The sequence below is a fragment of the Meriones unguiculatus genome, chromosome 1 (genome assembly GCF_030254825.1).
Source record: "Meriones unguiculatus strain TT.TT164.6M chromosome 1, Bangor_MerUng_6.1, whole genome shotgun sequence".
NCBI classification, from domain to species: Eukaryota; Metazoa; Chordata; class Mammalia; order Rodentia; family Muridae; genus Meriones; species Meriones unguiculatus.
In genome coordinates, this window is record NC_083349.1 from 80930148 (window position 1) to 81002236 (window position 72089).

The window sequence follows — 72089 nt, forward strand, 5'->3', positions numbered from 1 at the left end:
TAATCAAGGAGGAGGATTCTGGCTAAGATGCTCAATCCCCACTCAGAAAGGCAAAGAGGATGGACATCAGAGGAGGGAGAAAACAGGGAACAGGATAGAACTAGAGCCTCTGAAAGGCTCTACCCTACAGGGTATCAAGGCAGATGCTGAGACTCACAGCCAAACTTTGGGCAGAGTACAGGGAATCTTATCAAAGAAGTGGGAGATAGTAAGACCTGGAAAGGACAGGAGCTCCACAAGGAGAGGAACACATCCAAAAAGTTTGAGCACAGGGGTCTTTTCTGAGACTGATACTCCAGCCGAGGACCACTCATGGAAATGGCCTGGAACCCCTGCACAGAGGTAGCCCACGGCAGTTCAATATCCAAGTGGGTTCCACACTAATGGGGACAGGGACTGTATCTGACAGGAATTGATTGGCCTGCTCTTTGATCACCTCCCCCTGAGGGGGGAGCAGTCTTTCCAGGCTACAGAGAAGATAATGCAGGTACTCCTAGAGGGAAGGGGAGGAGGACCTCCCTTATCAGTGGACTGGGGGAAGGGGACACAGGTGGGGAAGAGGGAGGGAGAATGGGATTGGAGGGGAGGAGGGAGGAAGCTAAAGGGGGATACAAAGTGAATAAACTGTAATTAATAAAAATAAATTATGAGTTATGCAGATTTCTGTACTGTACATGTGACATGGATATTTATGTATATGAATATACATTAAAAATATTTATTCCATCCATGCATGTCCACAGGTATTTTCTGCAATATTGGGGTTAGTAGAGTTAGAAAACTCTACCATCTAACCGCATTAGGTTACATATATTCTGTACATTATTAGATGAGGTCTGCATTATGGGAACTGCATTGCAGAATGAGATTTAGTCAACACAGGCTGAACTTGAGGCCTCAGTGTTTGAGAAGGTTTGTAACTCAAGCTACAGGTTTGCTGCTGTCAAAGACCGATTAGCAGAACCAAATTCCTGGTAGCTGACACAGTCAGGATCCGATACCACAGAACTAACCAGGTCAAACAGAGAAACAAATTACAGGTTCCCAACAGAAAGATCACTTACAGAAAGGAACACTTACATATGTCTTTCTCTCTTTGGGGGATCTCAAAGTTGAGCTCTGTGATGATCTCTCAGCCTTATAATTTTCTCTGACTTTAGTACAAGCAGGTTCCCCTTTTATGATTTTTTATTAAAGCTGATTCCTTTGAATCAATTTCCTATCATCTCTTGGAAAAATGTCTTCTTATTAGGTTGTGACCATCTGCTTTAAAGTTTCCCCCTGCAAATTCATAGATCTATATTTAAGCTTCATTGGTCACAAACTCTTGCTTGTACAAAATCCATGTGAAAATATTCCTAATTAAAAGATAATAACTCACTCTCAGGTTGGAGGTGAGGTAGGAATAGAGATCAGGATTAGAGGGAAGAGGGAATGAAAGTAGCCTCCACTCTCCTCCAAATTACCAGAGTTTCCAAAATGTTATTCTCTCAAGAGAATTTGTTCACATCAAATAAAAACAAAAATCCCACACTTGTTTTCCTGCTGGGTCTATAAACAGTGGACAATTAAGGCGGAGACAGAAGAAACACCAAGTATCCACTTTAGTCATCCAAATCCTCAAATTTGCATTCAGGTCCATACACTTGAAAATGATGGTCCTGGAATTCCAAATTGCTTGCTATGGAATTCCTCCTCTCAACAGTGAACAGGGAAAGATAGCTCAAAGGAGTACAGGTAATACATGGAACCCACATGACACAAAAATCTAGATTGAGCATCTGCCTTGACTGGAAACATGTACATTAAGTTTACAACTTTTGTCGGGAGGATTTTTATTTTAACAAAGAGCTATGGAAACATTGCAGGTTTGGGGTTCAATTTCCCTTCCTGTCCTTGGGATATAGTATACAAAGTGTTGCTTTTTAATCACAGGGTATTAAAGCCCTAGGAGCAATTTGAAAGCCTTGAGAATCAGCCTTTACTTTCCCTGGCTTAGCTATCCAACTATTTAAAAATCATATTTTACTTGATTGCTGATAGGAATGCTGGTTGGCTGAGTCAGTCAATTTTGCTCCAAACTTTGATGTTCTTTGAAAATTTCCAAATATGAAGTTTGACAACAAAGGGTGCTAACTCCGACCTCTAGACCCAAATATCTATCAGCCAATGTACTATAGGTCTTACATGCCACCTCTTGCCTATCTTTTTATATTCCTTAGATTTTCAATTAGCCCTATGGACTTCTGACCACATTTACTAGGCAATAACTATTTAAATATGCCTTTCCCTAAAACATTTTTAATGGGATTCCTCTAGCAAAAGTAGATGGTATTTTAAAAAGTGGAACCATACTAGAAACAGAATCGTTTTGGGTAATTGTGAGTGCCTGTCCTGGCTAGCTTACACAGTTAAAGTGACAGTTCTACTGAACAGAATGCACAAGGGTTCTGGAGGCAAAAAAAAAAAAAAAAAAAAAAGAAGAAGAAGAAGAAGTCCCACATGAGGACCAAGCTGTACATCTATTATATATGTGTTGGGGGCCTCGGTCTGTCCCATACATGCTCTCTCGTCAGTGGTTCAGTCCCTCTGAGTCCCTGTGGGCCCAGGCTAGTTGATTCTGTAGGTTTTCTTGTGGTGTCCTTGACCTCTCTGGCTCTTTCAATCCTTTTTCCTTCTCTTCCATAAGACTCCCCAAGCTCCACCTCATGCTTGGCTGTGGGTTTCTGCATGTTTTCATCAGCTGCTGGGTGAAGCCTCTCAGATGACAATCTGGGTCTGCAAGTATAGTAGAATATTTCCTGCCTGTAAGAGATGCAGAATAAAGAGGGCTCAGAAAATGAGGGAATGACCAACCAATGACTGGCCCACCTGTTACTATAATTCTTAATGGAGGGTGTTCCATCAAAACCAGGATCTTATGGTTTGTCTGTTCGCTTTCCTGAATGTTTTAACTAACATAATATTTAGAAAAATTAGATGCCTGGGTTGGAGAGGCAGAGAAAAAAAATATCAGTTTAAAATGTGTGATCAGCTGGGCCTGGTGGTTCAAGCCTTTAATCCTGGCACTAAGGAGACAGAGACAGTTTGAGGACAGTCTGGTCTACATAGTGAGTACTAGGCCAGACAGGACTACATAGTGAGACCCTGCCTCAAAACAACAAGAAAAAACTGTGATCAAATTTTCTACCTAGACAATTAGCAGCTGGATGGGGTGTGGGGTTGACCTTGTACAGACAACAAGTTGAATGGCTCCTGTACAGACTTTAAAACCACAGGAAACTTGAATAAAAATCTATTGCCATTTAAAAAAAAATGTCCAGATCCAGCAGCAATTTGTACTATAGTTGCCTTCCCCTACTGCTTTCTCCTTCTACAAATACCTTTTATTTTCCTACTGTTTCAGTATTGAGATCCTTGCAAACATCTTAAACAGGATTTGGAAGGAAACTTAAAAAAAAAAAAAAAGACAGCACTTCTGAAAAGATATTACTGAGAGGAATAAATCTTCTATAAAAACTTTCTGTGACATGCTATCTTCAAATGAACCATTCATTTTAAAATAACATGGTTGCTAGTAGCAACAGTCTCTGGGCTATTCCTAAGTATTGGGCTTAGGTTTGTGCTTACTGCTCTGCCTAGACCTCACAGAGACCCTGTGAAGAAGATGTCATCACTGTCATTATAAAGTTGAGGGAATGGACCCAAAGGACCATAATGTAAGGTCATCTGTCCTCCATATTAACAATTTCACCCCTTTGACTGGAAAGGTTCTGAGAATCTAAGAGCACATGGGATTTTTGTTTTGAGACAGATTTCTCATTACAGAGCCCTAGTTGTCCTGGAATTCCTATGTAAAGCAGGATGGCCTGGAACCGCTATGTAGACCAGCTTGGCCTTAAGCTTATGGAGATCTGCCTGCCTCTGACTCCCAAATGCTAGAATTAAAAGGCAAGTGCCATTAGCTGCACAGCACAGGGTATCAGTCCCACAGGCCCCCACAGCATTATCAGGGATGTAGGAAGAATAGTCTCCCAGGGCTGTTACAGGTCACATGCTTCTAGCAAAGACACCTATTCACAGGTCATCAATGTTGTGTGGATTGTACATTCCCACATCTGAATTCTCCACCCATACCCTTTCCTCTCTTTCCTCTCCAGCAGCACTGGGTTGCACTGTGAACACTTCTGAGTGCTGTGTAATTAGGCTATGCAATCCCAGTACTGAGTGCTCTTATCACAGTACTTTGTATCAGGGTTTTGGGTCATATCTAAAAATGTTCCAGTATGAAAACCCCTTGCTTGTTTGCTTTTGTTCAGAATGTTTCCACTCTCTAGATAGTGCTGTAATTTGATGCTAAAGCCAACATTAGAGTGCCATTCATTGTTAAGATCATTAAGGACATTATGCTTCCTATGCATTTGAACACAGTCGCTTTTGGTTATACAATTAACAATTAGTACTGGTTTGTCGATATATATATATATGTGTGTGTGTGTGTGTGTGTGTGTGTGTGTGTGTGTATTAAGATATGCTCTTTGTTTCAATAATAGAAGATGAGTTACATATGCAAATAATACAGCTGAAATCATCTGAAGTTGGGGAAGAAATGAGAAAAGAGGACTCAGTGTGAAAATGTGGTAAATGCATAAGGACTCTCCTATCACAACATCCTGTCTGGAAGGAGACCATGCATGTGGATCTAAGCTTTCTCAAAGTCGAAGGACATATTGTCAATTCCACAATTAGGGACCCACATGAGGAAAACTAACAATTATAAACAAGGAAAACAATCATGCCAGGTGCTAAAAGCAAGGAAAATTATTTCTCAGACATTGTAAGAGAAAGGAAATATAGCAATAACTTCAATCACTACTTAGAAATGCTTCATGTGAGTCTGAAGTCATATACCAAAGTGGAGAGCAAAAACAAAAACAAACAAACCCCACCTCTCCCAAACCAACCCAAGTAGGTTCATTAAGGGCATATGAAAAGTAGGAGCCAGGACAGGAGGTCAGGAACTGAACAGGGTAGGGAGAGGGTGGTCTACGCACAGCCCAGGGCTGAGGCATTGGAGACAGTCAGCCGGGAGATGACACTCGTTATGAGATGATAGTGAGATGTGCCTACTGTCCAATCCACCGCTCTGTGACAACGGAAGATATCGTTAACAGCGAGTCTCTGCAAACAGGCAACATGTCTGAGCAAACTGGGACACGTGGCCACCCCAGTCACAGCTCATGATCCCCGGCATGCTTTTGCCATAGCCATGCTGAGATGAACCTCCTGAGCCAAACTCATCCTATGCAGCATAGGGGGACTCACCTGCTCTAATTAGAGGTCACTCTGGGAGCTTCTGGCCTAGATCACCAACACAGTGAGCTTGCCTACAATCAAACAGGAAAGACAAGAAAGACTGAGATCGGAAACTGGGAACAGTGGCCCGAAGATCTAGTTTCCATCGAGAAAAGGTTACAGAGTATCAGAACAATGGGTAGAAGGGTCATAAATGAGACTGAAGGTAATAGGTCCCATTAAAAGAAAGCACCTTCCTCTTCCTCTCCACCAGCATTCTGTGAAAGACCCAAGGAGAGCAAATGTAAGAAAATTTCCTGAAACTGAGCGTTGCCATAATGAAGCTCTTAAGCAGTGGTTCTCAAACATGTGGCGCAAATTACCTAGTGAGCTTGTTAAATACTAGATCCCAGGGTTCCAGCCTCATCAACAATGACCCTGTCATTCTGAGAAAGACCCAGAAATGTATTTTAACAAGCATCCCCCAGGTGACACTGGTAATAACAATCTTAAACTCCACTTTGGGAAATGCCACAAAGATTGTTTAAATAGCTCTTCATGGAGCTCCCACCACTCCAGCAAGAAACAGCACCTGGGACAGCCTCAAAAGTCTACTGTGTCTCCCTCTCCTGGTACTCTCTCCCTCTGTCCTCTCTCTACCTCATCGCTCCTGTTCCTATGTCCACCCCTCCACCACCCAGTCCCCTCCTTCCATCCACCTCCCATACCTAATCTATTTCCCCTTCTCGGGGAGATTCAATCAACCCCACCTTGTAACTTAGCTTCTTTGGGTCTGTGGATTATACTATGGTTATCCTGTACTTTAAGACTAATATCCACTTATAAGTGAGTTCATACCATGTGTGTCTTTCTGGGTCTGGGTTACCTCACTCAGGATAATCTTTTCTAGTTCCATCCATTTGCCTGCAAATTTCATGTTGTCATTGTTTTTAATGGCTGGTTGATATCCATGGGAGGCCTTCCCCTTTCTAAGAAGAGGAGAAGTGGATGGGCAAAGGGGAGGGGAACAGGAGGGCCTGGGAGCAGAGGAAGGAAGGGAAGCTGCAATAGCAAAATAAAGTAAATAAATAACTTAATCAATTTTTTTAAAGTATACTTATCTAAAAGGAAAAAAAAAGAGTCCTGTGACAAAGGTGGGACATGAGGGGACAGGTTTACCTTAGCAGCTCAGCACTTAACCATCTGAAGAGCTTTGCTATCAAGGGGCCTGTTCTCCATTTGGAAGAGGAAAGGCCTCTCCTTGCCGAGTGCCCTGGATGACCCTAATAAGAGAACATCCCAAGCAGGAACATGGGTGATGCTATTTTAAAAATCCTCTTTAGACTATCCCTCCCTGAAGGGTTCAGGGTCGCATGCCTGTAATCCCAGCACTCTGTGAGTTCGAGGCCAGCCTAGCCCACAACTCAAAGAGTCCAGGACAGCCAAGGCCACACAGGGAAACCCTGTCTCAGAAAAACAACAAACAAACAAACAAAAGAATATTCCTGCCCTAGTGAGTTTCCATTTACCTATAACCATAGCTATTGTTTACTGGTGACCTACTGTATGTCCCGAGAACAATAGGGTAGATATTTCTGTCCCCATTTTATAGCTGGGCACATTAAGCAGGGCTACTGTGATGCATGTGCATGTGTTACTGGCAGTGTGGTCTGTGTTCATGGCACCTCTCCAGGAACTTAGTCCACAACCATCACAGGCTGACACTGGTCTTGGCATTGTGGCTCATAGAAATTTCCCAACTTTCCCAGAGACCTACAGCTAGACTGGAAACTCCGCAACTTCACAGATAAGAACTCGGGAAAATATGGGAAGACAGCTGAGCCATTCTGGAAATCAGCTAGGTAGTGAAGAGTTTAAGTTAGCCTGAGTATAACTCCATTTTGAAATAAAAAGCCATCTTGACTGGGAGCTGAATTCAGGTACCAGAAAATATATCAGAATGTACACTTGGCAGAAAACAAAGGTAACTCTCCTAGCAACAGCCTCCAGGAAATATCACAGGCTTCATAGAAAATAATCTCCCTGGCAATAATCAATGAGAATCGATTGGGAATCGGGTGAGAAAATTCTCCCCAATAAACATTGGGGAAGAATATGTGATTATATGCCTTAGACAATTGTGATTATGTGCCTCAGAGAAGGTCACCTCACCCCTCTAACTTTTACCCAGTCCTGTATCACCAAGGCTTGTGCCCTCCCCCCCCATTTGCTGTCATGGAAACCCCTGCTCATAGACTTTCCCTTTAAAGATCCTACTCACTAAGAGCTCGAGGTCCCACTTCTCTATTGCTCTCGTAATAAAGCTCTCTTGCTATTGCATCAAGTCGTCTCCTGGTGGTCTCTGAGGGTCCCGTGATCCAGGCATTACAGTAGACAGATAAGTAAGAGAACACTCTTGACAGTCATCAATTGTACCAGCTGAGTCTCCCATGTCCTTGGGCTAACGACAATCTCTTCATGCCCTGTTAATGACAAGAGAGAATCAAGCCTGAGCTGCCATTCCTGGTTACATCCGCCATCCTCCTGCCCCAGGAACAACCCTAAGACCAAGCTTCTTGCTGAGTTCAATCCCTAGCCCCACATAAGACAGGGTAATAATACACTGAGTAGGCAGAGTCCTAAGTTTCAGGTCATCCTCAGCTAAAACAAAGCATCTTGGCCTCTAGTAACCTCAGACAGAATTAATGTTTCTATAATGTTCTGCCTATCATTCTTTTGGTCTTTGTATTAATGGAACCCTTTTAATTAGATAGTTACTTTTTGAGATAGCTTGTTATACAGCCCAGACTGGCCTTGAACTTGCTACAATAGCCCAGGCTAGCCTCAAATGCCCAATTCTCCAAGCTCAACTTCAGCCTCCCCAGCACAGGGATTGCAGGTTGCCACCACACCAGGTTAGAGTGACTTTTTTTTTTCCATTTTTGCTAGAGACAGGGCCTCTCTCTGTAGAGCAGGTTGGCCTCGAACTCACAGAGATCCACCTGCCTTGGCCTCCAGAGTGCTGGGATTAAAAGTGTGTGCTCCCATACTAGGCTAGAGTGATTTTTCTGTGTGTCATTTTTTTTTTCTGCCAAGTTTCTAGTGGCTTGAGGGCAGGGGTGAGACTTCGATGTCTCTCTGGGTGTCCTGTGTTCACAGCTAACCTTTTTTGTTTCCTTCTTCTTTCCCTTGTGTCAGGCATCAACATTTAGTGGGAAAGCCCTAAAACACAATAATGTAGCACTTCATGTGGAAAATTAGAGCTAAACACAGGGTAGGTGTGTAACTAAACATGTTTCACTTACACAGTGAGGACCAGTAAGGACTGGCAAAAGAAGCCATGCAGAGCAGAGGGGAAGGGATTGTTACAGCAGAGTGACACCTACCTACAAAGAAAATGAGGCTAGGGAAGAGATAGAAGAGAAGGAATACAGGAGGAGGAATTTGTGATACTATAAGTAATAATTAACTGAGGAAATTTTCACCTAGATTGTGATTCTAGTGAGGGGCTGGGAATAGCTGTGTGGCAGAAGAGTGCTAGAGGGTGTATGCTAAAAGGGTGTCTGGAGCCAGACAGCCTAGCTGGGCTAAATCTCAGCTTTGTTGCCACCAGCTATGTAACTGATCAAATGACTTACTCTCTTGAGCCTCAGACTCTCCTTTGTTAATTAGTTGTTAACATCAGCACCAATCTTTGGTGCCTTGTGATAATTAAATGTCTTAATGCTAATAAAACAGAGCAGGGTGTACTCACGTAGGATGTACCCAATAAGAAGTAGCTATTATTTAATCCCACTCTTCTCTCATCCCCCCCTTTTATTGCATTCCAGGCAGGCCTTACCAATTATACCCTAAGACAAATATGCAAACCATGCATTTCTGTTCCCACAGTCTCAACCTGCTTAGAACTATGGCTTCTCCACTGGATCGCTTCCACGGCGTTAGTCTTCCTGCTTCCTTTGGTCTGCCAGAGTCTGCACGTACCCAGTGATAGGTTTCAAATGCAAAACAGATGCTGTTTACTTTCATAAAACCCATTGATATATACCAATCATTTAGCATTCCTCTTGCCATATCCTTAAAGTGTTCAATAACCTGACTTCGTACTACCTACTTCTTCCATCATAACCCCTTTCCTCTAATTCTCAGTGCTTCAGCCTCTGTCTTGAACTTGACAAGTTTTCTTGCCAGGACTCTGCCCCTTCTGGTTATCAAGCATCCTCAAGCTCGAATTGACTTTAGTTTGAGAGAACAAAATAAAATTATTGGGCTTGATGCTTTTTATTCTGTTACTTTGTGTCTTAGTTATTTTCCTATTGCTATGATAACAAAATACCGTGACCCAAGGGAATTTATAAAACAAAGTATTATTTTCCTTCTAGTTTCTCTTGAGGATCTAATCAATTTTGGAAGGGTAGAGTGCATGATGGTAGAATAAAGGCATGGGGCAGTAATAGTTGATAACTCACATCTTGATCCCAACCACCAGGTAGACAGAGAACCCACCGGAGACAGTGGGAGGCTTTTGATCACCCCTCAATTTAGTAGGCACCAAAATACTTCTTGAACCAATGATGAACAAATTACAATGAAGAAATCAGAGTACAGCAAGAACAAGTAACTTTGCATTAATCCAAGGAGAAATGGTGAAGCTGTAGCTTCTAAGTCTAATGGTTCTAAGTCTTGAGTGTACACTGTATCATTTGAAGTTTAAAAAATACATGGCTACCCAGAACCATCTTCACTAGGGTGCAGCCTAAGCATCTGCATTCCTTTTGGAGGAGGTAGCCAAACTTGAAGTTATTGCCCTAAAAGGCAAAGGGCACACAGCACAGAGAACAGAGAGGTAGAGGGCATTGTAAACAGAACTTAGTGAAAGTGACCGAAGTAAGAGTGTCTGGAAAGAATCCTAGAATTCCTCCTTGGGCCTGGCTGAATTAAAGTTTTGTTTGTTTTAGATAAATCCCTGTCCCATCTCAAACAGCCTTGAGCTATAGGTTTGTCTTAATTAGGGTTTCTAATGCTGAGACAAAACATCATGACCAAAACCCAACTTAAGTAGGAAAGGGCTTAAGTTGGCTTACACTTCCATATCACTGTTGATCACTGAAAGAAGTTAGGACAGGAAAACAGGCAGGAACCTGTCCACAGGAGCAGATGCAGAGGCCATCATAGAGGGATGCTACTTACTGGCTTACCTCTCATGGCTCAGACTGCTTTTTTTTTTCTTTTTCATTTTAAAGATTTATTTATTTATCTGTATGTATGTCTGCACGTCAGAAGAAACTGAACTCAGGACTTCTGGAAGACCAGACAGCACTCTAACCACTGAGCCTTCTCTCCAGCCCCAGCCTGCTTTCTTAGAGAAACCAGGATCACTAGCCCAAGGATGAAACCTATCCACTATGGGCTAGGCTCTCCTTCAACAATCAGTAATTAAGAAAATACCCTACAGGCTTGCCTACAGCCCAGTCTTATGGAGGCATTTTCTTAATTGGGGATGCCTACTCTCAAACGATTTTAGCTTGTCTCAAATTGAAATAAAACTACCCAGCACAAGGTGCCTCCACAGGCACGTGGAGATGTAATTCAGATATAGCTCTTTCTTAGCAGATGCTTATTGGCCTAGTGAGTAATAGGAGATCCAATTTCTCGGAAGACAGGACAAAAAAAAAAAAGAAATTAATTTCTAGGAACTATGGTGACTAGAGCACAATGCTCTATATAGTATATACGTATATGTACTATATAGAGCACACACATATATATGTATATATGCTATACAGCGCGCGCGCGCACACACACACACACACACACACTGTTATTCTGCACAATTCTTTACTCAAACCCCCTTCCCAGCCATTACAACATCTACACTGGAAAGTTATTCCTGCACTATTCGTAGACTTAAAGTGTCCTGTAGATTACTGCATATCGAATGCAGCCTTTTGGGTAGCATTTAAGTGTACACATAATGGCTCTCAACTTACAATAAATGAAAATCATATCCATAGTTACTCCCTTTAAGATGTGTGATCAAAGATACTTAGCCCTAAACTGTCTAGCCTGTTTCTAACTGGGAAAATTTTACTGGATTACCAAAGATGCCAAGCGGGCTTTGAAGATGTATGGCTCCTTGGTTAATTCTCTTATTTAGGCACACTGAAATAAGGATCGAAAGGTGATCCTTATTTAGATTAAGTAACAGATGGTAGGTGGACATTTTGGAATCCATCATATCCATGTCTCAGTATTCTAAGGAAATAATCTAAATCCTCAGGAGAAATAAACTAGGAGAGGATGGGATTGAGACAGGAAAAGGATCTGTTTATTCAACTAAGAATCTATACCAAGTCTTGATTAAGTAGAAAATTCAAAGGGATTAAAAGATGGAGGAGAAGGAACATAGAGTCTGGATTAAAGTAGCTCTGAGTATATCAGATTGTTAAGGGCTGAGATATTTTCTCTGGGAACGAAGAATAGCAGAAAGCCGCTTCCACACCTCTTCTCTCCGTAGGGCTGCCAATAAAGCAGGTGAACACTGAGCGGAAAAAAGGGGGTGAAAACAGACTGCGAAACGTCCAGTAATGGCCAGGATGCGCTCGCCCTGCTGTCCCCACTTGGCACTGGAGGCAGATGCAGTGGGCGTTACCTGAAGGGCGTCGCCTGCCCCACTGCCCAGCGCGCTCCAAGGGAGCCAGCGGGAGGACAAACGGGAGCGAGCGCCCGCAGCGAGAGGCGAACGTCCCATAAGCTACCGCGGCGGGCCGAGGAGGGGGTGGTGGTGCGAGGCGTGACGTCAAGACGCAGGGCGCGCGCTGGGTGGGGCCGCGCCGGGTGGGGCAGGAGTGGGAAGAGGGGGCGGGGCCTGCGGGCGAGGCCGGGGAGAATGGCAATTGCAGCGCTGGTTTCCGGTTGCGACCGTCCGGCTGGAGTTACTGAGGGGAGCTCGGGAAAGCGGCCGCCCGCAGCCATTCCTCCGGCAGCTCTCGCCCTAGCCGAGAAGGTTCCGCGGCGGGGCTGAGGGGCCGTCCTGCGCTCTGTCTCCGCGGGATGGGCCTGCTCGCCCGCCGCCCCGCGCCGCCGCCGCCCTGAGGAGCTGAGGTACGGAGCCGGGCTCCTCCCCTGCGGATAGGGATGCCAGGCGTCGCACAGGCCTCTGTCTGGGACTGGGAGACCCGCGCGGCCGCCCCCGGGCCGGCCGCCCCACGGTGTCGTGACTGCCGCTGCGCTGTCCGGAGCTCTCCGGGGCCGCCGAGCGGGCGAGACCCGGGCCGCCGCCGCGCGGGGGCGGCGGGGGCGGAGCGCATTCCTGACGGGTGAAGTCGGCTCTAACGGGACGCTTTCCGGCCTTGCCGCACGCCCGGCGCCGCCGATTTCGCCCCCGAAGCCTCTTGCGGGGGCGGGGAGGGCGGCAGGGAGGTGCCCGCCTCCTTCGCGAGCGGACACACGCACACGCGCCCCTGCGCGAAAGCCGTGCAGCCTCGGGGTGAAGCGTGTGAACGGGGGTCTTCCGGGACTCCACCCCCTGGTTGTTCCCAGTCCTCACCCCGAGGGTGAAGCCACGACTTTCATTTGCCAATTTCCCGTCGACCTGGGGTTCCACTCTGCCGCTGCGCTTTTTCCATTTCCATTAATGGGTAGAAGTGGTTTAGGGTTCGTTAATCTTGAGAAAGGACAGCAAATAACAGAGGGAAGAGTGTGGCGAAGGCTGTATGTGGGAGAAAGGTTTAGTTTTTGCTCTTTGGAGATACATGACTGGTGCTTTGTGTAAGAATGTCGCAGAATGTTGTTAATGTTAGAAAGGACGGCCTTTAAATGCCGCTGAAATTTTCAAACCTAGAGGTTGGCTAGGAAGGTTGGTGTAAAATGATTGCAAACAGGAGCTATGAAAGCGGACCTTTCCTTGGCTGGAGTCTTCAAAATACTTTGATCTTTCCTCAATCTATTTGTGTGTGTGTATGTGTGTCTAAGAACCTGGCTGTCTTTTTATTTTAACCTGGATTGCTTGACCCATTTCATTGTATGTAGTGTGACGATATACTTGTCTTTTTTTTTTTTCCTTTTTCTTTTCGGTTTTGCTGTTAACCGGTCTTCGTGCACATCCTACTGCTTCTGTTTGTAATTCAAGTCATTTCCATATTTGCCTGCTTAAACTTTAACACGGAGCTGTCTGTATTGAATTATGATGTAAATATGTAGAAAATGGCGATGACCTTATTTTAGATGATCTTTACAGTTTCGTGGGAAAGGATTTAATGAATCTTGGGACTCGTTAAACCAAATTATGCAAAACAGAAAGCAAGCCCTTTTTTATGCTCTCTTTAAAAAATTCATGTGTGCAGTGTAAGCTTACATTTCATGTGACCATGGAAAATTTTTGATGTCATTGCAAGGGGTCTTTCTGAAGAAGAATGTACATGGCAGCTAACGTGAGTGTATTTTTTTATTATTATGTCGGGGTTCTGATTCGAGAACCCCGGTAAGGTTTTTTGTTTGTTTGTTTGTTTCGTTTTGTTTTTTAATTGCAAGATTAATTTAGAAGTTGCAACAGCCTATCCCTTACAGCTGCTTGAAATGTGTTGTCTTGGAGGTGCCTCGGTTGAACATTAGAATTAATATAAAGCATTGTTCAGTGTAGTGTTGCCTAGCAAATGTTAGAATTTAATTTTGAATATTTGTGGCAGTTGGTTGAATTTTTGGTGCCTCTTTTAATCTAGCAATGTGGGAGTACCATGTTATTTTTACTTAAGTGTTTTTGAAGAAACTAAAGCACCTGGTAGAAAGTAAATGGAGTTAACTTTCCATGTTCGAACACAGAGCAGCAGAGTAATATTTCTGTAGTTATGTATTCAGGAGATTGTTTTGTGTTTTGGAGACAGGGTTTCACTGTATAGGCTGGTTGGCCTGGAACTTGTGTATACCAGGCTAGCCTTGAACTCACTGAGTTCTTGCCTCTGATAGGGTTAAAAGCCTGTGCTCCTTGCCTAGCTTAGAATTCACCATTGCTCCTTAATGGGATATGTATGTATGCATAATTTTAGGCACACATCAGGGTGGGGGCCACTAGTGCATACCCTAGGCAAGGCTCTTAATGTCCCTGCTCCCTTTGAGGTAAGCTTTTAATTTTTGCTTTTTCTTCTTTCCTGTCTTTTGAAAGATCTTGCATTGTAAGTCTTGGGTTTTCCTAAACACTTAAGATATAGCAAAGAAATTCTTTAGTTTTTAGTCAGCCCTTACCACCTAATACATATATACATTCTCTAATCACGAGCCTCCCACATCTGTGTTAGTATCTTTTTGTAATTTAGCTACTCTACAGATTGAGTTGGGAGCGTTGTTAGACACTAACCTGGGCAATTTAGCGAGACCCCATGGAAAACAACAACAGTAACTCCAGGAATCCCAGTCATCACAGTCCACATTATCTGGAAGGCACTGACAATTGGGAAACGTAGTTTCCTGAGGTTTCTAAGAAGACAAAGTATTTGTGATACCTTGTAAACATCCTTAGTGAAGTGCTTGGCACAGAGTAAGCTAGAGATAAATTTGGGTACCATTATGTCAGAGTTACTCATGTCTTACCTTGTGTGTTCAGGAAGTACAAAGTTTTATAGAACTGTTGCTTGTCTTCCCAATAATTCAGTATGTGACAGTTGTCAAATGCAGGCAGATTCTTATTAAGCTTGTGCGCTTTTATCAATTTTTATAGTTGAGGTTTAGCTAAAAAACTTGGGCACCTTCAACCAATAGCCAAACTAAGTTGAATTTCTGAATTAATACTTGATGGCATATTACATTCCATTTATCCAGCTAGTTCTTCAGGATAAAGTAATAGCCTGTTTGAAAAAAACCCATGCTCATAGAGGAAACACACCGACTAAAAAAGTGAATTTTCCATACCTAGGCAGTTTTCGTCCTCCAAATAGGAATAATTTTTCTTGTTTTTTTAAGTCACCATGCCAGTTGGTTGTTAACTGACAGATGGTGCACAGTGTTGAACCAGTTTCTTGAGTAAGCGTACCTGTGCAGCTAAAAAGTGAAGGGAGCACTCACTGCCTAGTAATCTGTGCTTCAGATGCTGGTAGACTTCAACCAAAAAAGGCATTGAATAGTTTTAGGTGTTTAAACCATTGTTTCTCTGTAATTGTCCATATGTCAGTAATACTTGGTATATGAGAGTGAAAAACAAACGCCTTTTTTGTAAAAGTGTGTCTTTCAAATATATATTATATTGTTTTTATTGTTATTACTGAAGACTATTTTTGTGTGTTGGAATATGTATGTATGTGTGTTGTCTGCACATTAAGTCTGTGTAGGATGTGTGTAGTTTCTGTGGAGCCCAGAAGGGGGACATTAGATTCCCTTGGAACTGGAGTTACAGTGGTGGTTAGCCCTTTTTAGAAGCTCTGTTTGGAAAGGTTTTGCTATGTGAAGGTCTCAATAGGAGAGAACTAGTGAGTTGTTTGAGCTTAGAAGATAAATTTGTACACTGAATTTTGAAGCACAGTTTAGGCCAGAAATAACTTTGTTTAATTTAAGCCTAAAAGAAACTTCAGAACTGTATCTTTACTTAACAAAACTAAAACTGTCTCTTAAAATATGTACCCTATTTTTATTTTGCCTCACTCTAGTGGCCTCTAAGAGTGAAATAGTTCTTGTTATATGTGAATGGCTGGCATGTTGACACTTGAACTTCTCAAATTGAATCATAAGGAACAAACTAATTAGAGAGGACCAAGAAGCCAGGGCAGGTTATTAGGAAACTGATAACATTAGCAGAGGTAGGTAGATCTCTGTGAGTTCTAAGCCAGCCTGGTTCAGGCCATTCGGAGCTACATAGTGAGATCCTATCTCCAATCTAAAACAAAACAAACAAAAGCTTCTGGGTGAATATTATGTAATACTAAAAACTATTGTATCACAAGGCAAGTTTTCATTAGTGTGGAATTACATATTTATATTTGATATTTCTAAATCAAGCCTTGTTATTTGTACCACAAAGGTTGCAATTATTGTATTACTATTTCTATGCATGATCACACATGAAAATGTAGGTAAGCTCTGTGGTGGCAGGGTTATTTGTTCATGCTGAAGATCTTAGCACTTATAATCAACTTGCCACAGTGTGCATTGAAACAATTTTAGATTGAATAAAATACCACAGTGTGAGATCATGCTTTCATGTACTTCTCTCTGTTCTCTTCTGTCCCTCTCCTTTCTCATCACCCAGGCTTTGTGAATTCCTGATCCTTCTCTTAAGTGCTGTGAGTATAAACTATGGTTACATGGTGCTGGGAATCAAAACTCCGTACCTTGTGCATTTCAGGAAAGCACGTTACTAACCAAGCTATGTTCCTACCCAAGACAGCTATTTTAATAGAAATACAGTGTATGCCACAATTGTAATTTAAGATTTTCTAGTGTTATATTAAGTAGAAGAAATAACATGAAACTAACTTTTGTAATAAATTTTAGTTAGCCCAATACACCCACATGATATTTCAACATTTAATAGGTTGAGTGATTAATTAGTGTTAATGATTAAGCATTCATGAGTATTTTGTATGGCATGTTCCTTCCTGCAGAGATTCTTTATATTTTTTTATTGTCATCTTAATAGTTTATTTTTTTTTAACCTTTTGAAGCCATGTACAGAATTTTCACTTGATATTGCAGGATTGAGTTGGATTGGCACCTGCACTGAGCTCGGTGGTGCACCCCTGTAATCCCAGCTCTCTGGGAGGCAGAGAGCTGGGATTTGGAGGCCAGCCTGCTCTACAAGAGAGTCCAGGACAACCTAAGGCTAAACAGAGAAACCCTGTCTTGAAAAACAAACAAACAAACAAAACAAAACAAAAAAAAGAAAGGTACCTGGCTTCTGTTCTGCCTCATTTTCTTTCGCTGTCTGTAAAATGAGGGAGTGTACTGTCCTTTATGGCACTGGATTAGGATAAATTAATTAGGTGTGTGCAACACTAGCTACTCAGGCAAGACTTTGCAGAAAAGTTCTTTTGTTAGTAGTACCTTGTCCTCCTATACCTAGCTTGGTACAAAATAGAAGACATCCCAACGTGATGGAGTGTCATCTCTAAACCGCCTCTCCCCCTTGTTTGGAATTCATTACAGTGATGCCCAAATTGTCACAAAATCCCCTTATGAGGGGAAACTGGGAATTATAGAAGACATGGAAGAGGAGGCGGCAGTGTGACTAGGGGTCCTGAGATTGTACAGCCAAAAACAGAAGCTGGAAGAGGCATAGAGTTGATTGTTCCCAAGAGCTGCAGAGGGAACACAGCCCTGCCTCTAATCTCAGAATTGAGAAAGTAAATTCCTGTTGTAAGCAGCACTGCTTTGTGGTGATTTGACAGCACCCACAGTAAACTAATATGTATGTAATCAAAGTCTTCAATAAACCAAAGGTTTGTTATATATCATGCTTATCAGGTACTAGACATTCTAATCCTTTCATACAAGAAGTGTGTTAATACCCTCCAGCCTCAGCAGGTTCAGAAATAGATTCTGTTGCTTTTGCTCCTATTGTTTCTTCCCTTTTTCCCATCGTGTTCCCTTTCTGCCCTTCACTTTTAAGGTCTAGTTGGTATTTGGGGAAGGGCTGAGTAAACTGCTGACAGTGCTAAGCTAACAGGTTCTACCTTCTTAAACTGTGGTCTCTAAAAGATCGGTCTGCCACCGTTCTCTTGTACTGAATCCTCATCACTCCTGTTGAAATGCCACAGGACTTTCCTACCTTCCTATATTTACTCCTTTGGTGATTCCATCCATGCTCTTGATTTTACACATCATCTCTATAGAAACTCCCAAATTATATTTCTAGGCCTGCTTCTACTTCTTTACCGCGGCATGTTTCCACCTAAGAAGTCTATGCTAATGATTTGTCCCTTTCTTCCATATTTCCTCCATATTTCCTCCATATGTTGGGAAGGTATTTGTTCCATTTTTAAAAATAGATCAGTAGAGTTAGGATGTTTAGCTTAGCTATATAACTGTAAGAAGACTGAAAACTACTTTCAAGAAATTTATGCATTTAAGTAATGTATTCCACATTTTCAAGTGCCTGGCTATACTGGTGAGGAAAGCCATTTCAGGCTGGAGAGATAGCTCAGGGGTCAGGGTAAGAGCACTAATTGCTCTTCCAAAGGACCTGAGTTTGGTACCCAGCACTCACATCAAATAGTTCACAACTGATGTAGTTTCAGGAGATTCAACATCCTTTTAAGAATCTGAGGACACATATTGGGTGGAAACTATAGCATATTTAAGGAGGTAAAAGAGAAGGTAGATAGACGAAATGAGCTTAGCTATTGGCCACTTGGACAAACAAGTTGTCAAACATGTAATTACAATTCCATAAGGAGAGAGAAGTGAAAATTATTGTTAAGAGTTAAAAACATGAGACCTAACAGACTAGGATCAGAAGGAAGGAAAAGAAGACCTCCCCTCGACCAGTGGACTTGGGGGGGCATTCGTGGAGAAGGAGGAGGAAGGAAGGGATTGGGAGGGGTGGAGGGAGGGAACTACAGGGGGGACACAAAGTAAATAAAGTGTAATTAATAAAATTTAAAAAATAAATTTTTTCTTAATCTGTTTGAATTAACTAAAAATCCAAGAAGTTCACTGAATCACAAACAGAATTAATACAAAGAACACAGACTTAGACACATTACAGTTTATTCATTTTGTATCCCTCCCATACTTCCTCCCCTCCCAATCCCACCCTCCCTCTTCTCCACCTGTGTCCCTCTCCCATTCCACTGAAAAGGGAAGTCTTCCTCCCCTTCCCTCTGATCCTAGTCTATCAGGTCTCATCAGGAGTGGCCTGGTAAGGCTGTTCCCCCCTCAAGGGGAGGTGATCAAAGAGCAGGCCAATTAGTTCCTGTCAGAGACAGTCCCTGTCCCCATTATTATGGAACCCACTTGGATACCCAACTGCCATAAGCTACCTCTATGCAAAGGTTCCAGGCCATCTCCTTGAGTGGTTCTTGGCTGAAGTATCAGTTTCAGAAAAGACCCCTATGCCCAGAGTTTTTGGTTCTGTTGCTGTCCTTGTGGAACTCCTGTCCTCTCCAGGTCTTACTATCTCTTCTTTGATAGGATTCCCTGTACTCTGCACAAAGTTTGGCTATGAGTCTCAGCATCCGCCTTGTTACCCTGCAGGTTAGAGCCTTTTCAGAAGCCTTAGTGGTAGGCTCCTGTCCTGTTGCCTGTTTTCTCCCTCCTCCAATGTCCATCCTCTTTGCCTTTCTGAATGGGGATTGAGCATCTTAGCCAGAGTCCTCCTTCCTGATTAGCTTCCTTAGGTGTACATATTTTAGTATGTTTATCCTATATTATATGTCTAGTATCCACTTATAAGTGAGTATATACCCTGTTTGTCTTTCTGCTTCTGGGATACCACACTCAGGATGATCTTTTCCAGTTCCCACCATATACCTGCAAATTTCATGATTTCCTTGTTTTTTATTGCTGAGTAATATTCCATTGTGTAGATGTACCGCAATTTCTGTATCCATTCCTTAGTTGAGGGGCATCTGTGTTGTTTCCAGCTTCTGGCTATTACAAATAAAGCTGCTACAAACATGGTTGAGCAGATGTCCTTGTTGTGTACTTGAGCATCTTTTGGATATTTGCCTAGGAGTGATATAGCTGGATCTTGAGGAAGCACTATTCCTAATTGTCTGAGAAAGTGGTTGTACAAGTTTGCATTCCCACCAGCAATGGAGGAGGGTTCCCCTTTCTCCACATCTTCTCCATCGTAATCAAACTACTTGTGATTCTTAATCATTATTGTCAATTTTATTGGATTTGCAGTCATGGAAACATCTTTGGATATGTGTAATGGTGTTCTTAGAAAAGGTTTAACTGGAAGAAGATCTATCTGGAATGTGGGCAGCATCATGAGGAAAAATTCAGTTGAGCACTGGCATTTTGCTAACTAGATGCAGTATAACCCATATTTACATTTGAGTGAGGGTGTGTGGGTGTGCGCATTCGCCAGAGAGTAAGACCAACTACCGTACTCCTTGCAATGATGAACTATATTCTTGAACTATGAACCCAAAATAAACCCTTTCCTAAGTTGCTTTTTTGGTTGAGTGTTTTAAAACAGCAGCAAGAAAAGAAACCAACACAGTGCTTAATACCATGTATATAAATTAATGCAACCAAAACAAAAAGAAAATCACATTGCCTATAGAGGAAATTAATGAAAACAGCTTACTGCTGTGAGAGCTGCCCATCAAGAAGTACTGAAGAAGGGTCTGAGGCTGTAGTAACATGATACCAGATCCATATTTGGGATGGACCTGATCCACATGAAGAAATAGGCTCCATCCTTACATTTTTTTAGAAGGGGTTGTGTGGTGGGCATGAATGGGTCAAAGAACAGCATGCAGAATTCAATTGCAGACTTGATGGCAAGTACCTTTACTTTTTGAGCCATTTCATTGGCCCCTCTGAAAAAGTTTTGTAAACATAAAAGTGGTATAATTAAATTTATAAAGGAGCTTCATAAATGTGACAGTTAAAATCTTAATTTCTATTTTTCAAAACATCAAAATTGAAAATCACATATTTGGATAAGGTAGATATTGGAAGTTTTCGACCAAAAGGAAACAGTATTTCATTATAAAAATGGAAGAAATGAACAGGTAAAGTATGGGTATATGTAAACACATTTTTAAGTTACTTAATAATAAAAAAAAATTGAAGTTGGTAGTTTTTGCTACTCAAAATAACTGTTGCTGTAAGAAAAGATGTTGGTAAAAATTGAGGGAAATAAACACCAGTAACAAAATGTGTTAGTAGTCCACTTCAGGTGCTTATTTTAGAAGTCCATATCATTTAGAAGACAGTAGGGGATTCATGTAACAAGGCGTGGCTAATGAGTTCACTGTGGGTTGAATGGAGGAGATTTCATAATTAGTGTTATTTGGAAGTTTGAGCTTTTGCTTATAGTACAATTTCTGAATGAAACCAAAATTTAGGGAAAAATAAACTTTAGAAGTAGCATAAGACTATAAAAAATTTATTTATTTGTAATTATATTTTTCAGTGCCTGAGGACCAGAAACAAGTAGCTCTGAGGCCTCAATCAAGTAGTTTGAGGCCAGCCTGGCCTGCATAGCAAGTTCCAGGCCATCCAGGACTACGCACTAAGACCCTACCTCCCACCCTCCCCCAAAAAAGATGCATTAAATTACATTTGTTTACTTACTCTTTGATGGGTGGGTGCTTGTGCAATGTCTCTAAGTGGGTGTTCTCTCCGTCCACTGTGCGGGTTGCAGGGACTGAGCCGAGGTTGTCAGCCTTGGTGGCTGACTCGCTGAGCTATCACCAGTTTATGAATTTCAAAAGTGTAATCTTGAAATGAGTAAGCCTTTTCTAAGTGGGGAAGAAAAGGTCATAAAGACAAAGATGTGAATTGTAAAAATTCTAAATTGGAGAATTGCTGTACAATCGAATCTAATTTTTTAAAAGATAATGTGTACACACACATCTCTACATATATGTATGTATATATTTAAAAAAAACTAGGTTTTCATATTGGAAGGGAAAGTCCTCCATGAATTTCCTCTTGAAGTATTTTAGTCTGCAAACTTTTTGTTTGGGTGTATACTTGGAAGCAAGGGATGAACTCACCAGCATAGTGTGCTTTTTTTAAACTTTGATTCCTGGGGAATGAACTCAATAACAGCCTGCTCCCTAGCCCTGGTCTGCAGACCTTTTTTTTTTTAAACCTAGGCTTCCTCATTTCCCAATTATCCTCTAATGAATTATAAAGTCATTTAGGTAGACGATTAGGAGGTATTTATTAATAGGATACCTTTAATCTGTAATTCTTAAAATCTTACGATATTAATACTTAACATATTTAACACATTTTATTGTATCCCATAGCACTTGTGTGATAAAAATGGTTTTTACAGTTTAACACTGAACCAGTGAGACATAGCTTATCTTACATTTCACTTCAGCTAATATGCCAGGTTTCATTAGATGCTTTATCCTTGTAACTTCTGTTTAGAGTTATTCATGTCCATATTTGTAATGGTGATCACACTAAAAATGGCTGAGATCTTAACTCCCAGTTCTCTATGGACGTTGGGTATTTTCTGTTACCATCCCCAGCACACCCTCCAGGCCCCACTAAGCCACCCAGGCGGCAGAGGCTGTTAGATTTTCTAGGTCAACCTAGTGAGTCCCAGGACAGCCAGAACTACATAATAGAAAGACCCTGCCCCCAAAAAAGTTGTTTTATTTTTATTTTATGTAAATGAGTGTTTTTCTACACTATTAATGTATGCCTTTGACCAGTGGAGGTTGGAAGACATATCCCATGGACCTGGAGTTATCCTGAGCTATCATTTAGATGCTCAGTACTGAACTCAAGTCCTCGGCAAGAGCAGCAAGTACTGTTGAATGCTGAGCCATTGTTCCAGCCCCCAAAACCACTTCTCTGCCTTGCTTTCTGATTCAGGAAGTTAAACTAAGAGTTGCCTCAGTTGTCCTCTTTCAGTGGAGTTTATTGGATCCAGTGGAGAAGAAAGGGGGTACTCCTTTGAGTGCGGTTGGGTATCACCTTCCTTTGTGCCTCTGCTGGGGAATGGCAATAGCTTTATCTTTGTTGGGTGTTCATATTTAATCCTATCCTCCACTTTATTTGTTTGTTTTCTAGACAGGGTTTCTCTGTGTGTGACTCTTGAGGACCAGGGTGACCTTGAACTCAGAGATCCACCTGCCCCTGCTTCCTGAATGCTTGGATTAAAGGCGTGTGCCCCCACTGCCCAACTCCATCCTAAGTACACTTTCTAAGTACACCCTTTAGTTACCTCTTTGAGAATGTTTTTTTTTCTCTATTCCTTCTATATGCATCTATGTTTTGCCTATATGAATGTCTTTGTGATGGCGTTGGATCCCCTGGAACTGGAGTTACAGTTGTAAGCTGCTGTGTGGGTACAGGGAATTGAACCTGGTTTCTCTACAAGTGGTCAGTGTTTTGAACTGCTGAGTCATCTCTCCAGTACTGGCTTTTGGACTGTGACTGATGATTTTCTTAAATCTCTGTAGATTCTTTGTGTTCTAAACATTTTTATTTAAGTATTGTAAATGTTGGTTAGGTGTTTCAGCTAGACTGTTCAGCTGAACTGTTTAACTTCTGTAATTTTTACGAAGTATAAGAAAACAATTTCAAGTTGTGTCAAAACAAACCTAATCAGAGGCAAGAGATGGCTCAGAGATGAAGAGACATTCGTTGTTTTTCCAGAGGGCTCCATTTCATTTCCCAGCTCTAGGGTGTGTTGTAGCCTTCTTAGCCTCAAACATACACAAACACAAGTTTGGATGGATGGCATGCACACACACACAGACACACACACACAGAGAGACAGACAGACATGAGTAAATCTTAAGAACAACAAAGATCAACACTTTTATTAGGACATGTGGCTTTTATACATATGCAGACACCTTTGTTTTGGGCCATTTCATTTCTTCTTTTCTTTTTGTTTTGAAAGGAGAAATGTAGCCCGGGCTTCCCTGGAACTCACTGTATAGATCAGATGGTTCATTGTGATCCATCTATCTCAGCCTCAGTGTGCCACCTCTGTGGACTCCATTTCATTTTTTAGTTCCACACATTCCTCAAGAGATAGATGAAAGACTCTAGGAGAGGGAGTGTAAGCACTGCACTAGAGGTTAGAAAAGCAGTCTAACCTTCTCCTGGTTGAAACATATTAAATCAGGAGTCAGGAGGCACTACGGTTCCTTTGCTACCAGTAAAGCTAATTCTTTAGCCTGTTTTTTTTTTTTAAGGTGGTGAAAGTATATACAGCAATTGACAGTCTTAGTTTGTTAGAATTGTGCTAGATGGGAAAAGAAAAGACATTTCTCACTATTTCATTAGCAGGTAACTAGAGTACCTTGTAACACTAATGTTTGAGAAGTGATACTTTTATGATATTAGACACTTGATTGAAAGCACATAGTATGGGGACTACTATATTTCACTCTGTCTCAGTAACCAGGCTCTTCTAGTATCATTAATTACATATCCATACTTTCCTTCTTAGCAAAAGGATCTCACTAAGTAGGTAGGGATTAATATGTAATGGAGGTTGCACACATTAGGATTTTTCCAGAGAAACAGATGTTACAGATAAACAGTAAGTTGGTTTTTTTGGTTTTGTTTTGTTGTTGTTGTTTTTAGGAGAAAGTTATGTTATGAAGACAGAAACATAGACTCTGATCTAGTGTTCAACTAGAGGTTGAAGAAACTGCTTTAGTTTCCAAATGTTTGAGAAGCAGAGGAACCAGTACTATAATGTTCTGGTCTGAGTTCAAAAGGCTTGGGAACCAGGAAATCTCATGTGCAAGAGTGGGAGAAAGGTAGATATACTAGCTCACGCAGAGGGCAAAACTTTTCTCATTTTCTCTATCCAGGCCCACTGTCTAGTGGATTAGTTGGTGCTCATACATATTGGCTGGGTGATCTTCTGTACCCAGTTTGCTGATTTAGATCCTGCTTTGTTGTGTACCAACCTAAGTTCCTTCTCCCATTGCTGCTTTTCTTCATGTTATCAATATTTTGTAGCTTAACAAATCAGTTGGGAATCTTTCTGTGCTCTTTATCACTTGTTCTTATTCTAAAATGGTTATTTGCTGTACAGTGCAAGCATCTGGGAGTGGGAGAGGTTGAGAGAAAATTAAATAATAAAAATATCAGATTTCATAGAAAGGTATACTAAGAAGGATGTCTTAGTAATGCTGGCCACTTACAATGAAGGAAGGTGGGTTAGGATATCCAGCAGCAACCCAGAGAACAAAGAAAATTCCTTACTTTTCCACATTTTGGGGGTAGGAGTCTCTGAATTTAGAGGGAGAAGTCTCTTAGTAGTTTATGAAGGTACTAGATAGGATAGGATATAAGGCTCTAATTTAAGAAGCTATTTCTATTGTCCCCCTCTATTTTGGCGCTGTTACATTTTAGGAATTTAGTAGTTCAGGGAAGGCACCAGATAGGGAATGTATGGCTAATCCCCTCTGCCAGGGCAGCATCTAGGACCTGATGAGGTATGTGTGTATACATGGAGTGTGCATGTACATGTGTGAAAGTTCACGTGTGCCATATATGCACTCTGCCTTATTCCCTTGAGACACACAGGGTCTGCAACTGAACCTGGTGCTTACCATTTTTAGCTAGGCTGGAGGCCAGCAAGTCTCAGCAATCCTGTCTCTACTTCTCCCTTACTCCAGTTTTGGGATTATAGGTCAAGTGGCCACACCTAGCTTCCTAGACAGAAATCTACAGTCAGGTCCATGTGCTTATGTAGAAAGTGCTCTTACCCAGTGAGCCCTCTCCCTAGTAAAGCAGGCTCACATACTAAAGGCATGGCAACATCCTAGGATCCTATTTAGTGTATTCTATAGTAATCCAGTGGACCTTACATTAGTCTTTGTAAACCATGTTTGAAGTAATTGGAATATATGTAAAGTTTTATATATTTATGTATATATATCTATTGTGTGCCTAGATCTGATAATGAAAAATGTTTATAGCTAAAATTTGTGACTTGCAAAGCATTTGGAAGAGAAAAAAAAATGTGCTGCCTGTGCTCTTGTTTCTGGGGTGGTATGATGAAACATTGACAATATCTTCTGAATTTGCTGTTACATAGATCTCTTCTTAATCTTGATCATATGCTTGCAAGATGGTTCAGTTTTTTTAAGTGAATTCTGTATTAAGCTGTCATTTGCTAAAATTTCTCAAAGATCCACCTCTATGTTTTGTGAAAATTGAGATATTTTAAGACAAAGTAACAGGCAAAGTTATGAATAAAGGATTATAATTGGTGTAGAGGTAATATGTTTCTTTAGATCACTAAAGTCCATATGGGAAGTATGCATATCTTATTAATAGTAATATTCTGTGTTTTGCACATGGAGGGCAAGATTTTAGCAGTGAGATTCCACCAAAATTCTTATAACAGATAATTCCCTTGGAACATTTCTAAAAAGGGTATTCATTAAATTGTGTGGATTTTAAAAAATAAGTCTTGAGACTGGAGAGTTAGCTCAGCAATTAAGAATACTTACTATTCTTCTAAAAGACTTAAATTCCCAGCACCCAGCACACAGAGCTTGTGACTTAGGCTCCAAGGACTCTGGTGCCCCCTTTTGGCCTCCATGCATACAGATGCATATAATATAGCACTATGAACAGTTATACAAACACATACCTTATAAAAAAAATAAGAGCAACATATGGCAACATGTACTTTTAATTCAGCTTTTGGGAAGCAGAGGCAGGAGAGAAAGAGAGAGAGAGAGAGAGCGCTCAAGGACAGTCTAGTCTGCATAGTGAGTTCTAGGCCAACTAGGACTACACAGGGAGACCTTGTCTCAAATAACCAGCCTGCTGGTGGTGGCAGCACATGCCTTTAATTCCAGCATTCCATAAGCAGAGACAGGTGGATCTCTGAGTTCAAGGCCACCCTGGTCTATAGAGTGAGTTCCAGGACAGGCAGAACTACACATAGAAACCCCAGAACAAAACAAACACAAACACCACACAAAAATAAATAAATAAATAAATAAATAAATAAATAAATAGCTAGCTAGATAGATAAATCGATTTTAGGAAAAATAAGTCTTACTGCCTGTATAACATAATGAGAAACAGAGAACATGGTTTCAGTTAGGGGCCAGGGCAGAAGGCAACCTATAGGAATTTATTTTTAAGTGAGGGTATTTAACAAAGAGCCTTTAGTATTAATGGTTGTTCAATGGAGTGTGCAGCCAATTGTGGAGGAACATTTTAAATTTGAGAGAGAAAGTGAATACCAAAGTTGTATTCATGTCTTTCCGTAGCTTATATGTAAAATGTAGTTTGTTCGTTTACATGCCAGTTGGATACTTAAATGTTATTTTCTAGTTTTACATGGAGATTTTGTTTTGCTTTTTTCTCCCTTTTACCAACTGTACAACAATAGATGGATTTATTTGCAGTATGTATTCTTGCTTCATTTGAACTTTATATGTAGGGTCTCTGGCTTAAGAATATTTCTATTTAATGAATAATGCTAAATTGGCTTGTCCCACATTATGCTTAGATTCTTCTAGCTAGACATGAAGTGATTCTTTTACTATTAACACGCAGCCTTTTACAATTGCTATTGCTATCTAATATGACCACGAATGCTATCTAATGTTTGAATTTTTAGTTCTTTAGTTGTGATTATTGTTGAATTCATTCCTAATTTTTGTAATTCTCAAAACTACCTGCTCGAGTGGTTGTGTAGCTCTCAGGCTTTACGTTGTATTCATAGTGGTACTATCATATAAAATCTAATTGTATAGTAAGAGAGGTCATTATTCTTTACTAAACATGTTTCCTGGTTTATTGTGTGAGATTTTGTTTGGGACCAAAAATGCTTCAGGTTGGTATAAAAAATTATTTGTATGAAAAGAGAAACTCAAATGGTTTCCAGAAGCACTGTGTCATTGTGTCTTCTGCCATTTTCAACATAGAACCTTTCCCTAAGGACTTTACTTTCTTTGGCCCAGCTTCCCTTTCAGACCCTACCAGCTTGAGGCTTTTCCAGCTGTCTCTGCTTCTGCTTCCAGGGAGAGGTATTTTTTCTGCCTCCCTCACTGGAACCTGACCCCTTCCTCACTCTGGGATCACAAATGTTTCCTCCTCAGACAGGCAATAACCCCTTTCTCAAAGGGATTTTGAAATCTTTCTGTTGTGGCTAGCAAAGTCTGCTTTTGAGAAACTTCCTTGTTAAAGCTCCACTTTTTTTCTCTACCTAAAAGAAACTGCCTTTCTGGGGTTTGTATGTAACTTTTTTTCCTGCAGCCTGCTGAAGGCCTTGCTACTGTGTGTGTGTGTGTGTGTGTGTGTGTGTAGGGGTGGGGGGTGGGGATCTAATCAGTAATCTGTGAGTGCCCTTGCTTTGTTTTTCAGAACAGCACGAAAACTGCTTTATGTAAGTTCTTGCTAGAATAATGTAAATTCTGTCACACGTTGGTATGCCATTTGTAGTTTAGAATAGTTCCAACCCCAGGTTTTAAGTAAGTTAACTTTATGTTACAGATTTAAACACATCCAATGACCAACAATCTATAACCAGGACATATTGAACATGGTAATGTTTATATATTCAGAATAGACAAAACATCTTGCTTTTTGTTGAATCCAATTTTTTATGAACACAGAAACTTTGTAGCAGAATTAACCATTTGGTTTTTTTTTTCTTACTGGAAAAATCGAGAAACTACTTTTTTGTTTGTTTTCTTTTTCTAGCTCGAGTGATTTTTAACTGTTGCTTGACACTGCCCAGCAAATTTTAACTTCCACAATAAATGATCTTCTCCTGCTAAACATTTTCTTGCTGTTTCCAGTTCCCTGGGCAGAGGACCTCAGTAGACAATAACTCTTAACAGACCTTGAGTACAAGTTGCTGTAGGACCATATTGAGAGCATGCAGGTTTTAATTTTTTTAATTGTTTAAAAGGCATAGGAGCATGGACTCTCATCATATTGCCCTGTCCATCAGGTTGCTCTATAATTGGAAAACCATAAAACTCTTCTTTCTGCTTATCTTTTTCTTCCTCTTAACTCTGCAACATCATCAGGATCTAAGTCATCCTCAAAGTCTTCTTCTAACAAGAAATTATCATTAGGAGGACATACCATTCTGGAGGAGCCGATGGTTTAACCTCATTTTGTCTCAAAGCCTCCCATCTGTTTTTCTTTTTTTTCTAACTTCTAAAGTTTTACTTTACTGTGCTACATATGCAGACTATTTCTAATTAAATTCCATACAGAAAACATGAGGCTAATGCCTTGTCCCATTTTTTTTAACTCTTGAATTTTACTCACCACAACCTTTTCTCTTTATGATTCGAGCTCGCCAACACCCACCAGCAAAGTCAAACAATTCTTGAGTGGGGAGTGAGGATTGAAAGAAAATAATAATTAAAAAAAAAAAAAACCAAGACACTACACATCAGATATTTTCCAAAGGGCTTCTAGTAGACTAGGCGCTGGTTTAGTCCACAGTCCTTTTTACAGTCAGAGCAGAGCACCTTGATACAGTGAAGAGGTTCACGCAGAAGTCAAACGTGTTTACCTGGACCACCTGTCTGTGTGATCCTCACACAACAAAAGGAGGTGAACTTGACAACACATCCTGCCTATCCCTGTCTCCAGGTGAAGGCCAGGAGAGCTCAATAACAAAGCTCTGAGTGCTCAATAACAAAGCAGCCTGACAAACACGCAGCTCTCCACAGTGAACAGTTTCCAAAGTAGTTTTGCCAACTTACTTTCTCACCACTAATAGGAGTGTTCATTCCTCCAAATCCTTGTCAACATCTAAAATAACAGTCTCTTAGATGTAGCCATTTAGGTATATAGTGGCTCTCTGTGTAGCTGTAGCTATGACTAATGATATTGCACGTTTAAACATGCTTTTGTGATGTGCTCATTATGTCCTCTCTGTCCATTTTTCTTTGGGGTTGTCTGTTTCAGTGTACTTGTAGGTACTCTTTACCTGTTCTGGGCACTGTTTTATTAGATGTTTGTGGCACGTGTCTTCTCGTATACCTTTCATATTTATCTCTTGAGTTTCTTTTTATTATTTAGCCATCCTGGTAACATACCACGTTACTATAATTCCAAAATTTATAGTAAGTGATTGTTTTTGGATTGTAAGAAACCCTCTACCCAGAATGTTTTTCTTCAAGATTTAAGCTATTCTTAGCTTTTTGTGTTTGCGTGTACATTTTATTCCCAGTTAAAAACAAATTAAAGGCAATGAGGAATCATTTAAGTCAGTGATAACCATCAAGATTTATCTAATATTTCATAATGATTGCTTCAGCCCAAGTGTAGAAACTTATTAGGATTAAAGAATGTCTTCATTGTTATTTCAGCATTCATTGTATATTTTCCTGTGGACTAATGACTTTAATTTTTAAGCTAATGGTTATGAAACATACTTGCTAAAAATTTCACAGAGAACCTTTAAAATTATAAAAATATATGCACATAAAAATACATTTAATTTTTTTGTTTTGTTTTAGGGCGTCTGTGACAACAGTCTTTTTTGGAACTTTTTCAAGACTCTCTGAAGGAGCCAGTAGGATTTTTTTACATCATGACGTAATCTGAAAACAAGAACAAGAAATACGTTTTATTTTAAGTATAATGAAGGGCTGTGTATGAACACTGACCCTGACTCAATTCTGATGAACATTTTAGACATGAGTTTACATCGGCAAATGGGTTCAGATAGAGATCTTCAGTCTTCTGCTTCATCTGTGAGCTTGCCTTCTGTCAAAAAGGCACCCAAAAAGAGAAGGATTTCAATAGGCTCTCTCTTTCGGAGGAAAAGGGACAGCAAACGTAAATCAAGGGAGCTCAATGGTGGGGTGGATGGAATTGCAAGTATTGAAAGTATACATTCTGAAATGTGTACTGATAAGAACTCCATTTTCTCTACAAATACCTCTTCTGACAATGGATTGACTTCTATCAGCAAACAAATTGGAGACTTTATAGAATGTCCTTTGTGCCTTTTGAGGCATTCTAAAGACAGATTTCCTGATATAATGACATGTCACCATAGATCCTGTGTGGATTGCTTACGACAATACCTAAGGATAGAAATCTCTGAAAGTAGAGTTAATATCAGTTGTCCAGAATGTACTGAACGATTTAATCCCCATGACATTCGCTTGATACTAAGTGATGATGTCTTAATGGAAAAATATGAAGAATTTATGCTTCGTCGGTGGCTTGTTGCAGATCCTGACTGTAGGTGGTGTCCAGCTCCAGACTGTGGGTGAGAACATACTCTTTAGCTTTTCTTAATTTATTTTTCTTTGGAGCTAAAATAAGGATTTTCTTGTAATCTAAAGAACAACCTTAATATGCCAAATAATTTATTTACTCATCACATTTTGGGTATATTCCATATTAAGCATCAAAAGTCAGAAATCCTAACTTGTTTATATATTGTCTCTTAAATTTTTACTTGTATTTTGTGAAGCCAGTTAAAAGCAAATTTGGATTTCTCCATCCATGAGCAGATTTTATTTAGGGATAACATAATGCTCAGTATTAGGGTTATTTGTTGTCATAAATAAGCCTTTTGAAAGGTGTTTTATGCCACAGATTGGTGGGCTCGTGCTCATATGGGACCATCTTCGGGTCTTAAGATTTGTTAGACAGAGTTAAATAATTAATTTATCTCAATTTCTAAGTGACAAATGTTTTCTCAGCATTTAAAATAAAATAATATTGTCTGTGCATTTGATTATTACGTAACGGAAGCCTTCATGTTGTGCGTTTATTACATTACTAAGAAAACCAGTTGTATGCTCTTTAAATAAGTTATAGGCCCATTATATAAAAGCCATGATGGGGAGATAGCTCAGTTGGTAAAATGACTGATTTGCAAACATGGATATCTGAGTCTGGATTCCCCAGAATCCATTTAAAAAGCGAGTCATGGTGAGCATACCTGTAACAGCAGTGCTAGGGGGAAGGCAGAGACTGGTAGAGTCCTAAAACTCATTGACCAGCCAGTCTAGATACATTAAGTGGAGAGTTATTGTCAGCCCCTGACCTTAAATGCATGTGCCCCAAATTATGTTTGTGTACATACCCTATATACAAGACTACTGAAAAGAATAGTAAAATCTATAAAAAGTAAAATATAATATCCCTTAGTACCTCATATATTGTATAGAGTTTATGAAAACCATGAGTTTCTATATTTGATTATAGCTCAAGGGAAAGCTAGAATGTGGATTTATTAAATATAGTTTCAGAATTCGTTGTCTGTCAAACTAACTTTTAAAGACATGTTGAGTAAGTTTTCAGATTGTATCTAACCTGTTCTCTAATTTTAACTGAAAAAAGTTAAGTATTTTCTGTATAGGCAAATCTGTAAACACAACTACCAATAGTTACTATGTAATATAAAGTATTAAAACAGTTACTTAATAATCCATGAATTCATTAGTTGTGTAAGACTTAGACACAATCTAGTATCAGATTTGAGTTGTGCTTTTTTATACTTAAAGGGTCTCTATTAAAATAGCTCGCATTAACAATACTATATAAGGGGTTGGAGGTGTAGTTTAGCAGGTAAAATTCTTACTTAGTATGTATGCGACCCAGGGTCTGATCCCCAGAAACATAAACAGAGTATGTTGGTGAATGACTACAATTTTAATACTTGGGAAGTGGAAGCAAAGCAGAAGTTCAAAGTCATCCTCAGCCACCTAGTAAGTTCAAAGCTATCCAGGGCTGCATAAGAGCCTGCTTCAAAAGTAAAAGTAGGTAGGTAGGTATGTAAAAAGAAGATAACGCGTTAAACTGGGCCAAGGCTAGCTGAGCTTCCAGGTATAATGGCAGAACTAAACTCTGGGATCTATGATGAGTTACACTCTATGTCTAGAAAATAGGATTAATTTTTCTATTATTTTCTTACTTAACCAAGAGATTGTTTCCTATTTCAACAAACAGCTTCCTATTTCAACAAACAGCTTTGATGTGGTTGTGTCACTCTTGAGCCTGTGAACCATTTGCACTGTATTTTCATTGTTGCAAGAGTGCAGATCATTTTCCTGAAATTAGATTTGAGGTAGACAAAACATTTTATCTAAAAGATCCTTTTTGAGAATCATTATATCTAATGCTCCCATAAAACACTTCAAACACTGAGAAATGATGTCTGTTGTATTGATCATGTAGAGGAAGAATGTGTTTTTCAGAGTATCCTTCATGGAACCTCAGGACATAAGTTATTTAATGAAGTGTCAGAAATTGGCCAGCATAAACTGGGACAGTAAATCTAAGGGCCTACAGTGAAATCAGGGCAGATCACAGAAGTAGTTATAGAAGGAAAAAGAAAAATAACAGGAAATACACATGGATAATTTACTTATTTGCCACATTATCTGTTTAAAATTGAATACACCTTCCATTAGAGAGATTAAGACCAAGAAAACAAAATAGGAACACCTAATTTAATAGATTTTATTGTTAAGAAAACAAATTTATGGTAGGTATGTAAATTTAGTAAAGAATTACCCTTCATTAATTTGGCAATACAGTAAGTTCGGGTTAATGATTGTCAATAGATTTAGGTACAGAAAACTAATTAGAGTCCTCTTATTTTTACATTACTGTTAGTGCTGGCTCTCTAGAGATAAAGAGCATGTTGTATATATAGCTGGTAATGTTACAGGTGTTAAGTTGGTATTGTATAGAAACTTTACCACTAACATAAAACTTGTATGCATAGTTTGAGCACCATGTAGAATGATGTTGGGAATCCAACGTGGGTCCTTTGCAAGAGCAGACAGTGCTCTTAACCATTGAGCCATGTCTCCAATTCTTAATTCCTGCCATCTCATTTTGAAAACAAACAAACAAACAAACAAACAAACCCACCAACTGGTCTTAGCATTAGCCTTTGACTTTTCCCTGATCTTCCCTGCTCCTCTTCTAGCCTCCTTCCTTTCTTTAGTAAAAGATAGGATACAGAGGGCTAGAGAGGTGGCTTAGTGGATGAGAGCACTGTCTGCTCCTCCAGAGGACCTGAGTTCAATTCCCAATAGCCTCATGGTGGTTCACAACCATCTGTACTAGAATCTGATGCTCTCTGCTGCCATGCAGGTGTACATGCAGATAGAACACTCATATATAAAATAAATAAAATCTTTAAAAAAAAGATAGTATATAGAACAGGTTTAAAATTTCTTTTCCTTTTTATTGAAATTACTATTTTTATATAAAAAACTTTAAAATCATCGGCATTTTATAAATAAAATGTAGATTCTTCTCCCCCCCACCCCAGGACTGACGTAAATAAGCTATTATTTAAAAAATATTTTTAATAAGTATTATATTTGTGTGTATGGGTGTTTTGCCTGCATGTAAGTTGTGCACCACATGTGTGCAGTGCGTATGGAGGCCAGAAGAGGGCATTAAATCCCTTGTGCCTGGAGTTACAGACAGTTGTGAACCACCCTGAGAGTGTGGATGCGGAAATCTAGTCCAGTTCCTCTGTAAGAACAACAAGTGCCCTTAACTGCTGAGCCATCTCTCTAGCCTTCATTGGTTATCTTAAAATCCAGGGAAATGAAATTCTGCTAAATTACCTTTTTATTTAAATTGCCATTAATTCTGTACTGTTGCAACAAATTCTCCCAGAGGTAAAATAGAATTTAAGGTGAAAACTTTGAATTTGAAGAATGAGATGCTTGAGGAAGTATTGAGTCTTAAAATCTTGCACAATTATGCAAATGGTCTTGAAATTTGATAATATCTTAGATATGATTAATTATGACTTTAATTTTGTTTCCAGTAACAAGAACCCCAAAACTGTCCTAACTTTCCAGGAAATGTTTGTTATTTTAAAAATGAAAACTTAAATATTGATGGATTATTTGATGTTCCTTTCAAAGAGAGGTAGAGCTCTAGATCTTGACAGTTCAGTTGTATAATTGTATGTATACAAACTTAAAGGAACAAAGCTGTTCCTGTGCACCATTCACAATTTTTCCTCCTCCCCCATTACCAGTTTACAAAGCTATAGAACAGTATTACAATACAAGTGTCACTTCTGCCATATAAGGATATTGGCATAGATAAAAACCATAAAACACCATGCCCAGGGATGAGTCCATCACCATCGTAGTGGGAAAGCATGGAAGCAGGCAGTCGTGGTGGAAGAAACTGCTGTGAGCTGTCATCTCAGATGCAAGCAGCAAACAGCAAAAAGGCCCTGGCACATAGTTTTTGAAACCTTAAAGCACACACTCAGTGACATGTTTCCTCCAGCAAGACTACGCATCCTAATCCTACCCAAACAGTATTGCAGACTAGAACTAAATATTCAAATGCCTGAGACTATTGAGCGGGAGCAGGATGGGCAACATGTATCATTCAGATCACCACACAGTCTATTGCTTTTACTCAGATTTCCCTTTTTATATGTACTAGCTAATTTGTGTGGACTGTAATTAGCTATGTAGAATTTTTATTAGGTATAGATTTGTGTGCCTTCCATCGCAGTCAAGGATATTGCAGTCTTTCATGCTGCTGGTTACAGCCAGGTGTTCGAGCCTGACAGTGCCAGTTAACTGAGGAAGCTGAGACAGGATCACAAGTTCAACCTCTGCCTGACTGAAAACAAGTTCAGAGGCAGCAATTTAGTAAGACCCTCTCTCAAATTTAAAACAAAATAAACAAAAACCACAAACTTTTTTTTAAAGACAGTAATTCCTCATGTCATTATTTTATAACAATGTTTACTTCCCTTCCACTCTCTGCTTTGAATCCTGGCAGTCATTAATCTGCTTTCCATTTCTAAAACCTTGTCAACAATTTCAAGTGTTACTCATACAGGGGTTGTAACGTTCCAAAATTAACTTAAAAAAAAAAAAAAACCTTCAATGTAACCCCCCAGAGATTTGTTCATCTTGTTACTTGTATCAATCATTTGTTTTCATTTTTGTGTAGTATTCTGTGGTGTGCATATATGCAACATAGTTTGATCATTTGTTGGTTGATGGACATCTGGTCCTTTTCCAGTTAGAACTATTGTGAATGCATTTGCTATGAAAGTTGATATGAAGAAATTTTAATTTCTCTGGGACAAATGTCTAACAGCATCCAAATTTAAGTTAAAAAATTTTAAATGTTGGCAGCCAAGGCTACACAGAGAAACCCTCTCTCTATAAAAACAAAATAAAAAAATAATTTAAAGTATCAAAAATATTTACGTAGAGAATAGGCATTAAAGCTATTCGTAAATGTGTTCTTCATCTTTTATTCAAGTCCACCCCATACAACCTCCACATTCCCACTCTATTTTAATTAAAAGAGAAGTCTATTTTTATTAAATTATTATGTGACATTGGTTTGTTTGTTTGTTTGTTTGTTTGTTTGAGAGGGTCTTCCCACATAGCCCTGGCTGTCCTGGAATTCACTATGTAGTCCAAGCTGGCCTTGAATTCACAGAGATCAGCTTGCCATTGCCTCTGAGTGCTGGGATTAAAGACATGCACCCCCCAATACCTGGCTAAAATTTGAAAGTAAAGATTTTTAAATTTTAAAAAATTATGTACTTTCATTTATAAACTGTCATTTTTCTTCTCATATTTTCATGTTTGTTAGATGACTTAGGGCTTTATTAATGCATATATGAAAAGTGTTTCCTGAGTAGCATTTTAATTGGATGCTTTTAAATTTTCACTAAATTTTGTTTTGTGTCACATTTTAAATCATTTTCCTTTCCTTTCAAGATATGCTGTGATAGCATTTGGGTGTGCCAGCTGTCCTAAATTAACTTGTGGGCGAGAAGGCTGTGGAACGGAGTTTTGCTACCACTGTAAACAGATCTGGCATCCAAACCAGACCTGTGATGCTGCTCGACAGGAGAGAGCTCAGAGCTTACGCTTAAGAACTATACGTTCTTCGTCCATTAGTTACAGCCAGGAGTCTGGAGCAGCAGGTATTATGTCTCTATATATTTAAATACTTTAAATATATAAATAAATACATACTTACATATTTTAAAAAATATATTTGTATGTGTGTGCCTGAAGATGGGAAGTGAGTGGAGATCAGAGGATAACATGGGTGTTGGTCCTCACCTTTTGCTTGTCTGGGACAGGATAACTTGGTTTTTCTGCTGTCTTTGTCAGGCTAGCTGGCCTGTAATCTTCCGGGAATCCCCTGTCCTTGCCTTGTACTTTGTCCTGTTTTGGGGGATTCAAATTCAGGTCCTCATGCTTGTGAAGCAAGTGCCTTCCTCACTCAGGCACTTGCCCAGTCCTTGTCTGACTTTTAAAAAAATAAGTTATTTGACACGGAGAGATTGCTTCGTGATTTTTTTTTGGGGGGTGGGGTGGGGCTGAGAAGCTTACAATTCCACATTTATCACAAAAAGAAATCAGAACAGGAACTCAAGCAGGGCAGGAGCCTGATGTAGAAACCAGTGGAGATGGTGCTGCTTACTGGCTTGCTCCTTATGGCTCACTCAGCCCAATTTCTCGTAGAATCCAGGACCGCTAGCCCAGGGATGGCACTACCCACAATGGGCAGAGCCCTCCCCCACTGATCACTAATTGAGAAAATGCCTTATAGCTGGATCTCACAGAGGTGTTTCCTCAACTGAGGCTCCTTCCTGTCTGCTGACTCTTAACTTAATCCTTTGTCAACTTGACACACAAACACATCACTGTTAAGCTACAACCTTTCCTTTCTTGTTTATCCTCAAGATCTCACATTAAAAACATAAATAACTTTAAAAGTCTCACAGTCTTTACAAATTCAAACACATTAAAATTTCAGTTCCTAACCAACCCAGCCATAAAACTGTCAACAAAACCTACAGTTTTTCCTGCTAACAGAGTGTTCTGGGAGCCCAGCATAATCATCATCAGAGAGGCATCATCCAGCAACTGATGGATGGGAGCAGACACAGAGTACCACAGCCAAATATTGGCAGAGCCCAGGGAGTCCTTCAGAGGGGATGGAGGAAGAATCAGAGGAACCAGAGGGGTCAGGGACACCACAGAATCAACTCACTGGCACCCTTGGGCGCTCACAAGGATCAGGGGGTCTGACCTAGTCTTCTGCATTTATGGTATGGCTGGGTAGCTTGGTGTTCTTGTGGGATTCCTAAGAGTGAGAGCAGGGGCTGTCTCTGACTCTTGCCTGCTTGTGGGATCCTTTTCTTCCTACTGGCATGCTTCATCTACCCTTAATATGATGATATGTTCCTGGCCTTACTTGTAGTTTTTTGATGTCTGTTGGAGGTCTCCTCTTTTCTGAGGGAGGCAGAGGGGGAGATCTGATGGCGGAGGAAAAACTGCTTTCAAGGTGTAATATATTAGAGAAAAAAAAAAGTCTCAGTCCCTTCAAAATAGCCAGTTACTTTTAAAATCCAAGTCTTCCAATTGTGGGCTCCAGTAAAATAAACCCAATACTTTCTTACTTCAAGAGGGAAAAATCAGGGCACAGTCAAGTCAAAGCAAAACCAGACTCCAACTGTCCAATGTCTAGGATCCACTCACAATCTTCTGGACAACTCCAAAGAGCTAGGGTCACTTTTTTGATTCTGCCCTTTCTAGTGTACACAGCTTGTCTTCTAGGCTCTGGCTGGCTCCACTCCACTGCTGCTGCTGTTCTTGGTGGTCATCCCATGGTACTGGCATCTCCAAAATGCTGGGATCTTGTGTGGTAATTGGGCTACATTTTCACCAATAGCCTCCCCTTGACTTTTCATGTGCAAAGCCTCAACTTTTTTGCATGACCCCTTCAGTCGTTGGCCTTCACCTGAGGTTGCACCTTTACCAGTGGCCTCTCCTGGCCCCTCACAATGCCAAGCATCAACTCCTATTTATGACCTCTTCATGCCTTCAATCCCAGTACCACCTGGGTGACGCTGACATTGTCGAGCTTGGCTGCTTTCTCGAGTTACAACCTTGTCTGCCTCTGGAACACAACTTCTCTGTGTGCTCAGGAAACTCAGCTCAGTTCTTTCTCAGTCACCAATAATTTTTTAGCTCTCTCTAACCAGTATTAATGGTCCCAGTAACTCAACGGTTTCACTTCAGTGGTGCTGGTCTCTTGTTTAACCTTCAGCTCCAGCTGACAAAATGACAGACTCTTAATTCAAAATGGCAATGGCCCTGGTAGAATCTTTAAACTTCCCTCTGAAACCTCATAGGCCAGGCCTCCATCTCTTGCAGTGCTCCGAACATTTTTATTTTCCCAAACTCCTAAAGAATATCCTAATGAGCTCTCAATGACTCTTCTAACTGAAGGTTCATGAGTCCTTCCACAATCCTGCCCAAAACATGGTCAGGTTGGTCACAGCAATACCCCACAATGTTGGTACCACCTTGTCTTAGTTAGGGTTTATATTGCTATGATGAAACACCATGACTAAAAAGCAAAGTGGAGAGAAATTCCACACTGCTGTTCAAAAAACAACAATAAAAAAGGGTTTTGTGCTTTATGTGTGTTTCTGTTCTAGAAGCCTTACTCTTTTTGGTTTTTCAAGGCAGGGTTTCTCTGTGCAGCCTTGGCTGTCCTAGACTCACTTTCTAGACCAGGCTGGCTCATACTCAGAGATCCACCTGTGTGTGCCTCCCTGGGTGCTGAGATTACAGGTGTGCGCCACCTAGACCAGCTGTAAACCTTATTCTTGATGTATTTCTGTTTAATAAATGGAGAGAGTGCTTCTAAGATTGGAAAGATTTTTTTTTTTGTCAGTAACAACAGAAAAAGAAAGTCACCTGACTTTTTACATACTAGAGCACTGGATATAGTCTGTACCTATTATTCATAAGTGCATAGCATATAAAACTTGTAAACACATTTTAAAAAGGTAATTTGGAATGTATTACTTGGATTGAATAATTTACAATGAATTTCTGTTTGTATAAAGACCACACAATTAAGTTTAATCTTTTCATTTAAATATTTTATGAAATTAATTTTTCATATATTCAATCTAGGAGTAAGGGCATAAAAATCAGATCTTCAGAAGACACATGGAACTTCAGGGTGTCTTTGGGCAGGAAATTAAAAATTAGGTGTCTTCCTTCATATAAACATGCATCTTATAAATCTCAAAATCAAATAAAAAAGACTTCTTATTCTTTTTTTCATAAATTTTTTATATTAATTATAGTTTGTTCACTTTGTATCCCAGCTGTAGCCCCCCTCCCTCATTCCCCGTCCCTTATCTCCTCCCATGCCTCTCTCCAAGTCCACTGATAGGGGGTCCTCCTCCCCTTCCATCTCACCCTAGCCTATCAGGTTAGTCTAAGCAGGACTGGTTGCATTGTCTTCTCTGTGGCCTGGTAAGGCTGCTCCACCCTTAGGGGAGGTGAACAAAGAGGCAGCCACTGAGTTCATGTCAGAGACAGCCCCTGTTCCCCTTACTAGGGAACCCACTTGGAGAGTGAGCTGCCATGGGCTATATCTTTGCAGGGGTTCTAGGTTATCTCCATGCATGTCCTTGGTTGGAGTATCAGTCTCAGAAAAGACCCCTGCCTAGATTTCTTGGTTCTGTTGCTCTCCTTGTGGAGCTCCTGTCTCCTCCAGATCTTTCTATTTTCCCCTTCTTTCATAAGGTCCCCTGGACTCTGCCCAAAGTTTGGCTGTGAACCTCAACACCTGCTTTGATACCCTGCTGGGTAGAGTCTTTCAGAGGCCCTCTGTGCTAGGCTTCTGTCCTGTTCCCTGTTTTCTCCCTCTTCCAATTCCATCCCATTTGCCTTTCTGAGTGAGGATTGATCATCTTACCCAGGGTCCTCCTTCTTGCTTAGCTTCTTTAGGTGTACAGATATTAGTATGTTTATCCTATATTATATGTCTAATATCCACTTATAAGTGAGTATGTACCATGTGTGTCTTTTTGAAAAAAAATATACTTTGTGCACAAGGAAAGCAACAGAATAAAAAAAATCTGGGCACAGGGTCTTTTCTGAGACTGATACTCCAACCAAGGACATGCATGGAGATATCCTAGAAACTCTGTACAGATGTAGCCCATGGCAGCTTCCCTAGTAAGGGGAACAGGGGCTGTCTCTGACATGAACTCAGTGGCTGCCTCTTTGTTCACCTCCCCCTGAGGGTGGAGCAGCCTTACCAGGCCACAGAGGAGGACAATGCAGCCAGTCCTGATGAGACCGGATAGGCTAGGGTGAGATGGAAGGGGAGGAGAACCTCCCCATCAGTGGACTAGGGAGGGGCATGGGAGGAGATGAGGGAGGGAAGGCAGGATTGGGAGGGAATGAGGAAGGGAGTTATAGCTGGGATACAAAGTGAATAAATTGTAATAAATAAAAATAAAAATGTATACTTTGTTAACAGTTTTCTTTGTTCATTGGAATTTTAATCCATAGGAAACATTTTGTGTTGATATCACAACAAAAAAAATTTTAAATATAGAAATGTGTAAATAGAAATCTATATTTATACCAACCAGTAATACATTATCATGTACTTGATCTGCTTAAGAAAAAAGTTTTTAAATTTTATTATAGGTTTAACATTTTATATAATAGATTTGAGTTTTCATTCTTCCTTGCTTACTGGCTTGTTTCTATTTCCTCTCTTAAATATTTGGGATAGAATGCAAAGGGTTTAGCAATAATAATAATTATACATATGCATCCAGAACTTAGCAAAGACCTGTTCCTGGAGACTTAGCAGTAGCCATTGGATGTTTCCCTTGGAAATAACAAATGTTACCAATGTTAACTTTCCTTTGAGTGGGGAGGGTTTTTTGTTTTTTTGTTTTGTTTTGTTTTGTTTTTTGTTTTTTCATTCACAGGACACACAAACATGTAGAGTAATAGAATGGACTCCAGTCTCCCCTTCCTCTCTGTGACCTGAACAGGGCACTTACCTTAAAAAAATGGACACTAGTTTTCTCCTACTTCCAATGTTCATCCCATTTGTCTTTCTAAGTGAGGATTGATCATCTTACCCCAGGTCCCAGGTCCTCTTTCTTGTTTATCTTCTTTAGGTGTACAGATTTTAGTTTGTTTTATAGGTCTAGTACCCACTTATAAGTGAGTATATACTGTGAGTGTTTTTCTACTTTTGGGATACCTCACTCAGGATGATCTTTCTGGATCCCACCATTTGCCTGCAAATTTCATGATTTCCTTGTTTTTAATTGCTGAGTAATAAAGCTGCTACAAACATGGTTGAGCAAATGTCCTTGTTGTGTACTTGAGCATCTTTTGGACACATGCCTAGGAGAGGTATAGCTGGATCGCAAGGAAGCACTATTCTTACTTGTCTGAGAAAGCGCCAGATTGATTTCCAAAGTGGATGTACAAGTTTACATTCCCACCAGCAATGGATGAGTGTTCCCCTTTCTCCACAACCTCTCCAGCATGTGTTGTCACTTGAGTTTTTGATCTTAGCCATTCTGATGGGTGTAAAGTGAAATCCCAGGGTCATTTTGATTTGCATCTCCCTGATGGCTAAGGACATTGAGCATCTCTTTAAGTGTTTCTCTGCCCTTCTATATTCCTCTACAGAGAATTCCTACCGCGGAGGGCCTCTGAAAGTCTCTACCTAGCAGTGCAGATGCTGAGACTCATAACCAAACCTTCGACAGAGTACAAGGAATCATAAGAAAGAAGGGGGAATTAGTATGACCTGGAGAGGACAGGAGCTCCACAAGGACCTAACATTTCTAGGCACAGTGGTTCTTATGAGACTGTATCTCCAACCAAGGACCATGTATGGATATAACCTAGAACCCCTGCTCGAATGTAGCCCATGGTAGCTCAGTATTTAAGTGGGTACCCTAGTAAGGGGAACAGGGACTATTTCTGACATGAACTCAATGGCTGGCTTTTTGACACACACACCCCCCCCGAGGGAGGAGCAGCCTTTCTAGGCCACATTGCAGCCAGTCTTGAAGAAACCTGATAGGTTAGGGTCAGATGGAAGGGGAGGAGGACTTCCCCTATCTATGAACTTGGAAAGGGGCAGGGAGGAGATGAGGGAGGGTAGGATTGGTAGGGAATGAGGGAGCGGGCTACAGCTGGGATACAAAGTTAATAAACTGTAACTAATATTAAAAAGAAAAAATAGTTAAAAAATGGACACTAACAATGCTCACATCCATACAGTTGCAACATTTAATGTTAGATATGGAAACACTACAGAACTCTGCTAGAGATTTGAGATTGTGTGAATCCTTGTTAAATCAAAAGAAATGTTGAATGAACATTACAAATTAGTTATCTAAGCAAATATTGGGCTCCCTCCAACAAGTCATCATGGAAGAGTGTGTGTAGCCATTTTACATTGGAATGCCTTGCTGGCATAACTAGCAGAATCTGCAAAGGTAGTTTCAGTTTGACTTGAATTTGTTTTATCTGTTGAAATAACCAAAATTCTTTCTTTTATAGTTAAATAAAACTATTGATATCATGCCAGGTAAATTAGGGATTTCGGTTCAGGCATGTGTGTTCAGCTTTCTGATGCTGTGATAACATTGTTACCTACAGAGTCCACACATTAGAACTGTGCAATAAAATTGACCCCCTCAAAAAAATCTAAAAATAATTTCATAATGTTTTACTAAATTTACAGTTTTGTGTTTGCTACTTCTTAAGCAAATAGGAATCGTATTTCTTTTTTATATACTTGTTGTATTTAGGTATAAAAGCCAGGTTTTCTTTTTGTCTATCTTGATAAAGCAGTTAAAAATTGAGCATAAAACTTGTAGTAAAGGGAAATAGGAAATTAACATAATGTTTAGAAAGTAATAGCATGGAACACATTTTCTGAATTGCATATGAGATAGATGATATAGCTGGCTAATGGTGGCGACTAGGTAACTGTAAGTTGCTATTTAAAGAACAGCTAGAATTCAAAATGGTGGTATAACTCTAAATCCTTGGTTGATGCCTAAGATTACCTACCACTGGATTTTTAAGTTGGCACTCTTGTGCATTTCCTAACGCATTAGTATACATACACTTGGCACTAACATCGCTTGAATAAGTGAACAGAAAAGACAGAGTCTACTCAGTAGCAGTCATGAGGACAAGAATAGCTGCATTTATTATGAAGCTGTTCTCTATGATTTATAGTGTTCTTAGTTGATGTTCTTGGAAGAGAAAGGGGAATTCTCAGTGTTGGAACAGTGCCTTACATGAGTACGAAGTGCTTCCTTCCTAAATGTCTCTTCACTAAAAGAGTAGCATACAGTAATCTGCACTTCTCCTTTGTCATTATTTTTTGTTCTCATTGCTTTGCTACCATGCTTGAAAAATGTTTACAACCTGAAAATTTAATACAAAGTATATTTCCTTAAGAGGAAAAAAAATACTTTCCATACTAAAAACAGCAGATTAAAACTGTTACTTAGTGAACTGTAATTGCAAAGATTTGTTTGGGCAGTGTTGCTTCTGGTAATGTGCCAGAAACCATTTCTACACACTTCATATTTTCTTGTCTCTGCCCCTCATAGCTGATGATATAAAGCCATGTCCACGGTGCACTGCTTATATAATAAAGATGAATGATGGGAGCTGCAATCACATGACATGTGCTGTCTGTGGCTGTGAGTTTTGTTGGTTGTGTATGAAAGAAATCTCCGATTTACATTATCTAAGGTAAGCTTATGAAGAGAACTATTTATGTATGAGTAGACTTTACACTGTATACCAGAGTCTTTGTTTCAAAAACAGTATTAACCTAAGTAATTTTATTCCTGAGATTCATAAGCTATGTAAAGAGATCGCTTCTATTCCTCCTTCCGTAAGTTTAAAAGCTACCAAATTATACTTAAGTGACTTAGAATCAATAAAAGTAGGAAGTAAAGGTTCCTTTGTTTTTGCATTGTTATTGTTGAACTTTAGTACTAGTATTTGCTATTCTATGCAATTAATCCAACTCTTAATTTTCTCATTTATGTCCCAAGATTGGTTAATTAATTAACTAATTAATTAATTTAGTTTTTTAAGACAGGGTTTCTCTGTGTAGCCCTGGCTGTCCTGGAACTAGCTCTGTAAACTAGGCTGGCCTCAAACTCACAGATTTGCCTGCCTCTGCTTCCCAAGTGCTGGGACTAAAGGCATGTGCCACCACTGTCTGTCCCAAGGTGAATTTATGATGTAATTTATGTGACTAAGATGGAGGTAAAATAAGCTTGTTTTATTTTATATCAGTATAGAGTTCAGAAACTAAGGCCTTGAAGGTTATGGAGAACTAGGCATAAATTTTAAATCATAATTAGCAGTATCCTGTTCATATAACTTAAAGTGGATCTTTCTTTAATCTTTTGGCTTTTAAATGAACCCAAAGTACAAAAAGGAGGTGGTTAAGTATGATAAGTATTTTTCTTCTGTTTTTGTTGCTTTGATGTGTTCTAGTATACTTTTTCCCCAAAAGTTATTGTATAATTTCCCTCTTAGTCCATCAGGTTGTACTTTTTGGGGGAAGAAACCCTGGAGCCGAAAGAAGAAAATCCTGTGGCAGCTGGGAACCCTTGTTGGTGCTCCTGTAGGGATTGCTCTAATAGCTGGCATTGCCATTCCTGCCATGATCATTGGCATTCCTGTGTATGTGGGTCGCAAGGTAAGTTCTCTCTTCTCAATACAGTACCTTCATTCTAAACTCTTCTTCTCCTAAGAAATGTCTTTGTTTTGTTTTTAACACCGAAGTTGGTTTTAGTTTCTTCATTATAGAAGTTTTGGTCTGGGGATATAATTTTTGGTAAAATTTTTCATGGAGAACATCGTGGATTTGATCTCTAGCACCACATAAACTGGTTGTGGTGGCCCATATTTGTAATTCCAATACTCAGGAAGTGGAGGCAGGAGGACCAGAAGTTCAAAATCAGAGCGAGTTTGAACCCAGCCCATATGTCTCAAAAGTAAATAAGTAAACTAACAAAAGGCCCTATTTACGTGGTAAACTCTGATGTTTTGTAAGCTAATACCTGTATAAAAAGCAACCTTTGCTACAGATCTGCTTTCACATTTTGAAGGATAAATGACATTGCTCTCTATTGGGTATATCCTTGTAAAGTTATTACTGTGAGATCTTTAAGATAGAAATTAATGGCTAAATAATGCATGCCACTTCCATTATATTATTACTGTTAGTAAATACAGTTTACAGGTTATAAGTCTTTTGTGGAAATCTAAATACCAACATTTACTAATCCCTACCACTGTCCTAGAAATGCTGAATTATGTCATTAGCTAAGTAACTTTTTTTTGAAGAGCAAATTTAATAACTTATGAAGTACTAAGAAATCTGTTGCTGTCTAAATTAAATTAATTGAATGTCAAGAAATTATGAGGTCCTATCCCAGTCAGAACAAAGAGAACAGTTTTCATAGGGGAATAAACAGTTAAAAAGCCCAAACTTTATGACAGGTGATTTATAAACTTGAATTAGTCTTTCGGAGGGGGCGAGGGGAGATCTCACTGTGTTGTCACCATGTAGTCCTGGCTAGCCTTGAATTCACAAAGATTGGCCTGCTTCTGCCTCCCACAGGAAAGGTGTGTTTCACCACCCTCAACTCAATCTTAATGTTGTAGCACCCTGGTATTTCAGTGTTCAATAGATGTGGTGAAGTAATGATACTTACATTAACTTGTTTATGGTATGTGTGTAAGCATATGAGTAGAGGTCAGAGTATAACTTGCTGGAGTTGGTTTTTGCTTTTCTGCTTCCATTATGTTGTTCCAGGGATCATACTGAGGTTATCAGGCTTGACAGCAAATACTTTCACCCTCTGAGCTATCTTGCCAGCCCAATACTGCAGCTTAGAAAAGTTTTTATGATTGATCTTTAATTATACAGAAAGGGGTAGAACATGGATTTGAGTCCAGGTAAATGAATTCTGTATATGAAGTCCCTCACAGTTTTTGGTCTAGCCATTTGGGCACATAGTCCTGGAGAAAGTACCAACTCCATAGCTGTCTTAGCTAGGGTTTCTGTTGCTCTGGCAAAGTACCATTTTGTTGGAAAGGAAGAGCAAATGGGGAGGAAAGGGTTGGGTTTATACGTCCACATTGTAGTCTTATCACTGAAAGAATCAAGGGCAGGAACTCAAGTGGGGCAGGAACCTGAAGGTAGGAGCTGATGCAGAAGCTGTGGAGGGGTGCTGCTTACTCCCTTGCTCCCCATGGCTTGCTCAGCCTGTTTTCTTACAGAACTCAGGACCACCAGCCTACAGATGGCACCACCCACCGTGGGCTGAGCCCTCCTCCATTAATTACTAATTGAGGCATCTCCTCAGTTGTGGTTCACTGTTGTAATGACTGGTTTTCTGTTAACTTGACACAAGTTAGAGTCATCAGAGAGGAAGAAGCTTCAGTTGAGAAAATGGATCCATGAGATCCATCTGTAAGGCATTTTTTTCAGTGATTGATGTGGGAGGGCCCAGACCATGGAGGGTGACGACATCCCTGGGCTGGTAGTGCTGGGTTCTGTAAGACAGCAGGTGAGCAAGCCAGGGGAAGCAAGCCAGCAAGTACACCCATCTGTGGCCTACGTCAGTTCTAGCCATGTTTGAATTTCTGTCCTGACTTCCTCCAAAGACCTAGAAGTATAAGCCAAATAAACCCTTTCCTTCCCAACTTACTTTTTGGTCATGGTGTTTTGTTGAAGCAATAAAAACCCTAAAATAACCTCCTTTGAGATAACTCTAGTTTGTGTGTCAGGTAGACATAAGACTATCTTCACTGTTATTAGAAAATACTTAGGTTTTTCAAACTAATTCCCTTTGTGTCCTTTAATTCTGTTTCTAAATTGTGCTACTAAACTTAGTGCAATGAAGAATGATCTTCTTCAGTAAAGCAGCTACATTTCATTGATGAGTGTTTTGCTTGCATATATGCCTGTGTACCATGTGTATGCCTGGTGCTTGCAAAGGCCAGAGACAACATCAGATCCCCTAGAACTAGAGTTACAGACAGTTGTGAGTATAGATGCTGGTAATCAAACTTGGTTCTTTGCAGGAGCATCGGCATGTATTGTTAACTGCTGAGCCATCTCTTCTGCCCTGAAAATACAATCCCCCCCCAAAAAAATTATTCAATAAGTTTTAATAGAAAGGCATATAGCTTGTTGGTAGGGTACTTGTCTAACCTGTAGGAGATTCTGTATTAGGTCCCAGACGGAAACCAACAGTGACAACAACAAAATTGGATTGGTGATTGGTGAAGAACATAGATACTCCTAAATTAAGTGTTTATTTCTGAAGGCTCTTAAGTAAACCTAAACTCAGTGAGTTAGGACCACAGCATTGTGGTAGATCACTTGTACAGCTATGTGTAAGGGCCTGGATTTGATTCCCAGCACTACAAAGATAAAAAAAATCTCTGATATAAAACACCATGACCAAAAGCAACATAGTGAGGGAAGAATTATTTGGTTTACTTCCTCATCACAGTTGATTATGGAAGGAAGTCAGGACAGGAACCTGGAGCACATTGCATGGAAGAAGTCTGCTTATTGGCTTGCTTTCTTACATAACCCCAGGACTGCCCACCCGCTGGGCCCTCCTACATCGACATTAATCAGGGAAATGCCCCACACCCAATCTAGTGTGGGCATTTTCTTTTCCTTGCCTTCCTCTTTCCTTCCCTTCCTCTCTCTCCCTCCCTCCCTCCCTCTCTCTGCTTTCCTCCCTTCCTCCCACCGTGTCTGTGTCTGTCTGGCTCTGTGTCTCTGGCTCTCTCTTGCTCGCTCTGTGTGTGTCTTTCTTAATTTTTCAGACAGGGTTTCTCTGTGTAGTCTTTACCTGCCTGGAACTTACTTTATAGACCAGGCAGGCTGGCCTCCAACTCAGGTCATCTGTGTCTACCTCTGGAAACACTGGGATTAAAGGCTTAGGCCACCAGTGCCTGGTTTATTGTGGGCCCTTTCTCTGTTAAAGTTCCCTCTCCCAAATGATTCTAGTTTATGTCAAGTTGACAACAACAACAAAACACACACACACACACAACAAATAACAACAACAAAATTAGCCAGGACAGAAATTGAGATTAATATTTTTCATGTAGTTTCCCAAAAAGATTTTTATTGAAAGGAAAACTATTTTCTCTGGTAGTTCGAAATAGAAGGGAAAGAAATACACTGCATGTACTGCCAAAAATTTATAGAGTAACAGCCAGACGATAATCCCAGTACTCAAGAGGCCAAACCAGGATTGTACCAGATTCCAGGCCAGACTAGTCTATAGTGCAAGGACCTGCATCAAAATGTGATTGAGGTGTCTGTTGTTGTTGTTCATACATGCACCTAAAGGGCAAGTTAATAGATTAGTTTTTCCTTTAAATAATGCTCTATGCATTGTTTCTGAGATCCAGTGCCCTCTTCTGGTTTCTGTGGCCACAGGGCACACATGGGACACAGACATACATGTAAGTAAACTGCTCACATACATATAATAAATAAAGTTTTAAAAAATGAACGAAACTGAGAGAAAAAAATAGCAAACAGAAACAGTTAAGTTGAACCAAAAGTAATGGGATGATGTGGTCACTGTTACTCCACACTGGTGTTTAACGCTCCCAAAATTGATAGGCTGTGCTGTGCATCTATAATCGCAGCACTTGGGGACCTGAAACAGGGATTACTTCAAGTTTGAGGCCAGCCTAAACTATATAGCAAGGTCCTATCTTAGGGAAAAAAAAAGGGGGGGGGGAGGAAAGGGAAAATAGCAAAAGTTGAAAGTTGATGGAGGGTTCCTTTCCCTTAGCAGCCTGACCTCAGATCTGCCCTGTGTCTGTGTAGGCTTGGCTTTGCTCTGCTCCAGGACAGTGTCCAGGAATGGGCTGGAAGGGAGCTGTAGAACAAAGAACGTAGAAAGGACCTACTGTTTTACACTACCTATGTGATTTGGATACCATTCATAGGATGTCTCAAAACAGATGGGAAAATGCTTTTCATTAATTTGGCTCTTGCAAGGCCCAAGAACAAAGCTACTAAACTATTCCCAGTTTCATTTAATCACTTACAAGCCATCTTATGGCAATAGTTATATTTACTAATGTGGATTGTGCAATGGTGCTAAGTAGATTTAACTCCTGTCCTCTGATAACCATTACTTTTCTTTGTCTCTACCTCTTCGAACTGTTAAATAGGTAGATAGGATTTTGAATCAATCTGTTAATAATTTTTGTCATAAAAAGAAAAAAGTTTTACTTAAGTGATGCTTGTTCACATAGGACCTTTTAGACTCAATTGTTAGGAGTAAAAACGATTGTGGAAACTTCTCTTGGGGCTGAGTCAGGGAGTCTTATTTAGAAAGAAACCTGTGAAACTCTAGTATTGTTTTTATGAGATGGAATCAAGGCTGACGTTGAACTTCTGACACTATAATCTCCTGAGCCACTGCCTTCTTACATAAGTAGGTCTTTAATAAGAGGCAGTTTATGAGACTGTGGTTTACCTTGAATTAGGGCATTTGACTAAAAATGTATGAGAAATGCTCAGTTTTCTTGTATGTGTAGGATTGTTTCATCTAAGCTAAGTAGATAATGTTTTTCCTCTCTAAACTTCCATTCCTTTTAAATTTAAGATTCATAATCGCTATGAAGGCAAAGATATTTCAAAACACAAGCGGAATCTGGCCATAGCAGGTGGTGTAACACTGTCTGTAATCGTGTCTCCAGTGGTAGCTGCAGTGACTGTAGGTAAGAGCATGCTTTTAAGCCTTTCCTCAAATCTTAGGAAGTTGATAGAAAAGGTATTTTTAACTATTATGTTGTTTTGAAGAGGGTTATTCTCAAGTAATTTCATTAAAAGTACCATAGACTTTTAATTTCATTTAAATACCAAGAACCTCATTTTAAGGCTGGTGTAGCTTACTGGTACAGTGGTTGTCACAGACATACACATAAGCCCTAGGTTCAGTCCTGGCAAGGACCTGTGAAGATAGCTGGGTTCAGAGGCTTGTACTTAGAAAGTTCACAGAGACAGCCACCTGGGAATCTTGCATTTGCTTGTTGTTCTAGCCAGGTCCTTAGAACTCTGTGCACCTTCTCCTGAAAAGATCTACACTTCATATTTCTGTGATTTACTTTTTGGTTTCTAATGATTTAATTTAACTCCCTTTTAGGCATTGGTGTTCCTATTATGTTAGCTTATGTTTATGGTGTTGTCCCAATTTCCCTCTGCCGAAGTGGGGGTTGTGGAGTTTCAGCAGGCAATGGGAAAGGAGTCAGGATTGAGTTTGATGATGAAAATGACATAAATGTTGGTGGAACTAACACAGCTATAGGTAAGTCCTTTAAACAGATGTAGAAATGTGTTTGTTAATTGTCACTGCCTTCGTTTTGCTAGGCCTCATTTGTGCTCAGTTTGGCTCACAGTTCTCTCCGTTTTCCCTCTTCTCTTTTCCTCTCTTTCCTGTCTTTCTGAGACAGGGTCTCAGTGTGTAGCCTTGGCCAGCCTGGAACTTTCTGTGTAGACCAGGCTGCTTCCCACGTGCTGGGACTAAAGATCCGTGCCTGACGGCTTTTAGTTTTCATGGCCTGAAGCACAACTGTAAAAGGAGCTACTAAAGGCAGTCACATGTGTGGGAGAGGATGGAGAGATTCTGGGTGCTTAATTCGATATTATTGACAGTACATGTTGGAAATTAGAACTTTTTCATAGTGTTTTGCTTGATGCATTATGAAGTTATTGTGAAAAGGATTATAGACGGTCAACAAATCAAAAACATCATCTGTATTATTCAAAGAAATACAAATTAGAACCATAGTGGGCAGAAATCGTGAATAATCAAAGGCTTTATACACACTGCCAGTAGAAGTGTCCATTAGTCAACGGACATTTTAAACAGTGCTTATTCTGTATCCAGCAGTTTTTATCAAAGTATTTCAGCCAGGCCCTCAGAACCCTGTTGCTTTTCTTTTGTGTGCCTTTCTTGAAATTTCTTGATTGTCTACATGGGGAACAGGATGTCCAACATCCTTGTGAAGGTCTCACATCTTGCCCTGACTATTTGAACACATCCTTTCCCATTCTGTCGTATACAACCTCTCCTTGAAGATGACAGTTACATTCCTGCTTCTAGGCTTTTAAACTTGTGCTTACCTGTGCCTGCAATACTCTGCTTTCAGATAATTGTATGGCTCACTTGTTCACTGTCTTTGAGTCTCTTACAAATATGACCTCTTCCGTAGTCATATTATAAAAGCTATGTGCAGGGATTATGCATGCAGTCTTCACTCTTCACTCTCTTTTAACCTCTGCTGTATTTTTGATAGCTTTTGTCACGTTATGTAATATAATTGGTTGTGTAATGGTATCTCAAATAGAGGCATAAATAAGTGAATTTCTCAATACAAAGCATGTGACTAGCACTGCAAAATCACAATATAGTGCTAATACACCTTCTAATAGCTTAGAGACAATTAGAACTGTGAACTCTATCTAGAAATCAACTTTTGTCCCAATCTTACTGATATAGAAAATAGGATCTCTCATTGGAACCTAGTGCTGGCCAGGGTGGACTTTTAAATAGTTCATTTAAAATTTCTAAATCTTCTGGACATAACCAAAAAAAATAAATAAATAAATAGTGATCATCTTAAATTTAGAGCCAGCCTTAAATTGAGCTATACACCCTGAAATAGTTTTCTTTATGCCTAACCATGGCTGTGATTTGTACTTTGTTTAATTCTGATATTCTTTCTGAAATCATACAGGAGTTGAAGGCAGGGAAATGAATGAGTAATCATTCTTATTTCTTGAATTATTTTACATTTAGATCCAACATCAGTAGCAGAAGCAAGGCACAACCCTAGCATAGGAGAGGGAAGTGTTGGTGGTCTGACTGGCAGTCTGAGTGCAAGTGGAAGCCACATGGACCGAATAGGCACCATTAGAGACAACTTGAGTGAAACAGCTAGCACCATGGCGCTAGCTGGAGCTAGTATAACAGGAAGCCTGTCTGGAAGTGTCATGGTAAATTGTTTCAACAGGTAAGAAATAGCTCTTTGTTTTGATTCCTAAGCTTAAAAAGTAAAATTTAGGGAAGAATGATGAGATTTGTTTTGTTTTGTTTTACCATGTTTGGTACTTATGTTGGAATAAATACTAAGTCCTGAGACATAGCACTTGATGAAATTGGATCTGATAAATGACTGCTGGAGCTTCATTTGAGTATGTTGACGTAAAGGCCATGCTTAGCCTACTCCTTGTTTCTGTGGGGACCACTAAATGAGCCTCGGCCTGCGGCTAGGGGGACTGGTAGGGTCAGGGTGCTCCAGGTGCATGAAGCAGGACTTAAACTGTCCGCGTGCATCCTAAAGTGATGATGGTCATCTTCACTGATAACCATGGAGATGAGGAGGAGGAACTAATGTACTAATCTTACTTTGTTTTGTTATTGTTGTTTGTTTTTTAATTCAGTATTTGTTTTAGCTTTTTTATGTGGAAGAAAGTAGGTGAATTAAAAGATAAGTCAGTCATTTTTATCTTATTTACTTAGATAGAAATTAACTTATAGTGGTATTTATATATTATTACCTCTTATGACAAAATCAGATGTGGCTGAAGTCAGTTATTAGAACTCTTTTTAACATGGTATTTTTAAAAAATTGTTATTTGCGATAGAGTCTTAACTGTGTGGCCCTGGCTAACCTGGAACTGGCCCTATAGGCCAGGCTGTTCTCAGACTCATGGTGACCAGCCTGCCCGTGTCTCCTAAGCCTGGGATTAAATGGGTTTGCCGCCACACCCAGTTAATAGAGGATTTTACAAATTTATTATTGGTTACTATATTCTGACTTTATATTTTGTGCTGAAACATGACAAAGGACTGTATCCTAGAATAATGGAGATCTTTAGGTTAAGAAGTTTGTTTTCTCCTTTTGGTAGTGTCTTCTTGATTCTCTTGGGTGGATATTTTCAGTGTACATTATTATCTGTGTCATCAAACAAGTGGGAATTGAAAATCTACACTGTCTGCAGTTTTATTACTGAAGTTTTTAACTGAATTATTTAAAGATACGTATTATGATTGCTGATTTATAAATTATTGAAGGTTTATGTGATGCCTCCTCTTTAAGGTTGGAAGTACAAGCAGACGTGCAGAAGGAACGGTACAGTCTCAGTGGAGAATCTGGCACAGTGAGCTTAGGAACAGTTAGTGATAATGCCAGCACCAAAGCGATGGCAGGATCCATTCTGAATTCCTACATCCCTCTGGACAGGTAAGGAAGAATGTCCTTCCTATAATATTGGAAGGGTTTTTAAAAATTAATTTAAAAAGAGTTATCCCAGGCTGGAGAGATGCCTCAGAGGTTAAGAGCACTGGGTATTCTTCCAAAAGACCTGAGTTCAAGTCCCATCACAATAGATGGCTCACAACCATCTATAATGAGATCCGATGTCTTCTGCTACCACACATGCAAGCAAAATACTGTATAAATAAATAAATCTTTGTAGGGGGGGAGCCTTATTCCTGTCACTGGGTGCAGTCTGAGAAAACTGTGATGTTCAAAGGAGGCATCAAGGTAGAAAGTAAATTTGTGGTCGCTAAGAGCTGGTGAGAGGGAAGAATGGGGGCTGAGTTCTAGTCAGTGTAGGGTTTGGGGCTCAGCGGTTAAGAGTACTTGCTCCTTTTCTAGAAGACCTGGGTTCACTTCTAAGCCACAATAGGTAACTCACATTCACCTGTAACTCCAGTTCCTGGGGCTCTGATGCCCTTTTCTGGTCTCTGCTGTCACCTGCGCATACGCAGGTGCAAGCACATACACATAAATTAATTTCTTCTTTTTAATTGAAGCAATAAGACAGTCATCTTGAACTGTTCATGGTAGTGCACACCTTTAATCCCAGCACTCTGGAGGCAGAGGCAGTCAGATCTCTTGAGTTCAAGGCCAGCTTGGTCTACATAGTGAGTTCAAGGTCAGCCAGGGCTTCATATTTAGACCCCGTCTCAACAAACAACAACAAAGACAGCAGTCCTCTTACATGAAGTTTTATGTTAATAGAATGTGATCTGCATTAAAATGTTGCAGTAGCTTCTATGCATAGACTTTACTATTTTACTACTTTACTTTGCTCTTACCTGAACAGAAATGAAAACAAAGTCAGGCATAGTTTTGTTTTTGTTACTCTTGTTTCAGAGAAGGGAATAGTATGGAAGTGCAAGTAGATATTGAATCAAAGCCATTCAAGTTCCGGCACAACAGTGGAAGCAGTAGTGTGGAGGACGGCAGTGCTGCCAGAAGCCACACTGGTGGTTCCTCCAGTGGCTTGCCCGAAGGTAAATCCAGTGCCACCAAGTGGTCCAAAGAAGCAACAGCAGGAAAAAAGTCAAAAAGTGGTAAATTGAGGAAAAAGGGTAACATGAAGATAAATGAAACCAGAGAGGACATGGATGCACAGTTGTTAGAACAGCAAAGCACGAACTCAAGTGAATTTGAGGCGCCATCCCTCAGCGACAGTATGCCATCTGTAGCAGATTCCCACTCTAGTCATTTTTCTGAATTTAGCTGTTCAGACTTAGAAAGCATGAGAACACCCTGTAGTCATGGTTCCACTGATTGTCACACACGCTTTGCGACTGTGAATACCCTTCCAGAGGTGGAAAATGACCGTCTGGAGAATTCACCACATCAGTGTAGCAGTTCTCTGCTTTCCAAAACTGCTTCCTGTTCAGAAGTTCCACAGCCAGTTCATGTTGCAGAAGAGCATGGCACCAGCAAAAGTGAGATGAAGCCTAATGTTGATTTGTGTTTTGGTGATGCACTGAAAGAAACAAATAATAACCACTCATATCAGACAGTGGACTTGAAAGTTGCTGTTCAGACTGAAATTTAGGCTCATGAGTGCTGCAGAGGAATGACCACTGAACAACCCTGTTTGGAGCTGGTTGAACCAGCAACTGTTAAGGTTAAGTTACCAGCAAAAACCAGGTTTCATAATCATAATGCAAATACATTTGTATGTTTAGCAAGGCATTGTGTTTCATGTGGATGTTAATTACTAAATTATGAAATGAAGGCTTTAAATGTGCATTATTATGAGAATCATAACTTAAGAAAAAGGCATGTTTTGTGTTCTTGTCACAAAACATTGCTTGATGCATATACCTGTGTATTTAGATAGGGATGTGGTTTAATTTATAATCATATACTAACTGTTCTCTGTTCTACAGCAGTTGTAAGAAAAATTGAGGCATAGGGATAAGTGGTTAGTGACATTATATTGAAACCACTAAGGGGTGGTGTTGAAAAGAACTTGTCAGATTGCTCAGTTTATGATCCTCTTTGTAACGTTGCTCTTCATAACTGAGCTTAAATTTCATTTCTTTCTTCATATGCAATGTGGATACAAAGCTTAATGCAGCCCATTGGTAACCATTTGGATACTTAGACACTTGAGCAAGATTTTGGCAGTTTTTGCACAACTTTGAAGTAGAAACACCTGGTACTGTTACATATCTCATGTATTGTTGATGCCATTTTAGAAGAAAAAGGTAAAAGTAGGTAACTTAAGTATACTGACAACAAGAAATGAGACATAAAACTACAGAGTAAAATCCATTAGGATGTAAGTATTATAAAAGTCACCTGTAACTAAGGCAAGTTAGTACCCGTTGATTCTTGATGCCTTTGGTAGAGACTGGGTTTCACAAGCCTAGTCATTTGAGGGTTTTGCTCCATCACATCCCAAAATATCTTCTCTTCTCCTTGGAGTATATAGAAAAATACAGGAAATAGATAAACATGAATGTGGTTATTAACTATGCTGAAAAAGTATTCACCTACCAAAGACACACTCAGGCTTTAGTAAATTTAACATTACATAACCTCAATGTTTAACATGTGTATCTTTTGAACCATGAAATCAAAGCAATGTAGAGCTTCTACCAAGCTTATACAAAGGTCTGTGTATGGCTTTGTTTCATTTTCCTTTTGTTTATGAAGGATATTTAGCTGACACAAGCAAAAGTTGGCCAAAATACTGCCTGTACTGTTAACTTCCCACATAACTCTCCTAGCAGACTAACCTCGTAGCAGTCACGTACTTCACCTTAGGTTTTCTTTAATTATTACCATTATGGTGCTACTGAGCATTTTCTTTTGATAAAAGAAAAAAGGAAAATGTCCCAGGCTGCAGTCTTCTACCATCATTTTCCTCACTGCGTCCATTAATTTGCATATATAACACTAGTGCCAGTTATTTTATTTGATAATGCTTATTATGGTATTTGTACATTTGTTTGCATTCCAGTTTTGTTCAATAATGAGTGTGTAAAGAGCATACATGAAATAAATGTAAATACTAATGTACTTGATGTGTGCATGGGAATTTTTACAAAAATGGGTTGTTCATTTGCTATTTTAGTTGGGGTTATCTAGAGGGACAGAGCTGATAGAATGAATACATAGAAAAGGAGATTTGTGGCTTTCAGGATGTGGTCCAGCTAGTCCAACAATGGCTATCTGCCAATATAAAGTTCAAGAGGCCAGTAGTCTGTTCACAAGGCTGGATGTCTTAGTTGGTCTTCATTATATGACAGAATCCCAAAAAAAGTAGGCTCTAATGTCAGTGAAGAAATGGATTTCACTTTTTACAAAGAACAAAAGCTTCCTTTTTCTATGTCCTTTATATAAACTGCCACTAGAACAGCTCAGATTAAAGGTGGATGGATCTTCCTACCTCAAGATCCAGATTAAAAGTGGGTGTTCCCATTTCAAGTGATTTAATTAGCAATCCCTCACAGGTGCACTTACCAGATTGATGTGGTCATGTTTACAATCAAGAAAAGTCATCACATTTGCTGTACGGCAGACTTCATTAACATTACAAGCCATTGAGATGATTCTGGTCTCAGCTAAAAAGAAAATAATTTGCTGAACATCTACATAGTGAGCTCTATCCTAGTCAGGGTTACACAGTGAGACCCTGTCTCAAAAAATGAAAACAACAAAAGTGAGTTGGAAGCTAAGGGTGTGGCTCAGTTGTAGGACACTGGCCTAGCATGCTTGAGACCATGAATCTGCCATCTGTCTTCAAAGAGATATATTGCTAAGTTGTCACAGAGATTGTCATTTTAAGTTCCCTTGGTAGGGAATTTACTGTTTAAATTCTCAGTAATAGTAATGAGGTGTTCTGTAGCCTTTAGCCTCATCTCTGTGAATGTGCTGTCATTTCTGCAGAAGTCTAGATGTATAGGTCCCTCCCTTTACTATTACTTGTCTGGGACAAATGGCTTGACAAAAGCCACCTAAGGCAGTTCCAAAACGCAGCCCTCATGACTGGAGAGTCATAGTGGCAAAAGCCTGATGTAGCTGGTTGCGTAGACAGCAAAGTCAGACAGTGATGATTTGCTGGTGCTCAACTTTCTCCCATTTTATTCATTCCTGAACCCCAGCCCATGGAAGACCCACTGTAGTTATTTTAATGTAGATACTCCCTCACAGTATACGCAGAAGCTTCTCAGAGACTCTAGACTGCCAAATTGATGGTATTGACCACCATACTCAAGCTCATCTTGACATGCTCTAGACCTTGCAGAGATGGCTTCAAAAGTGTTGTCTCTAGATTCAGACTGGGATTAACTCAGAGTCCTCTAGAGTTCAAGTTAAAACAAGCCTTAATTCACTGAAATATTTTTTAATTACTTTATTATTTTGTGTTTTGCCTATAAGTATGTTTGTACATTGTATTCATAACAGTGCCCTTGTTCTGCCTGATTCAAGAGCCCCGAAAAGACCACCAGGAGTCAAATCTGTTGCAAAACACATGAGGATCTTTTTATTACAAGCTCGAACTTGGGCCACAAACCTGTTGCAGCAGGTTAGGAGAGTGGCCTCAAGTCTAGTGGAGCAGAGTTTTTAAAGGGAAAAAAATGCAAGTGGGGAATGCCAAGCCTTGGTGTTACAGGATTGGGGAAGGGTTGAGCAAGCGAGGTGACCTTCACTGCTCTTGGTGGGTGCCGTCTGGCAGAGTTGCTAAAGGAAGTAAGCTTGTCTACAGGAACATCTGGTCTGGTTTGGTGGTTACATGTTTGTACATCCTGCAGTTTTTCCTGCAACTCGGTGGATGGAGGGTCATTCTTGGGTAAGTACCTTTTACAAAATGGAACCCTAATTCAAAATGGAGTTTGCTTAACCCTTATATTTCCCCTCTGATAGTGACTTGTGGCCCAATTGTGGGACTCTTAGGTTGTCCCCATTAAGACAATGATATTGGGTTCTCATAACCATGAGCTGAATTGTACCTAACCTGTGTTTTATATATTGTAGTAATATATTAAGTATGCAGGGCCCGAAGCTCAATAAAAGCAAGAGAATTAAAAGGGGACCTAGCAAAGTAGAGACAAGAGTGGTTAGCCATGGTGAGGTACTGAACCATGATTGGAACCAACCGTGGGATTGTTCTCGTTTACTTTTTCTTTTTTCTAGGCCTTCTCATACCATAACCATAGAATCTTTGACTATACCTGAACAGTCCATGTAAAAATAGCATTCTTCACTAAGGGCAGCACAGAGTCCCCCTTGCTGTAGGAATAAGAGGTCTAGCCCCCTTCTATTTTGTAATACGACCTCTGCCAAAGCAGGCAATGAGTCTTGTAAGTAGGAGATAGTAGTCTCCAGTCTGTCTATGTCTTCATCTCTAAGCTGGCTATTAATGTCAATCTTGGAGTACCAAGAAAGAGATTCCTGTCCCGGCCCCTGCAGCCCTCAACCCCAAGATGACAGCCAATGTTAGGGTAGAGATGGGCTCCCTTTTTGTTCTGATTGCAGGTCTTATCAGGGTAGAGGGAGAGTCCCAGAAGGAGGCAAAGTCTTCTCCACTATGGTAGGTTAGGTGGGGGACTAGCTGTGCCAAGATGCAGAACTGGTCAGAGGACTATAACAGCTGGCTGTGGGCACAAGGAGTCAATCCTGTTGAACAAGCCCATCAGGTATTGGCGGAAGGGATCAGAAACTTAGACTTTTCAGAATCAGTGAGGTTCCAGGCTAGATTACAAAACTCTCTATATTCCTTAGTAACATTACCTATGCACATCCCTGCTCCCTGGCCTGAGATTGATTGGAGTATGAGTCTAGCCATGAGGATTGTTGCCATCTGCACAGACTATGGTTATCAGAAAGTATGGTTACACATGGTGGCGACACTATCATAACAGGGAGGTTTTGTGTTGTAGCATAACCAGCAGGACTGGGTTAAATCAGGCCTGGATCCGTTAATGGCTTGGTATGTATGTACCATGAGATCCCACAAGAGATCAGAATTGGTGTCCTGGGTGGGCAAATGGTTAGAAGTGGTCACAAGTCTTGTAGGGCCCTTGGAAGATAATAGCTAATGTCAGGGAGCTAAGTTAGCATTTCAGCCTGTTAGGTAGGATAAAGGCTGACGAATCTCCTCTGTAATTTCTTCAAGCTAACACTGTGGTGGAGATATTGGGGACTCAGGAAGGCTGAAAGGCTAGGCAACAGGGCACCATCTAATTAACAATCCAGTTGAAGAGACGGAGCCATCACATTGGCCGGACTGGTTTACTTCAGCTTTCAGCAACTCCAGATCTCAGATCGCAATCCATAGCTGATCCCTGAATGGAGTCTGTCAACCAGGTGAAAATCTGCTTAGACAAATTCAGACTAGTGACAGAAGTTAAAATTTGTCTAGTAAATGGGAAAAGTGAGGAATCACAAGACCAAAGGAAAAACTCATCTGGGATCTGTTTGAGCTATGCCAGATCCAGGTCTTATGGCTTTTTGATTTCCTGAAACTCATGAATTTTAGTTTACAAAAGGAATTATACTAGTGTCCCCATTGTATTGAGATCCATACTTTTGAAAAAGCAGGTAACAAGTGTCTGCAAGACAGCAGGAGTAGTCTCATGCCATTAAGACCTAGTAAAAGCTATAGCTTTTATGGGTCAGAGATATACACATTAGACAAATGTTTTTAGCATGATGAGAAGCACCTTTAAGTCTATCTCCAAAAGACAAAAGGAAATTAAAATCTCAAGCTTGTGACTGGATAATAAGCAGTCAGTGCTCCATCAGCTTATTAGAACTCAACTGATCAATGTCATAATTCTGAATTCCTGAAATCTTAAATAAGCATAACAATAGCAGAGAGGGGAAGAGAAATCTGAAATAGTTCCCATTTTTAATATGACTTAATTTTTTTATATCATTACAACATATTTACACACCTTAAAACACCTGCTTAAACCCTCCAATCTTCATTGCATTTACCAACTCTGAAACATTTTCCTAGAGCCTCAACATTTTTAGATCCTCATAACTTAAACTTTCATATCCTCAGACCTTACATAAACTTTACATTTTTCTATCAAGTTATTTACCATAAGACACAGGCAACTAACGTGAAGCCTGTGAGCAAGCCTGTGAAGCCTTTGCCTTTCTAAATAAGAGATCTAGTACCTAGTAATTCTTACTAGTTAACGAATAGACCAGTGAACTAACAGCGGATCTAATTGTTAGCCCTTTAGCTGCAAAGCTACCATTAGCTTAGTTTAGCCATCAATGTGATCAGAGACCTGAGAAGGATAAGTACATGTACCATTCTATGTACCAAACAAAATGACACAGAGACGACTAGTCAGTCCACCACCTACACAGTTGTCCCTGGCTCCTGTGGGCTCATGGCATCATGAGCAGAGGCAATCTGGCCATCAGGCACAGCAGATGAGGGACTATTTCTGTAGAAAAAAGAACATGAGAGACTGATCTCACCTTGCCTTCAGCAACGTGAAAGAATGACTCTCCAGATGTCCACAGCTTTGTCCACAGACTGGGCCAATTGAAGCAGTCTTGCCCAATGGTTAGCATACCACAATCCAGAGTCGAAGTCATCTATCGTTGTGCCCAAATTTTCTCGAAGACTTTGAGGAGCTACTGCCAGGATTTTGGGGCTCTGTCATAATAAGCTTACGTAGGTGCCATATTCCACAGATCTCTGACAAGCTTGAGGGCCAGCATATGAATTATTCTTTGTCTGTCTTTAGTTATCTGCTCTAAACTACATCCTGTAAAGCAATGTTATAATCTCTAATTCTGGCATATTCCTTAGATAAGTGTTTTAGGACCATATCTATTTCAAGTAAATCTACATAAGCAAACTTTGTAGTTACCCTCCTACGCTTAACCTTGAAAACATAAGAGACTAGGTAAAGCTCAATTCTGTAACCAATTGCAGTCATTAGCACAACTTTAAATATATTTCTGAACTAAAATCAAAATCAGATACAGTTCATAGAGGGCCTAGCAAATCTTTCTGATCCTTCCTACTATATCATTAAGGCTGAACAGCAAAAAGGTTAAAGGACAGAAGTTGCACTTAGCACTAAACAGAGAACTGAACAACAGCTGCCAGCCTTCAACAAAGATGGTGGTAAAACCACAGCTCCACCCTCTTTATCCCTGACCCAACATGGCGGCTAGCCATGTGTTATTACAGGCTGTGGTGGGCAATTTAAAACATAGCCATCAGATGTTGCTGATGGTGTTCCTGCCTCCCATAGTATAGCACAGTAAAGCAATGGTTACAACTTCCCGTAACCAAGTTCTAACCAAGTTGTAATCAAGTAAATTTTAGAATCAACTACATAACAGAACAATATAGAACAATTTTAAAATTGTGCTTGAACTATTCTCGCCATACCAAATCTATCTGTCAGAAAGAAACATTAATCTGTTTTATCAAGAACTGGCAAAAACACAAGCAGCAAGGCACACCTCAAATCAGCCTGTTAATTTGAATAGACCTTTACAAATCAGGGCTGAATCACACATACAACATGCCACAAAAACTATATATATATACATATATATGTATACACATATAATTAGAGATTATATATATACATATATATGTATACATATATATATCTATGTATGTATATATAATCTCTAATTACATAAACAAATGTACACATAAATACACACACACACACATATATATACACACACACAAAGTGACCATGGTGCACAACTGGTCAGCAGACTACGTCTGTGTGTGTGTGTGTGTATATACATACATATATATATATATATACATATATGAATATGGTCTGATGATATGAAAGGTTATGAGGTTCTAAAGCATTGAGGCTCTAGGAAAATGTTTCAAAGTTGGTAAAGGCAATAAAAATTAGAGGGTCTAAGTAGGTGTTTTAAGGTATGTAAATATAAGTATATAAATATAAAAATAATTAAGGCATATTAAAAATGGGAGATATTTCAGATTTTTCTCCCCTCTCTGCTATTGTTATGCTTATGTTGTTAGAAGGTTTCAGATTTATATATATATATGAGTTAATAAAATGTAACTAATAAATAATAAAAAATAAAAATAAAAAATATATATATAATCCATAAAGACATTATTATAAAATATCTGATTATTATAAAACATTAAAATGTTCCATAGCCTTAAACATGTTTTTGAAAGACATTTGTTCTTGCAATCTCAAAATAAAGGAGTGACTTCACTTTTTAGGAGTGAAGTCACAAAGCATAACCATAATTTTAAAAATCAAAACCAAATTTTACCAGTGTGAACAATTCAATCTCTAAAGTCAATACTAATCAATACCAATTGTCTTCTTAGTCTAAAAGGAGGATGATAAACAAAATTCATTACAACTAAGAGATTCTGTAATTTTTTTTTTTGCCCTACCCCATACCACGTGTCAATTTTAAGATGTGGAGTCACATCATATGGCAGGCCACATGGTTGCTATTTTAAAACATTTGTGCTTCTATAGATCTTACAGACATATATATGTTTTAAACAAGAGTTTGAATTTAACCTTTAAACATATCCAGTAACTATCTTCTTACTCCAGCTAGCCTTAATTTCAAGCACTTTGTTTTCTGTCAAATCTATGAGAGAGTGTGGGACTTGCAGTGTTTCTCGGGTGCCATACGATGCAGCCATCCCCTGGCATGCCTCCTCCCCTTGCCCTCTTATGCTGACCCTGGAAGATTAGTGGGCACCACCACAGTGGAAGTTTACCATTGCCATTTCCCCTCCCAGAACGTAGGCTTGCACAAGTGGAGCCCATCTAAGCACCTAGAGCTCCCTCCCTCTGCTCTCCAGGTGGAAATACACCCATCAGCCTGGGGGAGCTCACTCTGCCCACCCCACTCTTGGCTGCTCTCTACCTGTACCGCCCCGAGGCATGCTCCCACCAGTGACCAGAGGTGGTGCCACAGCTTGTAGTGCTGGGACTATGGGGCAGGCAGTCAGCCCAGCTGGTTGGTCACCAGCCTACTGAGACCATCATAAACAAAAACATAAAAAAACAACACAAGAACACAATGTACTGGTACAATGAGTGCAAAGAGAACAGAAGAAGAAGGGAAAAAACAAAACTTGGAACAGTGGCCTGTCTCTCGATGGGCCCTTCATCATGTTCCATTAGGGTTGGCCTGCCCCAAAATTGGGCTCCACCCAGTTATACCAGAGCTAGAAATGGCAGCCTGTTGTTCCACCAGACCAGAGAGCAGAGGTGCCAAGCCTGAGGCTCTGCATACCTGCAGCCATCCCTTGGCGCCTCCTCACCTCTGTCACCAGAGCCTGTGAAGCATGGCTCGAGCCTCCCTGAAATGGGCAAGAATTAAGTCTAGGGATTTAGAAGAAGCCTGTCCCATGTTATACATCATCCAAGTCCTGTCCAAAGAAATGAGAACAGTCACCACAGACAGACAGACACAAAGCCAAACTGTTGGTATAATGTTTTTTTGGAATGTATACACCTTACCCTTATTCATTCAAATGCTGATTTCTCTCCCCCATTCTCTGGTTTCAATTCCGACATTGCATTGTGATACTCATTCTAAGCATCACCTGTCTCAACTTTGTGTAAACATCCAAAATAAAACAACCAGTCACAATGTTAAGCAATGGAGAGGAAGGAGTAAGAGGGAAGGGGAGGATCCAGAGGAGAGGAAGGAATGGGAGGCAGAGGAGGAGGAGAAGCAGCAGGAGCAGAGGTGGGAGAGAGAGGCTGGAAGAGAGGTCTTGGAACCATGTGGAGAGATGGTCCGGACCTAAGATATCACTAAAAGCATGATTATACCATTATACGGTAAAATCTGAATGGTAGGAAACTGCTTGGGCTTGGAGGTTTAGGATGGAATAACTATTGCCCAGCATTGTGATCTAGGTTAATTAAATAAATCCCAGTCACTGTGTAGTGATTTGGTCATACAGCTGTTTAGGAATAACTGCAGCTTTACTAAAAGATACATCAATAGTAAAATTAATGACCCTATACACCACCAAACAACAGATTCCTGCCAGGCAAGCAGGTAAGAACCCAAAACCAATATGTTGGTGGCACTTCCTGTCTCTGTGGAAGTGACCCACTTTCTTCTTGGCTTATCAAACAGACTTGGGACCCTGTGTCCCTCACAGTGCTATTGGGGAGCCCTGTCCCCACCGGGACCTGGGATGTTTGTGGCTTCAGTCTGAGTCAGCTAGTGTACTATCAACACAACCACTCCCTGACCACCCACTGTGTACCACCTTGAAATCTCAAATATACACAGAATGACAGAACAGAGACACAGAACTTGGCCAAGACAAAAGTGCTTACCCACAGTTCTGATCCTCCGGTCAGGGGTCCTGGGAGTCTTGGGGATGCCTGCAAGCCTCCAAGTATGTTGTGCCCAATTCATAAGACCCCCAAAAGACCGGCAGGAGTTGAATCCATTGCAAAACACATGAGGATCTTTTTATTACAAGCTCGAACTTAGGCCACAAGTTGTTTCTGTCACAGCAGGTTAGGAGAGTGGCTTCGAGTCTAGGGGAGCAGAGTGTTTAAAGGGGGAAAAACTGCAATCGGGGAATTCCAAGCCTTGGCATTATAGGATTGGGGAAGGGTTGAGCAAGCAAGGTGACCTTTACTGCTATTGGTGGGTGCCGTCTGACAGAAGTAAGGATATCTATAGGAAACAAGGAAGTAAGTATGTCTACAGGAAACATCTGGAAGAGTTGCTGAGGGAAGTAAGCCTATCTACAGGAACACCTGGTCCAGGTTGGCGGTTACATGCTTGTATATCCCGTGGTTTTTCCTGCAACTGGGTGGTTAGAGGATCAATCTTGGGTCATACCTTTTACAAAATGGAACCCTAATTCAAAATGAAGTTTGCTTAACCCTTATACCCTCAGAGGCTATAAGAGGGTGTCACACTCCCTGGAAGTGGAGTTAGAGTTGTGAACCACCATGTTGGTGTAGCAAATTGAACCTAGGCTCTCTGGAAGAGCAACTGTGAGAGCCAGTTATGTTTTAATTACTGTGCTTAAGAGATACATGAAACAAAAAAATGCCTCTGATCTGCATGCCTCTTGCCCAAGGACAGCTACTTCCTGAAATGCTGGAGGTTACTGTTTTGGGGAGATAACAGGCCACATGCTTTCCCACCCCTAAACAAGTTTGTCTGCATCACATGAGGACAGAAGGTATGTGGTCAGGATGTACACTTGCACTAGACTGGATGTACGAAAGGAAATACCAGGATCTATGCTTGTCCCTGATTGAACATGATGGGAAATGGCGTGAATTGTGGGTTTTGCTCTTTTAAGCCCCTGCAAAACGTGACTCCTGGCCATTTTCTGGGAACCCAGGGGTGGTCTTGACCAGAGCCCATCTACCTGGTCAGTATTTAATTAAAGCTTGCATCAAATTTGGCTTTAGGTTGTGGTAGTGGTCTTATTCTCAACCCAGGGAATTAGCACAGCCCACACTCTGAACTATTTGGTTGGAACCCCTGCTTGCTCCAACACGAGGCGGGAAACCCCATCTACTCTCCTTCCTTCAACCCCATAAACTCTGGACTAATGCATCATCACCCTTTACCTCCACATTTCTGGCAAGCCACCCTAGAGTGCCTGCCCAGGGGTTCAGCTTTTGACCACCTATGGGCACAATTCTAGCTCCTAGCTAACATCACTCCTCACGTAAGCTCTATAAAACCCCTTGCTTTAGCCCAGATGACTTCATTGACCTCCACCTGTATGATTAGTAAATTCACCAGAGAGCTGCCTTTATACTTTTAATTTGACTAGAATTGGCTGTTTTTTTGTTTTTGTTTTTGTTTGTTTGTTTTTTTTGAGACAGGGTTTCTCTATATAGCTCTGGCTGTTCTGGCACCTGCCTTCCAAATTCTGGGATTAAAGGCATGCACAACCACCACTACCCTTAGAATTGGCTCATTTCATCTGTGAAGAAAACCTATCTTCTTGATGCAGAAAGCCTGGAACGAGTTGAGGCCCCAGCTCTGTGGGCCAGGCCCCTGGTCACATGGGGACTGCTCCTCTGCCTCTCTGCCTGATTCAGTCAACTTTTGACTAGGGCTAAGATACATTTTCCAGCCATCGCCCAAGGGGTACACGTGCTTCTTCAAGGTTCATGACACCCAGGATCCTCTGCCAAGCTAAGGCAGTGTCAAGGCAAGTGCATTTGTTCCTGAACAAAGACAGTCTATTCCAAGGAGCTTTTGGATTTGGAGAAGTCCTTTCCAAGGTTTCCCCATGTTAGCATTTAGGCAGCCTGCTTCTCGGTTGCCTAGTAACCTATGATGTCATCAGGTGTCTCCTGCACAAGATATAAAAGGACCAACCCTCCACTTTGTCTCTCTCTTTCACCCTCTTACTCTTCTCTTACTCTCCTCTCTTGCTCTCTCTGCCTTGCTTTCGGGGGCCCCACCATGTCTCTCTTTTTCTTTTTCCTTTATATCCACCTCCACCCAATAAATCTCTTTCATATAATACCTGTTGTGTGCATGACATCATTTTTAAATAAATAGTAACATTTGGTGCTGACACCTAGAAGGGCTCTTCTAGCAATGTTTAGACATGCTAGAATCCCTCTTCATATGCCTGCCCACAACAAACCTCTCACCCTCATCTCCTGCTCCTTTCATGATCATTTAACCTGTTTCTGCCTGCCGCTGCAGCCACATGCATCTGGTGGCTGCTCAGATGCATTTGTGGCCTGCAACAGAACTTTTCCTCACTGACACCCTCATCTGCTCCAGTCTTTCATGATCTTCGCTCACTTACACTGGACTTCACTATTAGGTAAGCCAGGTCTCAGGACCCGCCCACACATCACACAAGGTTTTAAACTGCCCTCAAACAGCTTTAAATTTTGCCACCTCCTCAGGCCCCAGGAATTAGGGTTTTAAATTTCCTGTATCATTGTATGCTTATGTGTGGAGCTCAGCCATGCCACCCATGAACAGTTTAGAACTGCTGCTGGGCAGGGACTACCATGCCCTCAGCAAGGCCTGGGATCCTGCAATCCTGGCTCTCCCATGCGGCTGTGGCTGCACATGACTCATGGCTAGCTGCCATGTTGATTTGGGGATAAAAAGGGTGAAGCCACTGCTTCACTGCCATCTCCACTAAGGGCAAGCACATGGTTTCACCATCTTAACTTAGGGCAATTGTTCTGCCCAGTTCGTGAACCCCAAAAGACCAGGAATAAATAGACTCTGCTGTAAATACATGAGGTTCTTTTTATTATAAATCATTACAAGCTCAGCTTGGGCTCACACCCCCCACCGCCAAAGTGGTGAGAGCCCCGTGCTCAGGTTAGTTGGGTGATTTAAAGATTCTGATCCCTCCCAGCATGCCCAAGGCAGGGGCGATTCCTGTCTGGCAAGCATCTATTGGTCAAAAGGCTGCATTTTGAATCGATTGGCTATAGGAAGGTCCCCAAACCATTAATGACCTGGTGTCCCTCCCTAGGAGGATGGGCCAGTTTCCTAGCAACTGTATCTCTAGTGAGTGGGGAAAGAATGCAGTAAGGTGGTTCTTCCCCTCAGGGCATTGCTGGACTTCTCCACCCACCTAGTTCAGGCCTTAAATATTAATAATAGCTATTGATTTTTAATCTTTTGGTCTCTCACAATCAAGGACAGACACATGATTGGCAGCCATCTTGTTCCCCACACACACACATACCCTCCCCCCCCGCTGCTTTCACTACCTTGTTTCTGTCCCACTGTTTTTAAGAGCTGCAAAACTGCAGTCTCTTGTAGACCCTAAAAGGCCACTGCTTCCCTTCCTACCTCCACTCTAAAGGTGCCTATACGCCCCTATTCTTTCCCACAGATGAGATTCCTTCTACGAGAATTTGACCTAGCGCTGATAAAGCCCTGGTACCAGGCACCAAGGTTCTTGGGCTTGCTAAGCCCCTGACCTGCTGTGCTATTTGGTTAACGAACCACTAGCTGCATTGTCCATTTCCATTTCCCCTTTCTTATTCACAGGAATGGCTTACTCATATTCTCCCCCTTTGAGAAACCTCTGGCTTCTACACCTATATTTGCCTTACTGAAATGTCTAATATCCAGTAACACTAAGAGCTATCAGTGAAGTAAAAAGCATTTCCCTATTTCTCTTCTCTCAAAGTCCTGTCTGTTTCTCTCTGACTGCTACCCCACTAAATAAAAGTGCACTCTGGTTTCTTTTTATACTCTCAAAAAACCCCACAAAAAGCAAAGAACACCTTAAGATTGAACTATAAACCTTAAGGTGACCACATGGTATGAACAATTTTAATCATAATTAATTCTCTGTTTATCTCCTTTTGGACTAAGACAGCAACAAGTATTTTAAATTGGTATGGATTTTTAGAAAAATTCAAAGTTATATTTTTACAAATATATATATATATATATTTTACAAATATATATGATTCAACCCTGCTAAAATTTCAAGGTTATAAAGGTCTATTCAAATTAAGCTAATTTAAAATGTATGTCTAACTGCCTATGTCTTTATCAATTCCTGAATTAGTGGATAAATGCTGTTTTGTTTTTTTTTCCTGGCCGTGAGTTGCCTGTGATCCAGATTCACCACTAGGCTTTCTGGTAAATAGGTTTGGTATAATAAATTTAAATGTAATTTTAAGATTGCTTTATACCATTTTATATTGTTGGTTTTAAAATTCATAATTCAGGGGTTACTATGTAGAAGTTTTTACAAATACTCTAAATTAAGATCTATTAATTTTAGAGGCATTTACCTGTTTGTGTTAAAACTTAGTCATTGTGCTATATCTTCACTATCAAAAAGGTTAAAATATGCTTGGTTTTATTTTCTGAATATGGTAATATTATTAATCTATAATATAGCCTTAAATTTTTATATACTAAATCATACAGGAAACTGTTGTGCTCTCATTTTAATGGACTATGTTTATGACTTTTAAGGCTCCAATAGGGATGAAACCTGAAGTCCTAATATTTAGTGGTTAACAAATGCAAGTTAATAGTCATCTTATAGATGATCAAGTCCTTTAACATGTTCAAAAATATATTTATAGTCCTACAGATGCAGACATGGCCTCACTGCCATCTTAGCTGAATGGTTAAGTCACTGAACCCCCACCCCCCCATTACAGGAGTTGTTAAAAATTATTTTTAAAGCCTGAGACCTTTCTGGACAGGCTCATCTATGGCAAAAACTATGCTCCAGACCTTGGCTGCTGCTCTGAGGCTGTTGGGATTCCCACAGGGGGAAGAAAAAAAAAAAAAAAAGCAAGAGGTCTGCAAATGTCCCATCCAGAGGGGATATAGCCAAGGTCAACTAATCCTGTTTCAAATGCAGCCAGGAAGGATGCTGGTACTGCAGCTGCCTCAACAAGCCTGCAGCTGCCTCAACATGCCTGCTGACAGACTGGCCTCTGGAAGTCAGAATACTCCCATGCAGGCTTGAAGAACCACAGACACTTCCGGCCTTCATGCTCCTTGGCCTGGCAGAGGACAAATGTGGCTCCTAGGTTCAGTGACCTCCACCCTCCACCACCCTCACCCAGCCCAGGGTAACAGGTCTGTTTTAACCTCACATTTGGGTCCCACAGACATATTGCCAACCTCTGTCTTGGGAGACTTCAGATGCCTTCTCATTCTCTTTATATGCAGGAGACCAGGCCTTAAACATCACTCCCAGAACCTCTACTGTCAGGTCTAGACAGTAGTTTGCTACCAGACCCAAGAAACAGGCCTCAGATGTAACCTTTTACCATCCCTTTAGCTAAAGAATAACAAATGTTCATAGCAGTCTCACCAATGTCTTATAGTAAATTAAATACAAGGCCTAAGGATACAAAAGTTTGTTATGGGGACCTAAAAATGTTTTAAGGTTGGTAAAGGCAAATTATAAAGCCTGCAAGGTCTAAGGTGATTTAAGGTATCCTAAATGGGTAAAAATGCTTAATATTTCTTCCTGTTGCTATGCTACTGTTTTATTGACTGTCCAGAGCTTTGATCTTTAACAATAGAGCTCTGATTTATTAAACTAACTCTAATAAAAAACATTCCACTATACCACCCACTGTCATGGTTCCAAGCTCAAGATTTTAAATCTCCCTTGGTTTGTCTTTTAAGTAGAGACTTCAAAATTGTTCTCATTGTGCTAGACTTAATTACACCCACCCTTCCTTAATGTGTGATCATACTAAAAGTTAAGATCAACTGAGCTTTGGTCCCTTCTACTTCACAAAGGCTTCTGCCTTTTCAGAGCTCACCTTAAAGAACGTTTGTATTGTTAACACAAATGTGTATTTCTACTGCCTTTTTTTTATAATGTATATTTCACTATAAATTACGATTGTGATGTTATCAATGTGTCTGAAGTTTTATCTCTTTTGTAAAACTTAAAGGGATTCTTGTCAGCTGCAGGAAATCCACCTCTCAGGTCAATTGGGGTCCAGATAAATACTGCACCTATTGCCTATCTCAGAGGGTGGGATTCCTTACCTTTCCCTGGTGTTGGGACTTCTCTTTCCTGGCTGATTGCTACATTCCTACATCCAATACTAGCTAACTGGTGAGTCTTCACTTCAGGTTGGTCCAAATACTTCCTACCACTCTTGCCAAACTACATCCCAAACCTTCCTTCTTCTCCCTTGGGTGAAGTTTTCTCTCTACCAGCACAGTTTTATTCCCTTCCCCTTCTTGCATGCCTACAAAATCCTAGCTAGGTAAACCATGTCTGCTATGGGCAACTGTGCCCTTGGTCTCTGACGAGCTGTTGGAACAGATTGTACCATACTAATCTAGTTACTGGGTCAAACCTTGCTCTTGGGACACATTGACAGGTCACCAACTCCTACCTGCTCAATGGGATCAGTCCAGTCATCCATTCCTCCAGATTCTCCTCTGGGATGTCTTCTGGAGAATTTCAGATTCTCACACTCCATCCCCTACTATTGG

General features: G+C 40.3%; 1 protein-coding gene across 1 annotated transcript; it reads left to right on the plus strand.

Moving 5' to 3' along the window:
* The first annotated feature begins 12259 nt into the window (after positions 1-12259).
* Rnf19a (ring finger protein 19A, RBR E3 ubiquitin protein ligase) lies at positions 12260-57164 on the plus strand. Its single transcript, XM_021631022.2, is given in 11 exon segments — positions 12260-12399; positions 30402-31162; positions 36642-36850; positions 44360-44504; positions 45306-45468; positions 50432-50546; positions 50972-51133; positions 52628-52841; positions 53931-54074; positions 54993-55497; positions 55500-57164. Coding segments are annotated over 10 exon segments (2361 nt in total). The 5' UTR covers positions 12260-12399; positions 30402-30539; the 3' UTR covers positions 55581-57164.
* The last annotated feature ends 14925 nt before the right edge of the window (positions 57165-72089 follow it).